This window comes from Medicago sativa, chromosome 6 (genome assembly GCF_051527215.1).
Source record: "Medicago sativa cultivar Bolivia chromosome 6, Bolivia_mono, whole genome shotgun sequence".
Lineage (NCBI taxonomy): Eukaryota > Viridiplantae > Streptophyta > Magnoliopsida > Fabales > Fabaceae > Medicago > Medicago sativa.
The window spans coordinates 66694970-66767058 of record NC_140754.1 but is presented as its reverse complement, the minus strand read 5'-3'; the positions used below and the strand labels follow the sequence as shown (position 1 = coordinate 66767058).

Genomic DNA, 72089 nt, shown 5'->3' with positions numbered 1-72089 from the left:
TGATGGATTAGCATTTTCTGCTTTGTATTTTATTTTTCAGTCATTTATCTTTTGATGTATTTTCTTTTTATTTTCTTTTTAATGTCGAAGTCCATTGAACTTATTTCCCTATTGTAATTGCTCCTGCACTTGTTTATTATTAATGAATTTGTTTTGTTTCATGTGACCTATTCCAGTTTAGTAACAGTTGTTTGATGAAACGGTATTCCAAAAGTTCTAAAGGAGGGGTGACTTGATTCAAAGGCGAAGTGTACGGCGTTGCTAGGTAGTCACATACTCCCAGAAATCTCAGCCATAAGGTTCATTGCCAAATCTTGTTTTTCAATTTACTTATATTTAGATTAGTTTTCCATGCAACTACATTTCTAGAACTTGCATTGTTTCTCTATTATTGATTGGTCTTTGTCAATTACACACTGAGGCAAAAGTGCTTGGTCCTGTGAGCCTTTTTGAAGCCTACCCTGTTTTAATTTGCTGAATTTATCCTTTCTTAACCAATTGTGAGCCGGTAGGATTAGAACTTTTTGTTCGGTGACAAACTACATTACAAGCCTAGAGACTTTTTAGGACTTATCCCTTAATGAATTTCTGAGTTAAGGCATTGTAGAATGTTGCTAAAGATTAAGTTTGGGGTTGCTATTGGAATTTGCAACCAACTAAGTTTGGGGTGGGGGTACTAGAGAATAAGAGAACAAAAATGAAAGAAATATGAGATTGTCATGCAAAATATACACAAAAATGGTGTATCAAAAAAAAAAAAAAAGAAGAAATTGAATGATGAAAAAGGGACAAAACATTTAAAATCCGAGTAACTTCAAACTCGATTGTCCCTAAATGTTAAAAATATTCTCTAGTACCTTTGCATTGATTGTTATTCCACAAGGTGAATGATTGAAGGATTGAATTTTGTGCTATAACTTCCGTAGGAATGCCTAACTCAAATTTTGTGTAGCCTACTTATCCAAATATATCCCACCTTTCACCTAAGCCCCGTTATAACCCTAAAGACCTCAAAAGTGTGTAATGATATTGACTTGATTGATATTTAGAAACTTTTCAAGCGTATGGTAATATGTAGACCTGCATGTCGACTGGTAGAACCCTGTTTCAATTTGATGCGAGGAGTTGTGAATTGGTGGAAGCGAACAAGTCAAACTAGCTCATCTTTAGCTAGAAGGAGAATGAACTTTTGGGTACTATCGTTTTGTCAGGTAACTGTTATTTTACTGTCGTTTGTCACTGTTGCAAGCAAATTCCTTGAGGACAAGGAATGGTTTAAGTTTGGGGTTGTGATGACATTCTGTCATTACGTAATATTAGGGACTTATTGTGACATTTTGATAGAGTTCTCATGCAATTTATACTGTTCTGGAGTGCAAAAAGCTTAAAATTTGAAGTCTGTTCGAAGGAAATCGCGCCACGCCAATTTCAAGCCGTGCTGCGATTTTTGAAGCAAAAATACACACTTCCTGTAAAGGGGAAATCGCGGCACGCCAATTAACAAGGCGCGGCGCGATTTTGATGGGTCAGGCCCATGACTTCTATAAATACTGCACTCAAGCTGAAGAACAGGGGTTACGATTTTGGAGAGCAAAGTGCGATTTTGAGACATCGGAGACGGCTAGAAGGGCGATTTCTTCATCCTTTTACCAATTCATGTATGTTTTAATTATTTCATTGATTATGCTATTTGTAAACTCGATTATGAGTAGCTAAATCTCTTAGAGATTAGATCCGAGATGAATCTTTGTAACCCTAATTGACACATGTTGCTGTGAAACTCTATTTTGTTTATGAATTCAATTCTAGTTTATTCAATTCAATTGTTCTTAATGCTTTTTATATCTTGATCACATATAACTTGTTTTCGTGAGAATGAATGACCACTGACCATGGCTTTCAACTTAGACCTAATTGAATTGTTCTAATAAACAGGATTAGTCTAGGAATAGATAATCGTTTGATAGTGATAATAGGTTAACGTTCGGTAAAACCTTCAAGAATTATTAGACCACCTAAGGAATTAGGGGCTGTAGTTTAAGAAGAGGGTCCTAACTCAAGGGATTGATTAGGGCTAATTTGTTAATCATCGTAAACTAGAAGAGGGTTCATAACAAATAGGTGCAGTAGACCAATTAGGGGAACTTAGAGGATTCGACGGATCTGATCTCATCTTTCTCTCCTATTTTCTTAATCAAATCTTTATTCTCTTTTATTTGATTTCATAAAATCAAACCAAATCTTCTGCCTAGTGGCAAACTAAATATAAACTTTACACATCCTAATTATATAACGAAATTGAATTATTGAAGTTAAAAACAGTCCTCGTGGGATCGATATTTTTACTACTTCGATAGTATTTGGTGCACTTGCCAGAGATCTATCATACATCTCTCACTGAATTTACTAGAATTAAAGCTATTCTGGACATTAATTTCTGCATCAAGGACTTAGGGGAGTTGAAGTACTTTCTTGGATTAGAAGTAGCACATTCTAAGTCAGGTATCATCATATCACAGAGGAAATATTGTCTGGATTTATTGAGAGATTCAGAACTACTTGGTGCAAAGCCTGCTTACATGTAACGCCTTATTTCTATTAAAGCGATAAAACACGCGAATATAACAAATATTCAAGAAATAGACACTATGTCTAACACAAAATCTAAAATCCAAACATACTTGTATATATATAAAATATCTCAACAGTCGCAGTGGATACAAATCAAATAACCCCAACATATACATGTCATGGTCAAATACAACCTCAACTAAAAATCCTCAAAGTCCGACAAATGGACAATATCAACAAGATAAAACAAAAACCAACAAAGCATAAAAAGACTTTACGACCTAATCAGAGCCTAAAAACTATGACTCAGAACGATAACGGAGAAAGCTCCCGCTATCAAGCACTCACCACAACGAAACTACTACTGCACAGCGTCTACCCATCCATACAGACAGGTAGGCGGTCGAAACCACTACATCAATCATAATCAGCATATGAAAACATAGCGTTCAAGAATTCATACATGTCACATACATAACCACCCCTCCTAGGATACTAGCAACACATGATTATTATCCCCCATTCTTTACATCTCAAACAATCACATTACTAACATAACATAGCAAGCATATTTAACCTCTAACCAAGTCATCGACAAGAGCTCATCATTTATCAACATCAATCAATGAAAATATTACTCACCTCATTACTCATCTAGCATGCTTAACTTAACGAGTACAATTCATCATTTCAAAGTTATAAGCAAGCAATCATCATTATCAAAGAATCATCACATCATATATACATATATACATATATAATTCTCATCTCATCATTATTATCAAAATAATCATTATCAAATAGGTTCACCAAGTGTATAAGCACAACAAGTAAGACATGCAATTAGAGCATAGTTCATTCATTTACAACCATCAACAGAATCCGCCAATGTACATATACACCAATCCACACAATCACACATTCACCAAATTCCACCAATGCACAATTCACCAAGTCACATATTCAATTATAACACGACTCATCAACAAATTAAATGCATGCGATGTTCTAGACTCTTCTAGATGCATGTGGTACCAAATCACCTCAAGGTCGTCACCTTCGATGCAACAAAAACATAGTAATCACCTCAATTGGATATAAAATCCGCCACCATCAGTCATGAATGCATGAACATATGACTCGACACAATGCATATGTTCACAGAAACAATTCACCACATCATCACCATCATTTTGCATACATGCATTCACCAACAATATCACCATCAAAATTAGCATGTACGAATTCACCACCAACAACCAACATTTAACATGTTCAACAAACAACATAACATAAACATTGTCACCACCATTCATTCATCAAATGATCATTACCAACATTTAGTATATATGCAATCGACAACAATTCATGACCACATAACATATATACAATCATCAACAACATTCACCATTCAAAGAACATATAGTTGTCACATATATACATCATCAATCATCTCCACATAATTATATCAACTATCCATAAAGGACTCATAAGACAATCGGCGCTCAAAATCATTCTCAATCAGGTTCGTCTCCCAAAATCATATAAACATTATACAACCTTAATCCTACTTCAATTTCCATGAGAAAACTGAGTTTTCGAAAAAAATCAATGTTTGGACCATTTTTCCAAAGTTAAGTGAAAATTCACAAAATCAAGTCCAATTCGATTCAAACCATGTCCCAGTAGGATTAAGTGCATAAACAAAGGTTTAACAAGTTAAAAGAAACATTTTAGAGGTCTCGGATTGGTCCCCAAGTGCGCGAAACGAAAAATTAAAAGTGGCTGAAAAAGGTGCATCTCGCTTAAGCGAGGGCCTGCTCGCTTAAGCGAACTTCATTCAGAAAGTTCTGGGCTGGCTCGCTTAGAGCTTGCTCCCAGCTCGCTCAAGGGAGCCTTCATATTTTCTGTCAAAAAGTTTCGCGTTCCAACCCCTTTTCACCAAAAAATCCCAATTTTGATCATCCCAAACCCCAAAACTTAATCCCAAAGATGTTTATAGGTCATATATACTCCAAAACACTTAAACATGTATACAACTTACAATCACAACATCAATTCATCAAAATTCACGAATTCACCAAAACTCTCACAACATTCAACAACAACAACAAAACCTCATTGTTATACCCTAATTTTGGACCTAAAAATACTAGCTCGATTCTCCTTTTCTTGCATTTTAAGTCTTTTGATATGTCTCTGATCAGTTGCATTTTTCTCGGCATTTTATTTCAATATTATTTGCAAAATTCACACAAAAGGGTATTTTAGTCATTTCCTATGTTAAAATTTCTTTCAGTCTTTTAAAAACTTATTTGAGTCCTTTCAAATAGTTTGAATAAGTCTTCATTTCAATTCTATGTCAAAATCCCTTTTAAAAAAATTGCATTTGAAGTCATTTTGAGTCAGTTTAGCCCCTAGGGGCATTTTAGTCTTTTCATGTGTTAAAGCTCTGTTTAATCTCTTAAAATTGTCTCCGAGTCTTTTGATTTTGCTTGTATAAGCTTTTGCTTTAATTCCCTGTTAAAAATCCATTTTAAAATTTGCATCTGAGTCATTTTTAGTCGTTTTAGCCCCAGGGGCATTTTGGTCATTTCACACGAAATTTCGGCAGAGAGAGGTTACTTTAAAGTACCTCATTTAAATAATTGGTTCGTTTTAGTCCGTTTTGTTGTTTTTAATCGTTTCACTTTACGTTACTTTCCATTTTTATGTTTTTTAATCAATTTTAGTTTTAATTACATTTTAGTCCTTGAAGTCTTGTTATTTGTATTTTGGTCCCTTTTAGTTTGTTATTTTTGCAGGTCAAAGTTGGTCAAAGTTTGTTACAAGTCCAGTGCCACGTGTCATTATCCCATTGGTCCAGTCATCATGCACATCACCTATAAAAGCCCAGTCACAAGCCAAATCATCAAAATTCACTATTCATTTTGCCACATCACACAAAAACAGATTTCCACTTTTCTCTCTCCAAAATTTTGGATCAAAATCACAAAAAACCTCAAGAACACTATGAATCTCACATGATTTTTCTCATGAACATTCAAACATTCATGAACACAAAACTACCCAAGAATCATCACAAATACACAAAAAGTCTCAAGAATCATCACAAATTCGTGATATAACACGAAACCAAACCGGAACCACAAGAAGTGAACCGGCCGAACCGGACTTGAACCGGCCGAACCGGTCCAACACTACAAGGCCGCGGCGGTTGTTTGGAAGGAGGGGAGGAGCTCGCGATTTTGCACCGGCGACGGAAGAGAAGCTTAGATCGGAACCGTTTTCGTGAAGATCAAGAGATAAACAACTTCTTCCTCTTTTCTTTTTTCCATTTTTGTGTCAAAACTTTTCAAACTTCAAAGCTAGATCTACTCCGATCGGTACCTTATTTTGAAAAACTAAGCTCGGATCCGTAACAAGCATGAAAATGGATGTTTAAAACTATAAATTTTTTTTGAATCCTAGCTAAAAAAAATTCCGACGCGGCGGTGCCGCCATCTCGCGGTGGTCGGCCACCGCGCCGGAGAAGGGGAGCCGATCGGAGAAGAAAGGGAGGAAGTGCAGACTCTCTCTCTCTAAAAATGTCTTAGAGAGAGAGAAAGAAAGAGGAAAAATGAACCCAAAACCGGTTCAAAGCCTTATATAGGCCTTTGAACCGGTTCGACCCGCTCCAAACCCGACCTGTTTGTTTTTGAGCCCAGTTTCCATGCTGTTGCTAGGCACACCCCCCTGTTTCCTGCATCTCTTGCTAAAAACTGCTATATACACCCCTGCATGCTTATTTTTGTACTATAAAATTCCTAAAAATTTCTATGTGTTCTTGATCATTTTCTTGATATTTTTGTGATGTTGTCATGTGTTAAATCTTGATTAAGAAATGTGTGGTATTTTCTTGTCAATTGTTTACTATTTTTGTTAAAAATTGTGAAGTTTTTTATATGTTTTGTGTCTAAAAATTCTTTAAAAATTCTAAAAAATTTCATACACATTTCTTGGTAGTTTTGCGGTATTTTTGTAATGATTCTAGCCTATTGAAAATTGATAAAAATATATGTGGAGTTTTCTTGTGATTTTATGTTACTTTTTGTTAATTTCTTGTGAAATTCTTGCATGTTCTTGATCCTAAAATCTTGCTATGGTATATTGACCCTTGGTATGAGAGTTTACAATGTGTATGTCTCTGATTTGGTGCTATTCTTTACTGTTTTGGAGTTTGATTTGTTGGTTTCATGTTTTACAAGTTATATGAATATTTCTATGCAAAAATAAAGTGTAAAATGTGCCTAAAAGTGTGTCATAATTCTTGGTTTGAATATGTGCCTATAATTACCACATTGTGGCTGCAATAAAGTCTCTTGAAAAGTGCTATGATGAGAGAATTATAGGTCATGTGCATATTGAGAAGTTATGGTAAATTTTTAGTATATTTTAACACTTTATTCTTGTTGATTTTTCCACTTTTGTTTAACACTTTCTTGCCTTATTTCTTTATCCTATTGCATCTTGTGATACTAACCCTTTCATTTCATATTTCATACATTCCATAATCATTTCAATCTCCATCTCACATTCTTGGTTTTTATCTTCCTATACTTTAAAATTCATGCAAAGCTTAGAATGTAAAGGCTTAGGAATTTTGTAACATTTTACTTTATGCCTTTAAATTTCTTGCAAGACCATAGAATGTATCTAGGCCAATGATGTAATAAGGACAATGGACTCTAATAATGTACACCGACACAAGCACCGACACATGCACACACCTCACTTTAGATGTATGGCTAGGTTATGCATGTTTAGATGTATGTTTAGGATTGCATGTTTAGATGAATGTTTAGGATTTACATTTAGAAAAATCAATTTTCCAAAAAACTTGAACAACATCACTTGAAAACCTTTTTTCAAATAAACCTTGGGATCAAAATCCCATTGCATTTTCTCTTTTATTTTCTTAATCAAATTTCAATGAAAATTAATCATACTTGACTTTTTTTCCAAAATAACTAATCAAACCTCACCTTTTCTTAAATTCTCATGCCTTTAAGGCCTCTCTCTCATTCTTCAAACTCCAATTTTCAAACTTAAAATCAACCAACAAAAACAAAAACATTTTTTGGAAGAGAACTACGGTGGATTTGATCCCTTAAACGGGTACGTAGGCAAGGAATCAAAATTCCTTCAATTCAAATAAAACAAAAAAATCAAACATTCTTCTCCCTCCAATTCTTCACTTAGTAAACTCTTAGGTGTAAATATCACTTTTCAAATAGCATTTAAAAATAGAGCGCGCGCGTAGAAAGTAAAGACGGTTCCTATAGGATACTATAGTCGTTATGGGTGCCTAACACCTTCCCGTAGCGAAAACAACTCCCGGACCTCGATTCTCAAGGGTTTTGCTTACTTTTTCCCTTCCCAAGAAAAAATAAGATATCATCGGTTAAAAAGGTTCAAACGTAATCAATGTTTGACACTCGAAAACTAAGATAAAACACTCATCATAATCCACGAATTCATGATACCCAATGTATCTATTCATGAACAACACATTCAACAACAACAACAACATTTGAACATGAACTCATCATCAATCTAACAACCACAACAATATTCATCATCAATTTCACATATAAACACATTATGTTCATATCTACCCATTTTCACATGCAAATTCAACAACAACAACACAATTATCATTCAATTCATGCATATAATCATTTCATCATAATTAAGTACGAATTTCTACAACAAAATCCCAATTAACAACTTAAGCAAAGAATTAGGAATAAACTACAACTATTGATTATGCTTGAATTCTAACCCCCTTACCTTAATTCTTCACAATCACCAACTAAGGCTTCACTCTAACTCCCAAAGCTTGAATCTCTAGCCTCCTCTAACCCTCTCTAGATCTTCCTCTTCAAACCCTTACCTTCTCTCTATCTCTATCTCTTCTCAATTGTGAAAATGTTGGTAAAACCCTATTTTCTCTACAAACTAGAGTTTATATAGGTTCCACCTAATTGGGCTCAACTCACAATGCCTTAATGGGCCTAACCCATTTCTATTCTAACCCAAAATGTTACTACTCACTTAACGGTAAAATGTAATACTAACGGTCACCTACCGGTAATAAAATAAATTACTACAACTCTCTAGCACTTAATAAAATAACAACTCTCATTAAGCACTGAAAATAACCGTCAACAAAATTACTAAATTACCCCTACTCACAAAATGACCAAAATACCCCTATGTCCAAAATGACTAAAATACCCTTCTAACACCGAATTCTTCAAATCCCAATCAAAATACACACATAGGCAAATAGTCACACACGAGCACATACAAATGCACATAAAAGCAATTGAATAAATAATAAAATAATATAGGGAAAAATCGGGCTGTTACAACTCTCCCCCACTAAAAAGAATTTTCGCCCTCGAAAATTACATGAAGGAAATAACTCTGGATACGCAACCCTCATCCTACTCTCCGATTCCCATGTGGCACTCTCACCAGTTGGTCCAACCAAATCACTTTAACCAAAACGATCTCCTTGCCACGCAAACGCTTCACTTCCCGATCCTAAATCCTAACTGGCCAAGCCTCAATGGTCAAATTATCTCTTACTTCCAAATCATCCACTTGAATCACATGAGATGCATCATACACACACTTCCTCAATTGAGACACATGAAACACATCATGAAGATTCGACAAAGATGGCGGTAACGCAATCCTATACGCTACAACCCCAACCTTCTCAATAATCTCAAATGGTCCAACAAAATGAGGAGTCAACTTCCGACACTTCAAAGCACGATCAACACCAGTTACAAGATTCACTCTCAAAAACACATGATCACAAACCTGAAACTCAATGTCCTTCCTCCTCTTATCAAGATAACTCTTCTGCCTACTCTGAGACGCTTTCATCTTCTCTTGAATCATCTTAACCTTTTCCATAGTCTATTGCACAACTTACGGTCCTAACAAAGCACTTTCACCTGACTCATACCAACATAAAGGAGTTCTACACCTTCTACCATACAAAGCCTCAAACGGTGCCATTCCGATACTAGAATGAAAACTGTTGTTGTAGGTAAACTCAATCAACGTTAAACATTCGACCCAGCTGACACCTTGGTCCAAAACACAAGCTCTCAACAAATATTCCAAACTCTGAATAGTCCTCTCCGTCTGACCATCACTCTGGGGATGATAAGCAGAACTCAACCTCAACTTAGTTCCCAAAGTAACTTGCAAACTCTCCCAGAACTTAGATGTAAACCTCTGATCCCGATACGACACAATACTAGAAGAAATACCATGCAATCTAACAATCTGCTCAATGTAGATCTCAGCCAACCTCGCTACAGACATACCGGTCTTGATAGGAACAAAATGTGCCGACTTCGTCAACCGATCAATGTAACACCCCGTTTTCCCAACGTAAAAATTTCATAATTAAAAATTAGAGTAATTCAACTTTAACGGAATGCTACACTTCTTAAAAATTCATAAACTGAATAAATAGCAATTTATTCTTCAAAATCATTTAACATAAGTAATTCAAAACTTTGCAGCGGAATTAGTTCATTCAACATAAAAAGTCTTTGGCACGCAGGCCTCATCATAAAAATCTCAAGTCTTGTTCAACATTTATTCATAAAAATCCATAAGTAATACTTAAGGAATAGAAATAGAAGACATAATCCCATCTCGTTACGTATCAGAGCACTTAAGACACACTTGTGAGGAGTCCACTCACGACCGCAACTAATCCTGGTTACCTGCAAGTTACCCATACGAAGAGCAACATTTCCAAGCAGAGGGGTGACATTTCTCAAACAAAATATTAAGCATATAAATCATATAAAGTACATTCAACAACTTAAACATCTTATAATTCATTAATCATATCTAACAACTTAAACTTCCTTAACTAGTGTCATTATCTAATTATATTGGTCGTAAAACTGTCTTAATACTAATCATAAACATCTTCATATATTATCAATTACTAATCTTAAAATCATCATATAACATCAAATAATAGTCTCCAACAATCATCATATAGTATCAATATTAATCGCAAACGTCACCACATTTCATCAAACATTATTTATAAGCATCAACACCTAATATCAAATATAATCATAAGAATCATCATGTAATTTCAAATAAGTATTATTATCAAAACATAGCATTACCGAAAACAACTTCATAATCAAATTCGTAATCAACTTCATATATCAACATAATTATAATTCACGTAACATCTTATCATAAATCATTCGTCTTCATTCATCATAGCACTTCATTAATAACTTATCAACTTGACATCTTAACAACTTGACATCTCAACATCTTAACAACTTCGACTCGACTATGCAACTTCTACTTCTCAAATCATCTTAAATCATCTTAAACATCTTCATTATGCATGTGGTACCACCAGGGCATTAAGCCCTCTTCTCTAAGGTCATAAAGGACCTGTCGGGCATTGAGCCCCCATCTCTAAGGTCATAAAGGACCTGTCGGGCATTGAGCCCCCATCTCTAAGGTCATAAAGGACCTGTCGGGCATTGAGCCCCCATATCTGACTATGCAACGACACAACTCTAATGCAACGACATAACTTTCGTACAACTTAGACAACTTCATGAACATCTATGACATCCTAACATCTTGACATCTTGACAACATAACATCTTAACAACTTGATGACTTCATAACGACTCGACGACTTAACAACTTTTATCATCTTAACGTCTTAACATCTTAGCATCTTGACAACATATGGATCACATAAATAATTCATGTCATATCATAATATAACAATATCAAATGATAATAAACAACATCTTAAAACATCATATTCATCAATCATAAACAACTTCATATAACATCGTATTTAAACATCAACAATAATTGACTATGAATCTTTGTAAAAATATAATAAATTATTCACAACATATTTTCATGTCAAACCAAAGCTACTGGAAAGATATCACAAATATCAACAACTTTCATGTTTACAACAAAGATCAATTCAAAACAGAAACATATGAACAAAACGCAAAAACATGAAACAGAGAATGCTGTCACCGTACAATTTCGCAAAGACCTCCCTGTAGTATTTTCATCATAACTCAAAGACCAAACATCATTTTCATGTCAAACCAAAGCCACTAGAAAGCTAACAAAATTATCTAAAACTTTTATGTTTACTCCTAAGACCAATTCTGTACCGATCAATACCAGTTTTCATTTTAAATTCGGAAAAGTTGTGCTGAAAGTCCATAAAAATTCCCTGTGACCTACGTGCAGTAATTTGACCATAACTCAAGTTCTATAAATCTTTTTGAGGTGAGACTAACGACATTAGAAAGCTAACATCCATACCTACTATTTTCGTGTTTACACCTAAGACCAATTCCGCACCGATCAATACCAATTTTAATATCAAAATTCGGGCAGAATGCAGATTTTCTTCAAGTTTCACCTAATCTCATGGTGTTAACCTCAAAACTACTTCCAATAATCATCCTATGGATTATCTAAGGTCTGTACACAATTTCTACATCAATTCAACAAGTTTTCATCAACTAATCATCAAATCTCTCTCAAAACCCTAACTCTCAAATTCTCACAAACTCTCCCCAACTTGTTAGATGTAATCTAATGATTTAACAACTTAATATTAATGCAAGATAGTCTCACCGTCACCGTAGATTAATTCTTGAATCAGCAGCAGCGTTCTTCTTTCCTAAGGTCTTCTCCTCTTCTCTTGACTTTTCTCTTCTCTTCTCTTCTTTCTTGTTCTCCTCTTTTCCAAAAAGCGGTTTTTTGGTAAACTCTTTCTAACCTAAGCTTCTCTATTTATAATACTAAAATATTCTTCCCAAATCTATTTAGGCCCAACAACTTATTCTTCTTTCTATTCTAACCTCCAATTTTACTCACACTAATAATCCTCATATTCTAATAAATAATATTTCTCTACTAAATATATAATAATACACCAAATAACAAATATATATCTATAACAATTAACGAATATATTATGCTAGTAAATACCAACATATAACATAACAAAATATCGCTCAACAAAATATATTAACTAAATTATAAAAAGACATCTAATCTCAACAAATCATATATCCCTCATATACATCATATAAATATATAAATATATTCTAAAACTAATTAAAATAATTAAATAAAAAGGAGGGCGTTACAATCAACAATCACCCAAATTGAATCAAAACCCTTCACAGTCTTCGGCAACGCTATAACAAAATCCATAGAGATACTATGTCACTTCCACTCTGGCACAAACAACGGTTGCATCAAACGTGACGGTTTCTGATGTTCAACCTTAGACTTCTGACAAACCAAACAAGCATACACAAATTCCGCGATCTTCTTCTTCATTCCAGGCCACCAAAACAACTTCTTCAAATCCTGATACATCTTAGAAGCTCCTGGATGAATACTCAAACTACTTCTATGACCTTCTTCCAAAATCCGTCTCTTAAGCTCAAGAACATCTGGTACACAAACACGATCACGAAACATCAAAACACCGTTCTCATCCAATCTAAAATCTCCACCTTTACCTTGATTAACCAACACCACTCGATCTACAAGTTCCAAATCTTCCTTCTGACCATTCTTAATCTCTTCCAAAATATTACTCGTCATCTTCAACATTCCCAACCTCACATCCTCCGGTGTCAACTCACTAACCAAACTCAAATCTCGAAACTGCTCAATCAACTCCAATTCCTTCACCATCAAAGCAGACATATGCAACGACTTCCTACTCAAAGCATCAACAACGACATTCGCCTTTCCAGGGTGATAACTCAGCTGAAAATCAAAATCCTTAAGATACTCCAACCATCTTCTTTGCCTTATATTCAACTCCTTATGGTCAAACAAGTATTTCAAACTCTTGTGGTCACTGAACACTTCAAACTTAGAACCATACAAATAATGCCTTCAAATCTTCAACACATACACAACGGCTGCTAATTCAAAATTGTGAGTCGGATAATTCTTCTCATGCACTTTCAACTGCCTCGAAACATAAGTCATAACCTGACGATTCTGCATAAGCACACCACCAAGACCAATCTTAGAAGCATCACAATACACAACAAACGATTCCTTCGGATTCGGCAAAATCAACACTAGAGCTGAAGTCAACCTCTTCTTCAACTCTTGGAAACTCTTCTCACACTTAGCATCCCAAACATAAGCTTGTCCTTTCCGAGTCAACTGCGTCAATGGCAACGCCAACTTAGAGAATCCCTCAATGAACCTCCGATAGTAACCTGCCAAACCAAGAAAGCTTCTAACTTCAAAAACAGACTTAGGTGATTCCCATTGCAACACTGCATCAACCTTCGACGGATCCATGACAATACCACCTTTAGAAATCACATGACCAAGGAAACTGACTTCCCGCAACCAAAACTCACACTTCAACAACTTAGCAAACACCTTCTTCTCCTTCAAGACACCTAACACAATCCTCAAATGCTCAGCATGCTCTTCTTCAGACTTCAAATACACCAAAATATCATCTATAAACACCACCACAAAACGGTCCAGAAAAGGATGAAATATCTTATTCATATATTCCATGAAGACACCTGGCGCATTAGATACTCCAAATGGCATCACAGAATACTCATAGTGTCCATACCTCGTTCGGAACACAGTTTTGGATATATCTTCTGCCTTTACTCTAATATGATGATATCCTGATCTCAAATCAATCTTGCTGAACACTTCTGCATCAACCAATTGATCCATCAAATCATCAATCCTTGGAAGCGGATACCGATTCCTAATCGTCACCTTATTCAACTGCTGATAATCCACACACAACCTCATGCTTCCATCCTTCTTCTTAGCCAACAACACAGGAGCACCCCACGGAGAAACACTCGGCCTGATAAACTGCTTCTCGAGCAACTCTTCCAACTGCTTCTTCAATTCACCATGCAGACACCCGATATGGCGCAATCGAAATATGACTCGTTCCTGGTACCAAATCAATTGCAAACTCCACTTCTCTCTCCAACGGTAACTTGGTAATGTCGTCCGGAAAAACTTCTGGAAACTCTTGCACTACCGGCAAATATCCAACTCCTTTCTCACTGCTCTCCTTCAAGGAAGCAAACATCATAAACACACTAGCTTCACCATCCAAAGACTTCTTCACTTGTTCCGCAGTCAAGAACTTTCCACCTTCCTCAGCTACCGGCTTAGAAAACGTTACACTCTTAGTTAAACAATTAATGTTAACACCAAAAGTCAACATCCAATCCATACCAAAAATTACGTCCATATGCTTCAACGGAAGACACACAAGATCCAACTCAAAATCAACAGGAACGTTAACACAAACAACACCAAACTAAGCCTCCGCAGCCAAAGATACCTCCCTTGCCAGACTAACACACTAGAAGCAAACTGCTACTCCCCCACTACGCTCAAACACACCTAAAACAACGGAACAACACAACAAGTACCGACAGTACTCCCGTACATGTCGCATACAAACAGGAAATTCAACGGATGCTAGTCCGGACAAGACTGACCACGGCTCTGATACCAGCTTGTAACGCCCTATTTCTATTAAATCGATAAAACACGCGAATATAACAAATATTCAAGAAATAGACGCTACGTCTAACACAGAATCCAAAATCCAAACATACATGTATATATATATATATATATATATATATATATATATATATATAAAACTAGCAACATACCCGTGCTAAGCACGGGGCCCGTGCACCGCACATGCTGATCCTTAAATCATGATTTATGCGTCAAAACATGTTTACAATAATATTTACATTGAGAAATACGAAAAAAATAATGATAAAGATGAAAATAATAATAAAAACATTGAAATAGTTGTTATTAAATATTATAAAGTGGTATGCTAAAAATATGTGAAAATATTACAAATAATAAAATCACAATAATGATAACGGGGACGTTAATAAGGTCCGTGATTTTTATATATCATTGAAAAATATTTGTAACTTTTTTAGCATTTTTTGATTTTTATATGAATTTATAAACAATAAATATGTATATCGTGCAAGATTCTTGTATCAAATTATAATTAGTATATTATAATTACTCCCACTATTATTTAGAAGATACAATTAGGCATGGCAATTGGGCAACGGGGTTAAGAAATTAAAACTCATCCCCGTCTCTCCGACGGGTTAGAGTATCCCGCCTCATCCCAACAATGGATAATTTTTTTAATAAAATAAAATTATTTTTCTGCCTCAAACGCAATGTTGCAATGCATTATCCTGCAAAGAAATGACGAAGATAGATCTTGGCTATGGTGATGGAGAATAGAGAGAACTCTGAGAAATGAGTGTCATCTGATAGACTAAGACTTTGATTGTGTGACTGAAATGATTTATGGTTTGAGTTTCTTTTTATATAAAAGGGGGCAATAAAATGATTTTCTACATTCGGGACAAGTTTAGGTATGGGTTTGAGGTGGATATACCTATAACCCCGTTACTCATCTCGTAACCCTAGAGTTTAGGTATGGGTTCGGGGTGGGTATACCTATATCCCCGTTACTCATCTTGGAACCCTATTGTGAAATCGGGGAAAACTCAAACTGAATCAAAGCGGGGAAAAACCTGTCAAATTGAGTTTGGTTCGGATGAGTACTCGCGGGTATGAGTTTTGTTGTCATGCCTAGATACAATACATAACAAAAAAACCAACTTAACTAATTAATATGTGACTGATTGTTGTCCCATGTATGATTTGTACAACAATATTAGTTAGTGTCTGATTAATTAGAGAGTAACATTTGTCTTGTGTTTTTTTATAGTCATTATTTGAAAGGATATAATGATTAATAATGATAATGATTAAAAATAATAATTTTATAATGTGACATTAAGATAAACCAAAAAACGTATGAAAATCATTTATACAAAAGAAGTAATCTTGAAGATGTGAAATAGTCCTATGCTTTTTTTTTTGTCAAAAAAAAAAAAATCCTATGCTTTTTTCTTTTCAATTTGCTCTTTTTTTCCGGTGTTTTTTAAGTATCGGGTATAAAATGTTTCTCCTATATTTTTTATATTATTCATAAGTGAAGTGTATTTATTAATGTTTTTTTTAATAGAAACACACGATGAGATAAAATCATATGTATGCCATAAAGTGTATTTTTAGTAAATGTAAATTAAATATATGACAAATTTGTTACGAATTAAAAAAACAACATTCAATAATTTATAGATTTTTTTATCATGATAAAAACCACCTCATAAAAAAAAACAATCCATGACCCATTTTGTTACAAATTAAGATAAAGTGGTTTCGATATCTATTAATTAAGAGAATTTATAAAACAAATCACAATTTATTTATTTTGTTTGGTTATTTTAATTAAAATCACATTTAATTTGTTTGGATACAACTATAGAAAATGGATTTTTTGTTACAAAATTACATCAACTTTAATAATTAGAGAAAGATTAACTTTAATAATTAGAGAAAGATAATATATTGTAAATTGTTTTTAACTCTTTATATATTTAGAAGTTGAATTATAGAAAAAATTATTTTGATTGGGATTAAGATTAAGTTTGTTTGTTTTTTAGAAAAAAGATTAAGTTAGAGTGTTTTATCAAGTAATTTTGTTTTAATTTTTTTTTAAGAGAGAAAATATAGAGGGAGATTGAAGCAAAAGACACAAAAGAAAACAATTTTGATGACGACTCAAAAAATTAAGAAGTGGTAAGATTGTATTTTTGGTACACATTAATTTTAATAATTAGAGAATAGATAGATAATTAGAAACTAAAAGATTAAGTTTGTTTGTTATTTAAAAAAAGATTAAGTCAGTGTGTTTTATGGAATGAGTTTGTTTTAATTTGTTTTTAAAAGAGAAAAAATAGAGGGAGGTTGAAGCAAAAGACACAAAAGGATATAATTTTGATGACGCGTCAAAAAATTAAGAAAGGGTAAAATTGTGTTTTTGATAGACATTAAGTTTTATAATTAGAGAATAGATATCTCAACAGTCGCAGCGGATACAAATCAAATAACTCCAACATATACATGCCATGGTCAAATACAACCTTAACTAAAAATCCTCCAAGTCCGACAAATGGACAATATCAACAAGATAAAATAAAAACCAACAAGGCATAAAAAGACTCTACGACCTAATCAGAGCCTAAAAACTACGACTTCAGACGATAACGGAGAAAGCTCCCGCTATCAAGCACTCACCACAAAGCAACTACTCATGCACAACGTCTACCCATCCATACAGACAGATAAGCGGTCGAAACCACTACATCAATCATAATCAGCATATGAAAACGTAGCATTCAAGGATTCATACATGTCACATATACATAACCACCCCTCCTAGGATACTAGCAACACATGATTATTATCCCCCATTCTTTACATCTCAAACTATCGCATTACTAACATAGCATAGCAAGCATATTTAACCTCTAACCAAGTCATCGACAAGAGCTCATCATTTATCAACATCAATCAATGAAAATATTACTCACCTCATTACTCATCTAGCATCCTTATCTCAACGAGTACAATTCATCATTTCAAAGTTATAAGCAAGCAATCATCATTATCAAAGAATCATCACATCATATATACATATATACATATACAATTCTCATCTCATCATTATTATCAAAATAATCATTATCAAATAGGTTCACCAAGTGTATAAGCACAACAAGTAAGACATGCTATTAGAGCATAGTTCATTCATTTACAACCATTAACAGAATCCACCAATGTACATATGCACCAATCCACACAATCACACATTCACCAAATTCCACCAATGCACAATTCACCAAGTCACATATTCAATTATGACACGACTCATCAACAAATCAAATGCATGCGATGTTCTAGACTCTTCTAGATGCATGCGGTACCAAATCACCTCAAGGTCGTCACCTTCGATGCAACAAAAACATTGTAATCACCTCAATTGGATATAAAATCCGCCACCATCAGTCATGAATGCATGAACATATGACTCGATACAATGCATATGTTCACACAAACAATTCACCACATCATCACCATCATTTTGCATACATGCATTCACCAACAATATCACCATTAAAATTAGCATGTATGAATACACCACCAACAACCAACATTTAACATGTTCAACAAACAACATAACATAAACATGTTCACCACCATTCATTCATCAAATGATCATTACCAACATTTAGTATATATGCAATCGACAACAATTCACCACCACTTAACATATATACAATCATCAACAACATTCACCATTCAAACAACATATAGTTGTCACATATATACATCATCAATCATCTCCACATAATTATATCAACTATCCATAAAGGACTCATAAGGCAATCAGATCTCAAAATCATTCTCAATCAAGTTCGTCTCCCAAAATCACAACTTTAGAAATAATTGGGCAATTGAACTAAAACCAAGTAAACAAGTTCCAATGCCTCAACTAAGTATACCTCTAGGCCACATGTGAGTGCATTAGAGGATACCTTGGGGTTTTATCGGCCAAATATGACGAATTCATGAAAATCACAAAGTTCGTCTCTCTTTATCACTTTTCAAGAAAATTTCCATTTTCAAAGCAAAACAAGTTCAAACTTAATGAAACCAATCACAACCATTTTTAGAAATCATATAAACATTATACAACCTTAATCCTACTTCAATTTCCATGAGAAAAATGAGTTTTTCGAAAAAATCAACGTTTGGACCATTTTTCCAAAGTTAAGTGAAAATTCACAAAATCAAGTCTAATTCGATTCAAACCATGTCCCAGTAGGATTAAGTGCATAAACAAAGGTTTAACAAGTTAAAAGAAACATTTTAGAAGACTCGGATTGGTCCCCAAATGCGCGAAACGAAAAATCAAAAGTGGCTGAAAAAGGTGCATCTCGCTTAAGCGAGGGCCTGCTCGCTTAAGCGACCAAGCTCCAGTAAGTTTTGGACTTGATCGCTTGGAGCTCGCTTAAGCGAACTTCGTCCAAAAAGTTCTAGGCTGGCTCGCTTAGAGCTCGCTCCCAGCTCGCTCAAGCAAGCCTTCATATTTTCTATCAAAAAGTTTCGGGTTCCAACCCCTTTTCATCCAAAAATCCCAATTTTGATCATACCAAACCCCAAAACTTAATCCCAAAGATGTTTATAGGTCATATATACTCCAAAACACTTAAACATGTATACAACTTACAATCACAACATCAATTCATCAAAATTCACCAATTCACCAAAACTCTCACAACTTTCAACAACAAGAACAAAACCTCATCATAATCCACCAATTCATGATACCCAATGTATCTATTCATCAACAACACATTCAACAACAACAACAACAACATTTGAACATGAACTCATCATCAATCTAACAACCACAACAATATTCATCATCAATTTGACATATAAACACATTATGTTCATATCTACCCATTTTCACATGCAAATTCAACAACAACAACACAATTATCATTCAATTCATGCATATAATCATTTCATCATAATTAAGCACGAATTTCTACAACAAAATCTCAATTAACAACTTAAGCAAATAATTAGGAATAAACTACAACTATTGATTATGCTTGAATTCTAACCCCCTTACCTTAATTCTTCACAATCACCAATTAAGGCTTCACTTTAATTAGCTCCCAAAGCTTGAATCTCTAGCCTCCTCTAGCCCTCTCTAGATCTTCCTCTTCAAACCCTTACCTTCTCTCTATCTCTATCTCCTCTCAATTGTGAAAATGTTGGTAAAACCCTATTTTCTCTACAAACTAGAGTTTATATAGATTCCACCTAATTGGGATAAACTCACAATGCCTTAATGGGCCTAACCCATTTCTATTCTAACCCAAAATGTTACTACTCACTTAACGGTAAAATGTAATACTAACGGTCACCTACCGGTAATAAAATAAATTACTACAACTCCCTAGCACTTAGTAAAATAACAACTCTCACTAAGCACTAAAAATAATCCTCAACGAAATTACTAAATTACCCCTACTCACAAAATGACCAAAATACCCATGAGTCCAAAATGACTAAAATACCCTTCTAACACCGAATTCTACAAATCCCAACCAAAATACACACAGAGGCAAATAATCACATTCGAGCACATACAAATGCACATAAAAGCAATTAAATAAATAATAAAATAAATCTAGCGAAAAATCGGGCTGTTACATTCCACACCACTTGATACTTCAATTAAGTTGCATAATGACTTAGGAAAGCCTTATGAAGATATTTCATCGTATAGAAGACTAATTGGAAAGCTTCTGTATCTAAATACCACACGCCCTGATATTACATTTGCAACAATTAGGTCAGTTCCTTCACTCACCTACTGTGACACACTATCATGCAGCTTGTAGAGTCATAAGGAACCTCAAAAACAATCCAGGTCAAGGTATCTTCTTTGATAGGCAATCAGAATTACAAGTACTTGGATATTCTGATGCTGATTGGGCAGGATGTCTAGATACAAGGCGCTCGGTATCTGGTTATTGTTTCTTTCTAGGAAAGTCATTGATTTCATGGAGAGCAAAGAAGTAACAAACAGTTTCCAGATCCTCTTCTGAAGCAAAATATAGGGCTCTCTCTTCTGCCACATGTGAGCTGCAATGGTTGCTCTATTTACTTGCAGATTTGAAGGTTAATTGCAGTAAGCTTCCGGTTATCTATTATGACAACCAGAGTGCTCTTCATATAGCATCTAATCTGGTTTTCCATGAGAGGACAAAACACCTAGAAATAGATTGTCACCTTGTGTGTGAAAAGGTTCAAAAGGGAATTTTAAAACTCTTACCTATCTCATCTTCAGAACAGCTAGCTGATTTCCAGACAAAGGCACTTACACCTCCAAAGTTTTACAGTTTTATTTCCAAGCTTGGCATGCTCAACATATACCATGCTTCAGCTTGTGGGAGGATGTTGAACAAACAAATCTCAGCCATAAATAAAGAATTGGATCAAACGGATAATATCGACAGAAGAACTCTTACTGATAGCAAAGAGAGTCAATCTGTTCAGAATATATTAACCGCTGGAAGATTTTGTTACTATTGTTTTTATTTTCACATTATTAGGGAGATATGCTAGGGATTTGATAGGAATAGCAGTTAGTATTTGCACGCTCCATCTTTCTCTACAAGTCAGAATTGTATTTCCACTTTTCAATTAAATGAGAAAAATTCCATTCACATATTTTTGTTCTTCTTTATATGAATTTTACCTTTCTTAACACTAACATTAAACCTGACATGAATTTCGTGACAGTTCAACCAAACCAATCACGTGCAATCAAAAAAAGTTTTAGATGAAGAACATGTTGCTTTTCTTTTGTTTTGGATTCATAACATCCTATATTTTGTTTGAAGTATATTATTACCGGGAAAGCTTTACTCCCACTAGCCAAACTTCCTCATCAAGGAGCATCAGTCAGTCTTAGTAAACTTCTTTTGGCTCAACTCTATCAGTGTCTCATTGATTTATATGATGTTCTTTCAAAGAACTTAGATTGGAGGAAAAGGCTATAAGTTACTCTCAAATTTTAAAGGATATTTAGTAGGTAACCAATTATTTTTTTAAAAGATAGTTTAATAATAACAGTATTAAATAAAGTGAAATTAGTTGACATTTGTTTTTACTTTTAGACTATTAAATCAAAGAGTTATTATTGCTTTTATATTAAAAAATGGATGGAGTACACCCTACTGTCTAAAGATGGAAATACTTTTATGCCAAGTTGGAGAAGATATATATGGGATGACTACTTTAAGGCCAAGTGCTTGTGGTAATTAGAAATATTTGATTTAGTCTTCTTTTATGGGTTCATGGTTTAGTCATTTTTTAATGTAAAGCTAATATTTGGCATACTATAGTCGTCATTAGATTCAGAGCTGCTAGCTAGAAACATGCCCTTCTAAATCAAACACTGAAGAAATTATAGAGGATAATAATCACTGGTTTATCCTTGTGGTAATTTCAGAATGACTAAAGTTTCATTCATTCTTCTTTTGTACCTTCCCTTGCTAGGAAGAAAACAAAGAAACCAGAAATAGAAAAAAGAAGGGTTCGCAGTCACGGCAACGATCACAATCCTTGATATTACGGTGAAATGCGGCCAAGGAACTCCAATTGCAGTAAGAACCCAACTCATGGTAATAGACCTTTTTTTAAAGTCCTACAAAAGAGAATATTTTCTATATCAAAAGCTGAAATTTCAAAATTATATTCTTTTTTCATATATAATAAAAGGGATGAGATGCACTTTATGATTGGTTAGTGATTTAATAATTCTCATAAAAGCTATAAAAATAAATTCCCATTTCAACCTATATATATGCAGAATTTATGCTACCAATTAAAAAGGTTGTAGTATAGACATTTCCTATTCTACAATCCAAAAATAAAATTAAACTAAACAAAAAAAATTTAGAAGTTCCAGAGTGATAGCTCATCATCTTGAAAATCTTGTGCATGAATATCTTCATAATGATCATCATACCCAAAGCTATGCGTAGGGGACATTAGGGCCATATTCCTCCACAACTCAGACATATTTAACATTTCATGCTCATCTTCCCCACAAAAGATATTCAGCTCCTTTGTGGCGACGACAGCTACAACAGTCTCAATATCGGTAATCATTATAGTATTCTCTGGTCTAAAAGCTTCGGCGGCTTTTGTAGCTGCCTTTTGAATATCTTTTATCGAGGAAGTTGCTGGAATAGGAAGCCGCCACACTGAGTCTGCGAAATTGAGACAGGCGTAGCGTCCCCTCAATGCCATTGCAGCAACATCATGGGCTCGGGCTGCCATATCGGCTGTTGGAAAAGTTCCTAGCCATATCCTAGTCTTCGTGTTGGGCTCCCTCATTTCACACACCCATTTGTCTAAGTTCCTCTTCCTAACACCTCTATACACCGGGTGGCGAGTTTCCTTGAATATCTTCCTCCCTCCTCTCTTCTTCGGGTTACTAGCCGCTAATCGTATCTCCGAATCCGGTAATGAGTTATAGTAGGAAGAAGATGCTTTTGAGGAAATGGAGTGTGAATAGGAAGAGTTGTTAGTAGTAAACATATGTATGTGTAGAGAGTAGAAAATTGTTTTAAGAGGAAAAGTGGGAATTGGAGAGAGTTTGTTTTAGGAGAATGAAGAGTAAGTTGGATTATATACATATATAGGGAAGCATACTTGGGTTTGAAGGAAAGAATAAGGTAACAGGCAGAGTGTTTGTGAGTGTGAGTGTGAGTGTGAGTTTTGTGTGAGTGAGAGCTATTTGCCAAGTTGGTGGATCTTTGTGATTGGTTATCAATTATTTTGGAAGAGAAAGGGAAACCGTTGAGAAAAGACCAAAGAGAGTAGGGACAGAAGGAAAGTGTGCTTGTGTGTAGTGAATGTGACAACAAAAGAGGAACACTTGGCTAATAACTAGCCACGTTATCCAAATATAATTTTTTAAGTTGGCAAAATATCTAGCTAACCATTACTAGTTTACTATATAAGGTTATTCAAGGATTAGTGGGAATGTACTACTATTTTTAGCTCTTCCTTCCTTTTATAGTTATTGTATATATAATTATGATAAAGTATTCATAGGAATATACTATTTTTGTTTATTATATGTATAATATGGATAAAAAGTTGGAGTGTATATTAGATGTAAAATTGCTGACGGATTTAGCAAATATACTAATCTGCAATCAAGTAATTAATAATATTTATATAAGTTTGTCTTTATATTAATTGTGAAACTTATACCAACAATATCAATTGTGACTAGGAGGTGTAAATTGGAGGGTGCACATGGCATAAGCTAGGTTTGATGAAAGAAATAAACAAATGAAACGGCGATAAGATCATGTCGAATTCCCTTCTCTACATTACTTGGTAACTAAATGCTAAGAATACAAGTGTTTGGATAGGTTGGTTTACGACATTTGATAAAACTATTGGAGGTTTAAGGAACGCCAAAATATTGTCACAAAGCACTAATGTTTTAGGTGATGAGTCTAAAACTATTGGAGGTTTAAGGAATGCCAAATTATTGTCACAAAGCATTAATAAAATATGTCTAAACATATTTAAGATTGAACAATTATACTAGTTAAACTAGCAACGTATGGATTAGGGGTCATTTGAATTAGCTTATTTCATGGATATTCGTAAATGCACAAATAAAATTAGAAACAAATATATAAATAAAACCAGAGCAATCAACAGTTTCTAAAGAATCATTAAAAGCTACATAACCAAGCAATTACAGAGAAGTTCGTCACATGACCTGGTTTAGGAAATCTAACTACTCATAATCAAAAGAGACATGGTAACAAGAATAAGAAGTAACACATGTTTATCAAGAAACTTATATAGCAAACGTGATAAAATAATTTGATATGGAAAAATCTAGTTGATCATGTACTACAATGTTTGTGATGTCACTCGTGTGAGTGAAGATAGCATCCTTAAGAAAATGATGAACAACTTGAATTTGTCCAAACACGTATTTTGGAACAAATTCAAGCACACAGTTTGTATTGTAGAGAGAAACAATATCATATGATCATTTGAAAATGTTAGCACTGCATAAAGGAAGTAGAAAATGCTATTTTATTAAATATGATGGTTTTACATAAACCAGAAACTTGTGTTTTCTTACGGAGGCTTTTGTAACAACTCAATTTGAAGATAATATCTTAAGCACTGATTATTTGGAGAAATACAATAAATGAGATAGACCAAATCTTTCTACAATGTCATCATAAAGTAAATTTTGAGTAACTTGTCCAGAAGATTCGTTGACCTTCTTCGTCTCATACATAATTGTCTTTATTAGGGAGAAAGATAAATTTGTTTTGCGCTCTTTTTCCCTTAACCTTCATTTTATCCCGTTGGATTTTTCTGGTATAGTTTTTAACGAGGTAAAATATCACACAAAAGGATTATGCACTCTTTTTCCTTCACTAGAATTTTGTCCACTTTGTTTTGTTAATAAAAATTGAATTAGATATATCTTCGATGGACATCCAAAGGATACAAAAGGGATTTTTATGAATATTATTGTGCAGGGCCAGTCCAATAGATTATGAGGCCTAAAGCAAAAAAATTAATATGGCCTTTAAAAAAATATATTTTTTTTAACAAAATATGTTATATAAAATCAATTTTGTGGAGGTTAAAATTTGAATTCATGATCAAGAGTATTGAGGCCTTTCTTATTGAAAAAAAGAGTATTGAGGCCTTTTTGGTAATCAGTGTGAAGATATATAATAAAATATATATTTATTGTAATTATATTGTAATTATGTTAGGAGTAATTAGTCTTTATGTGTAATTATTCTTTGTGTTTCTTTGTCTCCAATCCTATAATATAAATAGGACAATTTCTTTGTACTTGAAACACACAATGAATATACAAACATTTTCTTATATCTTCCTGAGTTTCTACATGGTATCAAGAGCTTAGGTTTTTCTTTACCTATTCTCTTTTATTATTATTTTTCCTGAGTATTCCTTTTTATTTTTTTTCCACCGCCGCTACCCATTGGTGATTCACCATACCCCCTTTGTTTGGCTTTTTCCTCCTGCATCAATTCAATTTTTAAGCTTGCTTTGGTGATATCTCTTCTTTTCCACCATCGGTATTTTATCGATTGTTCCATACGGTGCTGTTTTGGCTAATCTTATTCCTTTATAATGAATAAATATTGTCGTCATTGTCGTAATTTTGGACATTCTTTCTCCAATTGCCCTACTGTCGAATGTTATAATTGCTTGAAAAAGGGTCATATTTCTTCAAATTGTTGTTGATGCTGCAAAAGAGCCGGACATTTGATGCAGAATTGTCCCACTCGTCCTCCATGATCTAATCAGCATATGAATCAACCTCATCACAACTCTCCTGGGTCTAAATTTACAACTGCTGCTGCCAATGGATCTATTGAATCTTCTCAGTTTGCCTTCTCTATCACAAACATTGAGTCTCTTCTTAGACAACTTATTCCTTATGGTAATACTCCTGACGCTCTTTCCACCACACCGGGTAATTCTAAATGGTATTTTGACTCTGACTTTTGTAACCATATGACATCTGCGTCTCACTTATTTTCTTCCCTATCTAAAAATGACATTAACCGTTGTATCCACACTGCTGATGGATCTCTTATGCATGTAAGCCATACACGTTCTGTCTCTCAATCTAATTTAAGTGTACCTAACACATATCTTATTCCTAAACTAAATTTAAACCTTATCTTTGTTAGCCAATTATGTGACCTTTGTTATGAAATTATATTTTCTTCCTCTGAATGTCGTGGGCAGGGTCCTCAGATAGGACAACTCATAGGGACTGGGCGTAAGATGGGAAGGCTATATGAGCTCATTGAACTGCATATTCCTCTCGAGTCCAACATTTGTGCCGCTTCCACACATTCTTCCATTCAACTTTGAAATTGTTGTCTTGCCCATAGTTCTATCGGTGAATTGCGTCCTCTTGTGTCTCAAGGTTATTTAGGATCTGTCACTAATGAGTCTCTTGATTGTACTGCTTGTCAAACTGCTAAACAATCAGCCTTATCTTTCAATAAAAGTACTTCCATTTCAGCTTCACCATTCGATCTAGTGCATTCTGATATTTGGGGTCCTGCTCCCACACCTACTATGGGAAGTTCTCGATATTTTGTTATATTTATTGATGATTATTCTCGATTTACATGGATATATATGATGAAAAATAGAGATGAGCTTCCTCAAATTTACATCAATTTTGCCAAAATGATTCAAACACAATTTTCTAAAGTCATTAAAGTTTTTCGGCGAGATAATGCCATGGCATATCGTGATTCAAAACTCTTGTCTTTTCTTAGTGAGCAGGGTACCTTGTCTGAATTTTCATGTCCCTACACATCTCAACAAAATGGTCGTGCTGAGAGAAAGCATCGTCACATTCTTGACTCAGTCTGTGCCATGCTTATCTCAGCCTCTTGTCCGGAACGCGCTTGGGGTGAAGCTGCTCTTACTGCTGTCCATATAATAAATTGTCTCCCTTCCTCTGTACTTGGTAATGTCTCTCCTTTTGAGCATCTTTATCTCACTACACCAGATTATAAATCGATCAAGGTGTTTGGTTGTGCTTTTTTTGTCCTCCTTCAACCCCATGAGTATACTAAACTTGAGCCTCGTGCTCGTCTGTGTTATTTTCTTGGTTATGGCACCGAACACAAAGGTTATCGTTGTTGGGATCCAATATCCCAACGCATTCGCATCTCTCGCTATGTTGTCTTTTGGGAACATATAATGTTCTCTTTATCAAAGCTTAAGTCAATCCTGTCTACTTCCACCCCTCTCTTTACTAACTCTGACGTCGACATTTTTCCTAGTGACACACATGCAAGTTCTAAGACTTATGTAGGTTCTTCTAGTGAGGTTCCAACTACTTCCGATGTTCAACCCACTTCCGATGATGTTGTTCCAACTATTGATCATGCACCACCCACCATTGAGCTTCCTGAACGAGTAAGAAATCCACCTCCTTACCTTCGTGATTACCATTGTTATTCCATTATGCTTCACTATCATGAACCACAATCCTATAAGGAAGCCTCAGCAGATCCTCATTGGCAGCAAGCTATGCATGAAGAATTACATGCATTAGAGAAAACTAACACTTGGGACCTTGTTGATCCTCCTTCTAATAAGACTCTTGTAGGATGCAAGTGGGTTTATAAAATAAAGACTATCTCTGATGGATCTATTGAGCGTTACAAAGCTCGTCTTGTGGCAAAAGGTTTCACTCAAGAGTATGGTATTGATTATGAAGAACATTTGCCCTTGTTGCACACATCACCTCTGTTCGAACACTTCTTACCATTGCCGCCACTTGCAAATGGAAACTCACTAAAATGGATGTTAAAAATGCATTTCTCAATGGTGATTTATAAGAAGAGGTTTACATGCGTCCTCCTCCAGGATATACTTGTCAGGAAAATAAAGTATGTCGCCTTCGTAAGGCTCTTTATGGTCTCAAACAAGCACCTAGAGCTTAGTTTGCTAAATTTCACAAGACTATCACCCAATTGAATTTCTCTTCTAGTTGTCATGATTCTGCTCTCTTTACTCGAAAAACTAATAATGGTACTGTTGTCTTGCTTCTTTATGTCGATGACATGATTATCACTGGAGATGACTCTGTTGGAATTGAAGAGCTCAAGAAATTCTTGTGTCAACATTTTGAGATGAAGGATCTTGGACCATTAAGTTACTTTCTAGGTATCTTTGTGTAATGGCTTGTTTCTCTCGCAGGCTAAGTATGCTTCTGATCTTGTCTCTTGAGCAGGTCTTAGTGATAGTAAAATCGAACACACTCCTCTTGAACCAAACGTTCGATTTACTCCTCAAGATGGTACTTTACTTGATGATGCTACTCTTTATCGGCAGCTTGTAGGTAGTCTGATATACCTCACTATTACTCGGCCAAATATTTCATATGTTGTTCATCTTGTTAGCCAATTCATGGCTTCTCCACGTACCACACATTACGCTGCTGTCATTCGGATTATTCGGTATATCAAGGGTACTTTATTTTGTGGTCTTCATTACATAGCTACATCTCCGTTGATTCTTAGAGCCTACTTTGATGCCGATTGGGCCGGTGATCCTAGTGATCGTCGTTCCACCACTGGTTTTTGTATTTTTCTTGGACATTCTCTTATATCTTGGCGTAGCAAGAAACAAACTTTTGCAGCTCGCTCTAGCACTGAAGCTGAATATCGTGCTCTTGCTGATACTACTTCTGAGATATTGTGGCTTCGTTGGCTTCTTGCTAATTTAGAGACATCACAATCTTCACCAACTGATCTATATTATGACAATCAAAGTGCGATTCAAATTGCCCACAATGACGTTTTCCACGAGCAAACCAAACATATTGAAATTGATTGTCACTTCATTCGTCAGCATCTTCTCCGTGGTGAACTTCATCTTATCTCCATTGGCACTCTTGATCAACCGGCTGATTTGTTCACAAAACCTCATTCTCCAAGACGTTTCCGCACTTTAGTTTCCAAACTCAAGTTGGTTGAAGCACCTCCCACTTGAGTTTGAGGGGGATGTTAAGATATATTATAATTCTCTATTTATTGTAATTATATTGTAATTATGTTAGGAGTAATTAGTCTTTATGTGTAATTATTCTGTGTTTCTTTGTCTCCAATCCTATAATATAAATAGGAAAATTTCTTTGCACTTGAAACACACAATGAATATACAAACATTTTCTTATATCTTCCTGAGTTCCTACAATCAGAAATGTTATGCAAACTTTATTTTGATTATGCAGACAAAGAGAAAGGGTATTGAGAACACTATAAAGTCTGCAATCTATGAAGATAAGGTTCCATCAAATATTCAAGATATGAAAATGAATTTGTAAAAAATAAAATAAAATATGAATAAGAAGTTAGAGTCCAATTCCGAAGAAGCTGTATATATTAATTATGAAGAAACACATGAGGAAATAGTTGAGAAAACTTAATCACTACAATTGCGGTCAAAGTCCAAGTCATTGTAACTGATTTTTTTTTAATACCTGCAAAAGAGAAGAGAAAAAAATAAGAAGTCAGACACTGATTTTAATTATATCCCTCAATATATTGCAATTAGCTAATTAAGCCAAACGCCAACAGTTGAAATTGCAATCAAATGCCTTCTTTTTTTGTTGATGAATACCAAAGGTCAATATTAATACATAGACAGATATTTTGACATTCCAAAGTTTTATTATTCTTTTATATATAAATAAAAGTGATAAGATGCACTTTATGCCCAATTAGTAATTATATTCACAATAGCTTAGCTCAGTTGGTAGAGACAATGCACAATATATGTAAGATCCGGAGTTAAACTTCGATCACCACAAAAAAAAAAAGTTATTACATTCACAGATAAGCTACAAATTAAAAATCCTTTTGAAATTCCAACTTGTTGTATATCAATATATTGCAGCTGTGTAATTTAAACACACAATTTTTGACACCACATCTCAACACCCTAAATCAACGAGTGTGGACTTCTTCGGTGTCAAAGAGAGAACAAACACTTGAAGATAGAGAAAAAAACAATTTAAAACTCAAAATCCGTATAAATATACGGTACTTGTGTCCTAAACTGTGTAAACAAAACATTTCTCTACGTAAAATCCATACCACTAACAAAAATTGTAGTATAGACATTTTCCATTCTACAATCTAAAAAAACAAAAAGTAAGCCAAACACTTCAACTTTAGAAGTTCCGTTGCGATACCTCTTCATCTTGAAATTGTACATCAAAATCTTCATACTCGTGCACCAAACTATGTGTAGGGGACATTAGTGCCATATTCCTCCACAACTCTGGCATATTCAACACTTTCTCTTCTTCTTCGACTTCCACACAAAACATATTCAGCACTTCTTCCTCTTCTTCGACTGCAACGACAACGGCCACAACCGTGTCAATGTCAGTAGTCGTTAAAGTCTTGTCTGGTCTGAAAGCCTCAGCGGCTTCTGCAGCTGCCCTTTGAATGTCTTTTGTTTCAGCAGAGGCAGGAGTAGGAAGCCTCCACACCGAGTCTGCAAAATTGAGACAGGCGTAGCGGCCCCTTAATGCCATCGCTGCAACGTCGTGTGCTCGGGCAGCCATCTCAGCCGTTGGAAAAGTCCCTAGCCAAATCCTAGTCTTCTTGTTTGGTTCCCTCATTTCACACACCCATTTATCTAAGTTCCTCTTCCTCACACCTCTATACACCGGGTGGCGAGTCTCCTTAAACTTCTTTCTCCCTGCTGGTTTCTTCGGGCAACTTGCCGCTAATTGCCCCTCCCTAAACATATGTATATATTAGAGAAAGTAGGAAAAAGGTTTTGAGAGAGAAAGTGGGAACTGAAGATAAAGAGTTGGAGAGTTGGTGTTACGAGAGTGAAGAATATGTTGTTATATATATACGGAAGCATAGTTGGGTTTTTTTGAAGAAAACATTAAGGTTCAGAGTGTAAGTGTGTGTGTTTCGTGTGAGTTGGATATTTTAGAATTGTAACTGTGTAAGAAGCCAGGTGGTTGGTTATAGCTATTGTTGGTTTTGTGATTGGTCATTGGCTATAATGAATTATGTTGAAAGAGAAAGGCAAACTGACGAGAGAGGAGAGTTGAGTAGAAACAGAGAGAAAAATTGTGCTTATGTGGAGTACATGTGACATCGATCAAAGAGACTTGGCTCAAAACAACCAATGTAATCAAAATATCCTGCTCTTTTTTTTTTTTTTTTTTTTTTTTAAGGCATGTTATGAAAATATCTATTGTGGTACGATATAATTGTCACTAAAGCATTCATAATAGTATATACTTCTTACGGTTCTATTTAAAATAAATATATAAATTAATAAAAGTTGATATATTTAGTTCAAATTTTGAATAAAATAAAATATTTTTTTGTTAATTGTTCATGTATGTAAACATAAATTATAATAAATGAGCTCTTTAGTGGACTACCAACAAGGAGCTCAAGTATACTTTAAAATGACTAAGGTGGAAATACATTGTTTAAGCTAGAATGAATGGATCTCTTTTTACCCTCTAAGTGTCATCTTTTATATTTATCACTTTCTTGACCTAATGACTCTCTCTTTGAATGTCCAGGTCCATTAGTGGAGTTGGCTACTCCTTCTCTATGAATCTCATATGTACATGACACGTGGAGCTGGAGCACATGCATCTTACGTCACTTGTCCGTGCAGGATGTGTGACATGTCGTGCATAACTTCTTATGAGGACCACAACTTTTACTTGGACAATAACGTGAAATAACGTGAGGAAGGGCTGAGGCTCTAGTTGACCGGGATAGTTAAGCTGAGCTAAGCATATATATATATATATATATATAACTTAAATAGTAGTGTTGTGCCAACCATGAACTAAATGTTTAAGCTTATCTAAGTATGATGAAGGGTGGAAATGAACTAGGAATGTTGAAGGGTGGAGATGAGCCAGGCATGCTGAGGTCAAGCTAAGCTAGGCATGCTGAAGGACGAGTTGAGCAAGACATGTTGATGGGTATAACTGAGCTAGGCATGTTGAAGGGTATAACTGAGCTACGTATGTTGAAGGTTGAGCTAACCTAGGCATGCTGAAGGAGGGAGCTGAGCCATACATGCTAAACGTCGAGTTGAGCTAGGCATGTGTTGAAGGTGAGAAAAACACAAGAAGGGGGGTTGAATTGTGTTTTGAAAAATTCTTCGTTTCTCCTAAACTGAACACACAGGTCAGAAGCAAAGTGAAACAACTTCTGAAGTGATAATCAGAATCTAAACGCAGAAGATAAAAACAAAGAGAGAGAAGAAGAAAGACACAAAGCAGTTATACTGGTTCCTTCCACAATCCGGAAGTAGTCCACTCCCCCTTGCACTTCCAAGGAGATTTCACTAGAATGTAATATCTGATTACAATTGCTCAAGCACACATCAAGAGACTTCCTTTGCTCAAGCACACTTTGCAAGAGTCTTCCTATGCTCAAGAAGACAATCAAGAGACTTCTATGCTCAAGCACAACTACAAGAGACTTATAAACAAACAAGATTACAAAGAAAAATGTTTGAAGTTGAACACTTGATATACGATCAGAGGTGCTCTGTTGGATATTTGTATGTTGACTTCACTTTTGCCTAAAACAAATATTCACTTCAGATGTGGAACACAATGTTCCAACATCCAGACCTGGTCGGTACGTTCTGTGCTTTGCCTATGTTTACGCACGCGCTTGCTTGATTGAAGGAATCCACGCCAGCTTGAGTTGGTCTGAACCGTGTGCAATTATGAGGAGATCGAAACATATGTGATTTCTTAATGAATTGTTAAAATGACTTAGGAAAGTATTTTTAAGGTGATAACAATGTGACTTTTAATGAGCCTACTTTCTAGGAGTTTCCTTATCCGGCCATGTTGATTGAGCAATAAGTCACAGGTTTGATCTGAAGCTTGATTGAAGGGATGACACGCTTTGCTTCAGTATATAAAGGAGGCTGCAAGACCTGAAGAATTAGTCAAGACATTGCTTTACAAAATGGAGTTTTGTTTAGGTTTTGAGTCTTATATCTTGTGAGCCTTTCGTGTATCATCTTGATGCATGTTTAGGACTGTACTTTGAGTTGTAATACTGTGCACTACTCCGAAGCTTTTAAGCAAGGAGCTAGGTAGATTATGAACTTCATCTAAGCTTTTAAGCAAGGTTGCGTGTTGTTATTTTTGAGGGTAACCTCATTTGATTTGAGTCTGTAATTTGGGAATCACAGGGGGTTGTGATCAGTTGTAAGGGAGTGAGATGGGATCTCAAATCTAGGAGTTCCTAGGTTGAAGTCTAGTTGGGGTAGGTCCTAGGTCATAAGTACAAACGTGGTTTGCCGAGAGCTTTTGAATACGGACTGCACTAGTGAATTTCCTTCCTGGCCTGGTAGCCCCCGGAGTAGGTGACGTTGCACCGAACTGGGTTAACAATTTCTCTGTGCCTCTTTTCTTTCCTGTCTATTACTTTGTTTTTATGTTTGTTAGCTTAATGTTCTAAACATCATATACAACATCTGTTTAATGTGTGTTGTATTGGAACATCGTTTAGAACATCTTAAGTCTAACGTGCCAGAATTTCAATTGGTATCAGAGTAGGCACCCTGCCTGTTATTGGGTGAGATCCAGAGGAAATCTATTCAGGAAATATGGAGAAAGAAGGAGGCTTTGTTAACAGACCACCATTGTTGGATGGCTCTAATTATGATTGTTGGAAATCACGTATGAGTGCTTTTCTAAAATCCATCGATAGCAAGACTTGGAAGTCTGTTCTGAAAGGTTGGGAGCATCCTGTTAATCTTGATAAAGATGGGAACAAAACTGATGTTCTGAAACCTGAAGAAGAATGGACCACAGCAGAAGATGGGTTGTCTCTTGCAAACTCCAAAGCCTTGAATGCACTTTTCAATGGGGTGGATAAGAACATGTTTAGGCTAATCAAGAAATGTACAGTGGCCAAGGAAGCATGGGATATTCTTAAAACTGCACATGAAGGCACATCCAAAGTGAAGAGCTTTAGAATCCAACTTCTGACCACCAAGTTTGAAAGCTTGAAGATGAAAGAAGAATAGACCATACAAGACTACTATATGAATGTGCTTGACATTGCTAATACATTTGACTCTCTTGGAGAAAAATTATCAGATGAAAAACTGGTAAGAAAAATTATCAGGTCTCTACCTAAAAGATTTGACATGAAAGTCATTGCTATAGAAGAAGCTCAAGATATTTCCGAAATAAAGATAGAAGAACTCATTGGATCTCTACAGATTTTTGAAATTATCATCAATAATAGGGTTGAAAAGGAAGATAATAATGTTTTCTCTACGAATACTAAAGAAACTCAAGGGAATCTTGAGAATGATGAGAACTTGGCTGAATCTGTAGTGCTCCTTGGAAAATTGTTCAACAAAATTATGAGTTTGACTAACTGGAAGTCCAGAACAGATGGGCAGAACATTAGATCCAACATCAAAGAAAAACAGAAAGTGAATTCAACATCAAAGAAGACCAATGTCATGATTGTGGAGGTTTTGGACATATAACAACAGAATGTGCTAACTTCTACAAGAAAAGTGCCAATGTTGTCTGGTCTGAGAAAGATGTTTCTAAAAGAATAAGTGAAGGTATGCTCTCTAGACAAGTAACTGCTCTAACAGGAAAAATCTATTCTGATGATGAGACTTGTGATGAAGAGTTGGAGTATGATGATCTAGCTACTGCATATAAGGATCTGCATGCTAGAAGTACAGAAATCTGTAAGATGCTAGGAGAACAAAAGAAGATATATAAGCAACTCCTTTCAGAAAAAAATGATCTTCTGACAAAGGTATATGAACTCAATGTTAAGGTAACATGTTTAAACTCACAAATTGAAGAGTTCAAAAACCAAGTTGAAAATGGGTCTACAATTCTGAATAATGTTGTAGATGGTGAAGGTAAGAGACAAGCAAAAGGTATAGATTTTGATTATTAGTTTCTGAATCGAAAACAACGCAATAAAAAAATTGCATATGCTGTGGAAGATCATGGAATGATAAGAAGAGAAGAACCTAACAAGCATAATAAGGCTACATACACTACAGGAAATGATGGGCTTCTGGTAGCAAGATAATGTTGGAACCTTCTCAACAACATCTGTATGAGAAAAGGAGAACTCGTCCTTGGATTTGTCATCATTGTAAGAGAAAAGGACACATTAGACCCTTCTGCTACAAACTATATGGTTATCCAAGTAAATTCAATCATAAATGGATGCCTAAGAGTGTCAATGTTGGCTTGGTAGGTCACATCTCTAAAAAGTCAACATATAAAGAAGTTTGGTACTTTGACAGTGGTTGTTCCAAACATATGACTGTGAATGACAGCTATTTTGAATACATAAGACCTTGTGAGAAAGGGTATGTTACCTTTGAAGATGATGGTTGGGGAGAAATATGAGGTAAAGGTAAGTTGATCAGTAATGAGCTACCCAAACTTGATAATGTATTATTTGTTGAAGGACTCTTCTCAAATTTAATCAGTGTGAGTCAGCTGTGTGACCAAGGTCTGGAAGTGAGATTCAACAAACTTGGATGCAGGGTAACAAATGAGGAAGGACTAGTTCTAATGAAAGGAAGAAGGACTAAGAATGACTGCTACAAATGGATCCCAGAAGAACAGGCTGGCATGTTGGATAGGATGCTGAAGCATCAGAAAGGTCAAAAGGCATCACACACTCAAGAAGTGACTAGAGGTTCTCAGAGAGGCTCACCTCTAGAAATTAATAAAATTCATAAGAATCTTAGTGAAAATCCTGGAGAAGAAACCTGCTGCATCCCTACAGAAGAAATGGTAAGTGATAAATATGCAGAATTGATGGACTTCAAAAAGTTTGAAAAAATAAAGGACAGATTGGACATTTCTTTAAGGAAGAGGTTATCGCAGTTAACTAGGGGCAAGCGTGCAAAAGAAGGTGGTGTTTCAGGTTACTTATTAGTGCACGCATATTTAGGCAGTTTTTCCCCAATTAACTTCCCTCTCTCCACCAACTGCAATCATATCACACAAATCACTCCTAACCCTTGTCATTCTCTTCTTTCTCTCAAACCTCTCAAAACCGTTCACACTCTTTCTTCTCCAACCGATCTTCATATTTCTTTTCCTCACTCCATTCGATATCATCACTTTCACTTCACCATGAAATTCAAAAAGGACACTTTTGTTTCTTCCTAAAAGAAGGACGTCCCTCAACGTGAAACCGACTCTTCTGCTCCAAAGATGGTCAAACCGCTCAGCACTGTTCCTCCTCCAAAAACCATGAAGAAAATTGCCGAGAAGTCTTCATCAAAGAAGAATAAGACTACAAAGAAGGGTGAATCAAAAGTTGCTCTAACCATGACGGATCTCCATAATAAGGAGAATCCTTTTATAGCCACCAAGGAAGGTACCTCTACGAAGAATGCTGCTGTTGGTGAAGAAGGCACCAAGTTATCCTCTGATGTTGCAACACCTACTGAAGAAAAAGGTAACCCTGATTCTGTCCGTAACTCTGTTGAAAGTGGTTCTGGTAAAAAGTTAGGATTAGATGTGTTGAATGATGTTATAGAAAGTACTGAAAACTTGGGTGTTAGTAATCCTGATAATGAAACTGTTGGTGATGATTCTGTTGAGAATGTTCCGAAAGAAAGCCTAGGACAGGAGAATGTTGAACCGGATGTTAGCACATCTCTGGGTCAACCTGCTAAGTAGTCTGGTGAAGAGGAGGATGTGAGTGATGAAAGGGTACCTAGTGTTCAGTCTGATTCAGAAAAGGAGATGGATCCAGAAAAGATTGTGGAGAAATCTCAAATGGAAGAAGGTAGGGACTCTGGTGATGATACTAAAAAGAATGACGAAGAAGCAGATGAAAGTGAAAAAGATGTCGTGGATGTTGACAAACTCAATCTAGAGGATGTTCCTCAGGAACAGAACGTTGGTGATAGCATGGCCAAGAGATTAAAAAGTAACAAAGGAAAGGATGTTCCGTCTGCTAGCAAAACCTCTAAGAAGCCTGATACCACTGTGATTGAAACCCCCCAAAGTAGGACAAAGTCTGCTAGCGTTGGTCCCAAGAAAGGTTGGAGTAAAGTGATGGTGAAAACTGCTGCTGGTAGTTCGAGAAAAAGAAAGGTTGTCTCTTCTAGTGAGTCTGAATATGATGCTGAGATGGATGTGTCAAACTTCATCCCTTCTAAAACCAAGAAAGCTGATGGAAAGAAAGATCTACAGATTGTAGAAGACGTGCCTTTTGACAAAGTATCTTTTCATCTTCCAAGCTTTGCTCAGAGGTGGAAATTTATTTACCATAGGAGGCTTGCTTTAGAAAGAGAGTTGAGTGAAGAAGCCTTGAAGTTTGAAGAGGTAATGAGTTTAATCAAAGAGCCTGGTCTGGAGAAAACAGTGTGCAAGCTAGGAGAGTTCTATGAAAAGCTGGTTAGAGAATTTCTGGTAAATATTCCCAAGGACTGTGATAATCCTCTCAGGAGAGATTATCAAAAGGTATACGTTAGAGGAGAATGTGTCAACTTCTCCCCCAACATCATCAACAATTTTTTAGGAATTGAAGGAGGGGCTGCTGAGGTAGAGGCTACTGACAACCAGATCTGCAAAGAAATCACGGCCAATAAGGTGAAAGTTTGGCCAAAGAAAGGAAAGATTTCCTCTGGAAAGCTGAGTATGAAGTATGCAGTTCTTAACAGAATTGGTGCTGCTAATTGGGTTCCCACTACTCACTCTTAAGATATTGCAACAGGTTTGGCTAGGTTTATTTTTGCTGTAGGAACTAAGACTAAGATGGACATTGGGAGGTATGTGTTTGATCAGACCATGAGGCATGCTAAGACTGATGCTGTAAAATTGCCTATTGCATTTCCCACCTTGCTGTGTATGATTATTCTGAGCCAACACCCTGCTATCAACTCTGCTGCTGATCTGGCTATGAAGAGGGAATCTCCTCTAACTTTCCACCAGAAACTGTTTAGAGATCATCATGCTCCAGATCTTGTTGGAACATCTGCTTCTGCTCCTAATACAGGTATTATGACAAAGGAAGAGATCATTGCAGCCTTGAAGGACACATGTGTCATGCTGGATGAGAGGAAGGCTATGTTTGAACTGATGATCCATACCCTAGAAGGAAAGGACGCTGGTACAGAAGATAATGAGGCTGAGAGTAAAAAGGAAGATGGTGATGAGGATGAATCTGAGAAAGAGGATGAAGAAGCAGAAAATGAAGATGAGGAAGATGATAATAAGGATGAAGAAGAAGCTTCTGGGAGCAGCTCTGAGGCAGAAGAATAATTTTTTTGTCTGTTTCTTTTGTTATGATTGGACTTTTTTTTGTTTTGTGAGCTATGCCCTGGATGATTTGAGTACTTTTGTGCTATGGTCTGTAACAGCACATTTTTTTTCCTGCACTTTATGTTTCTTGGTACTCTTGTGTTGAACATCTTTGCAATTTGAAGATTGTTTTTCATCTAAGTATATGGTATTCTTAATTTGCATATTTTATGGCTAAAAAGGGGGAGTAGATATCTATGCCATGATTGCCATGTTTGTTATCAGTTTGTTATCAGATATTATGATCTTATGAAGAACTCCTGAATTGTGGTCATATGATAGTAGGATGATTAGTGTTCAGATAATGTGCCTGTTGATGTTGAGACATTCTGATGGATGTGTTAGAGTCTTCCCTATTAAGACAGATCTGTTTATGCATGCATGTTTTCATATTGATCTAGTTTGAGAAAGATTTTGTTTGGTATGCATGAATTCAGGGGGAGTAAAAGATATCTGTTTGTGCTCCTTGAGGGGGAGTAAACTTATGTGTCCCTGAATGTTCCTGTGGATGTTGGGACATCCTGCTGGTTTGAGCTACTAAATATTGTTTGTCTATAATTCTCTAAGTAGCGTGTTGTGACAGTTGAGTGTCTGTTTTGGATGTACAGGAATTTATTTTTCCTTCTACGTCCTCTGCTGCAAGACTCTGATTTTCACTCTGATACCTTCTAGTTTCTCTTGTCTGCTTTTTCCATGTGTTAATTGTTGTGTAAAAATATTGGAAGCAGAATCTGAGACCTGTAATATATTTCTTCCATGTCCTAAAGATTATGTGTGATGACGGAAGATTTGTATTTTGGTATCTTTTGGAAATCTGAGAATGTGAACCTTTCTTCAAGGTAAGGTTGCATGTGCTATCTCTCTGTTTTAACAGGTGTGGGCTTAATTTGTTTTAGCCAAAAATTTGCCAAAGGGGGAGATTGTTGGATATTTGTATGTTGGCTTCACTTTTGCCTAAAACAAATATTCACTTCAGATGTGGAACACAATGTTCCAACATCCAGACCTGGTCTGTACGTTTTGTGCTTTGCCTATGTTTACGCATGCGCTTGCTTGATTGAAGGAATCCACGCCAGCTTGAGTTAGTCTGAACCGTGTGCAATTATGAGGAGATCAGAACATATGTGATTTCTTAAGGAATTGTTAAAATGACTTAGGAAAGTATTTTTAAGGCGATAATAATGTGACTTTTAATGAGCCTACTTTCTAGGAGTTTCCTTATCTGGCCATGTTGATTGAGCAATAAGTCACAGGTTTGATCTGAAGCTTGATTGAAGGGATGACACACTTTGCTTTAGTATATAAAGGAGGCTGCAAGACCTGAAGAATTATTCAAGACATTTCTTTACAAAATAAAGTTTTGTTTAGGTTTTGAGTCTTATATCTTGTGAGCCTTTCGTGTATCATCTTGATGCATGTTTAGGACTGTACTTTGAGTTGTAATACTGTGCACTACTCCGAAGCTTTTAAGTAAGGAGATAGGTAGATTGTGAACTGCATCTAAGCTTTTAAGCAAGGTTGCATGTTGTTATTTTTGAGGGTAACCTCATTTGATTTGAGTTTGTAATTTGGGAATCACACGGGTTTGTGATCAGTTGTAAGGGAGTGAGATGGGATCTCAGATCTAGGAGTTCCTAGGTTGAAGTCTAGTTGGGGTAGGTCCTAGGTCATAAGTGCAAATGTGGTTTGCTGAGAGCTTTTGAATACGGACTGCACTAGTGGATTTCCTTCTTGGCTTGGTAGCCCCCAGAGTAGGTGACGTTGCACCGAACTGGGTTAACAATTTCTATGTGCCTCTTTTCTTTCCTGTCTATTACTTTGTTTTTATGTTTGTTAGCTTAATTTTCTGAACATCATATACAACATCTGTTTACTGTGTTTTGTATTGGAACATCGTTTAGAACATCTTAAGTCTAACGTGCCAGAATTTCATGCTCACAATACAAATCAGATACGGACTCTAAGACTTAAGAATTTTTAAGATAAGAACTTGAGAAACAGAAATTCTAAGTGACTTTGAAAGCAGAACAATTTCAGCAGAGGTTTGGCGCTTGTAAATTGTAGTAGAGTCGTATGACAATCTCTAAGTCTTCACTCCTTTATATAGAGGTGTGAAAGAGACGTTGTGAAATTGCCAGCACATCAAAAGAGTCATTGATTGAAGCTTGATCTTTCACCAATGATCTTTTGCCTGATTTGGTTGTTGTCCTATGAAGAACCAATTTGAAATCCATTCCCATTGTGAAGGAACATCTTTGTAGGCGTAGCTGTATTCTAGAGCTGTTTTCTTGTCTTGTAGCGTGGACACAAAACAGAGTAGTGGAGAAGGTGGTTGTACAGTTCGTACATAGTACAATGTCAACGTTTTTGAAGATAAGCTTCCAAAGCCTTCAAATCTTCACCAAAATGATCGTTGCAAAGTTCCACTAGTCTTCTGCAGTGTTTTCGAATCCAATAGACAGCTTTTGAAGTGTTGATCCTTGAATCTTCAGCTTGTGGTGATGATCAACTTCTGATGAGCTTCAGCTTCTGATGAGCTTCAGCTTCTGATGAAGTCGCTTCTGAACTACCCGCTTCTGATGAACTTCTGCTTCTGATGACTTTCAGCATCTGATGACGTCGTCATTCTTCAGGAGCACTTTGTCTTCAGGAGCACTTTTAGTCTTCAGGAGCACTTCTCTTCAGACGCTTTAAAGCTTCCTTTTCTTGATTCCTTAGCTCTCTTTTTGTTCTTCAGAACCTTTATATGATGTAAATTTTTTAACTATGGTCATGTACACTCGAACAAATATTAGCTAGTCCAATTTACAATTTTTAATACCTTGTTATCATCAAAACTCTTTAAGGTTCATTGTTAAACACATTTTGTTCCAACATGTGTTAATACCAAAAATAAAATATTTGGTCTAAATCATGATTAAGATTTCGACAAGCCATATGAGTTATTTCGACATGCTGCAAAGGGATTTCCACCAAGAGCATTGATAAGTGCCAGAAAGTAGTAATTTAAATGAATATTTAAGGCACTTTTGTCACTTGTTTTGCAAATTATTTAGGGAAAAGCCGAGAGATAAGTGATTATTCCCCTTTTACGCTTTATCTATCTTACTTTACCCATTTATGCAGGAATTTAACTCAAGACACAAAGCAAGAAGAAAAACAAAGAAGAAGTACAAAAGTCTACTCTCAATGGCGAGTAAAAGGAGATCAAAGGTGAGTCAGAGGCGAGCAATTCCAGTAAGTCCCAGAAAGTACTCGCCCCCAACTCGCAATGGCTTTTGGATGGCGAGCAATTCCAGTAAGTCCTCGCCACCAACTTGTAATGGCGTTAGGAAGGCGAGTAAGGAGGTCAAGAGTTCGCAATGGTGAACGATATTACTCGCGAGGCGAGTTAGGGTGGCCTAAACTCCCCCAGAGCTGACGTGGCACAAACCCACTGGTGAAGAAACCTCAACTCGCCATGGCGAATGAAGTTACTCGTGAGGCGAGTTGATGCAGAACTGAATTCCTATAATAGCCCACTTGATCACTTCATTTAGAATATCTTATAATCTCATAGAATACTTTGAAATAGTTTTAGATATATATATATATATATATATATATATATATATATATAGGGCTTGTTCTTCATAGAGTGAGAAAAGGTGGATTCTTCCTCATTTGTTGAGAAATCACAAGTTTATAATGAATCCTTCTCTTTCAATCCATTCTTGCAAAGCTTCCATGACAATGAGTAGCTAAATCTCCATTGTTGGGGTTAGAGGTACTTGATCTTAGCTAAACATGTAATCTTTTGATCTTTAAATATATGGTTCTAGCATTTGATTTGATATTTAGATTATTCTTGCACTTTATTGTTTATGTTTGATTTAATTGCTATTGAAAAATACTTTTGAATCTATGTTTAGGATAATCATCTATCAAAACATGACTTCTAGACATGGAAATAATGTTTTGATAATCACCTTTTGTATCCAAACATAATGCTTTTGGATCGTTTAATAGATTGAGAAATCATCGATTGGACGATACGATCGACTCTTGGATCGTTTAATAGTTTGAGACATCGACGATTAAACGATACAATTGAGTTCACAATATTATTTGGACATGAATGATATTGTCGAGGGATACATGATAACATCAAAAAGAAGTTAGAATCCATATATGATCTGTAGGTTATGTGTGATGTTTAATCAAGGAACTCAAACCCTAACAAGTTTCACGCCTTATTAATCTCAACTTTTATTTTCGCAAATTAGTTAACTTAGTTTCAAACAAACAAACAATCAATCTTTAACTTAAAATGATATTTGGTGTCGAATGGTCCGTGATACCGCACTAGTCCCTAAGGAGACGAGACGATACATATAACACTTACTTTTGATCGTTGAAAAATACTACATCAAAATGGCGCCGTTGCCGGGGACTGGCGTTTAGATCTCATAGACATTTCGATTATTTTATCGTTTTAAGAAAATTTTGCACATATTCATTTTGTATATATATCATTCATTATCCTTTGTGTTGCTAATCTCTTGGTTAGATCTTTGAAATCTTTTTATGCAAGGTACAATTCCACCCGACGAATTAAAATACGATCCTGAGATTGAGAAGACGGTCCGCAAGAACAACAGTGAGAAAAAGAAAAAGAAAGAATTAGCCAAGCAAAAGTAACAAGAAGGAACCTCAACTTTCATTCCTTCATTACGTACCATTGAAGAAGAAGAAATGGCTGGAAACAATCAAAATCTAAACCAACCGGAAGATAATCAAAGTGTGATGCCAAGTTGGATAAGTCCAACACGGCTAGCTCATCCTGGAAAGCAAAAGGAGAAACAGATGGAGATGAAATCCGTAACCATTAAACTCATCACATCTCATCCCTTTGCTGGTTTAGACTATGAAGATCCATATCAACATCTCTCAGTGTTTTATGCAGTAGCCGGTACTCTTGGTGCATCGGAAGCCGAGGAAGAAGCTATATTCCTAAGATTATTCCCGCATTCACTCATTGGTAAAGCTCGAGAATGGTGGTTAGACAAACCACCGCAAGTCTTGGATGATTGGAATACACTTGTGAAGGCGTTTCAAGAAAGATTCTATCCGGAGAACAAACATTTAGATGCCAAAACCGCAATCAACATGTTCGCTCAAGGTTCAAATGAGTCATTATGTGAAGCATGGGAGCGATACAAGTCATTGCTGAGGAAGTGTCCGAAGCACGGGTTTTATGATGTTACACAAATCCATATGTTCCGGGGAGGAATACACTCCTAACCAAAGCTTATCTTAGATGCAACTGCCGGAGGTTCATTGATGGCATTAAGTCCAAAGGAAATGGTAGACATCATCAACAAGATGGCACTAAATGATCGAGCAAATAATCACAACCGAAGTAGTGCACAAAAGAAAGTACGGAATTCTTGAGTTAGGATCCACCAATGCAAATCTTGCACAAAATAAAATCTTGACGCAACAACTTGAAGAAATGAAGACTCAAATGAAGGATATGCCTAAACTCATCAAAGAACAATTGCAAAGAGAGCAAAGGCATCAACAAGTGAACTTTTGTGAGATGTGTTCCGGATATCATCCAACGGGCTATTGTCCACCACCACTTGAAGAAGAGGTTAATTTTGTGGGCAACTAACAAAGGACAGGGCAATATCAAGGTCAATATCAAGGGAACTCCAATCAAGGGAGGTATCCGACAAACAACAACTACCAAAGAGGGAACAACAACTATGGACAACCATGAAGGCCTACTGCAGGACCATCTAATCAATAGCCATTCAACAAATTTCAACAATATCCACCTCAACAAGACCGTACTCAAAAGTTGGAGGATACTCTTAATCAATTTATGCAACTTTCAATGGGTAACCAACAAAACACCAATGCGTCCATCAAGAATCTTGAGACGCAAATGGGAGAACAAGCTCAACACTTGAGCCAAATTTCTCAACAATTGGCCAATCAACAAGGAAGAGCCTTCACTGCAAACACACAAAACAACCCGAAGAATGAACAATGCAAAGCCATCACAACCAGAAGCGGCAAAGTGATTGGACAAGGGATTGATGACAACTTAGAGGCGGAAAGGAGAGTAGTTGAAAAGGAAGATGATGAAGGAAAAGAGAAGGAAGAGGATGAGGTACATAGTGATGAAGATGTGAATAATACAAGTATAGTTGAAAATGAAAAAATACAAAAAAAAAAAAATGAAGTAGTTGAAAAGGATGTGGAGAAGGAGACAGGTAGGAAGAAAGAAGTCGGGAAGAAGGTTCCGGCTCACAATCTTCCATATCCAAAGGCTCCATCAAAGAAGGACTTGGAGAAACATTTCAAGAGATTTCTTGATATTTTCAAGAGATTAGAGATCAAAATTCCTTTTGCCGAAGCTCTTGAACAAATGCCAACTTATGCCAAGTTCATGAAGGAGATTTTATCCAAGAAGCGTCGGTACAATGATGAAGAAACCATTCAATTAGACGCAAATTGTAGCGCAATCATCCAAAGGCGGTTACCAAAGAAAGAGAAAGATCCCGGAAGAGTAAAATTGTCGGTGGCCATTGGAAAAATCAATGTTGGTAAGGTACTTATTGAATTAGGCTCAAGTATCAACCTTATTCCTTATTCGGTTGTCAAGCGGGTTGGTGGCCTAGATATAAAGTTGACCAAAATGACCTTACAACTAGCCAACAAGTCCATAACCCGACCAATGGGGATAGCCGAGGATGTCTTGGTTCGGGTTGATAAATTTGTCTTCCCCGTGGACTTCGTGGTCATGGACATTGAAGAGGATGATGATGTACCATTGATTCTTTGAAGGGCATTCATGCTAGCCGCAAGGATGATGATTGATTATGATGATGGTTTGATGAAAGTGCGGCTTGATAATGAGGAAATCAGTTTCAATCTCCATGATGCAATGAAGCACTCAAAAGACAAAGGAGCTTGCTTTAAGGTGGATGCATTGGAAGAAATAATCATGGATACTAGGAAACAATTGCACAAACCAACGACTCTTGAAAGAGTGCTCACCGATGCACTTAATGTTCTTAGTGCGAAAGAAGAAAAGGAGATTGAAGAATGCTTGAAGGAACTTGAAACATTGAAGGAAATTCCTCCAGACAAAACAAAAATAGAGGAATTGAAAGAAAAAGACAAAGTTGAAGAGCCAAAGGTTGAAATGAAGGTGTTGCCGTCACATTTAAAGTATGTGTTCCTTGAAGATGATGGCACAAAGACGGTAATCATTAGTAGCTCTTTGTCAAGCATTGAAGAGAAGAAGTTGATTGAAATCCTCAAGAACATCAAGGAAGCAATAGGTTGGTAATTGTCCAATCATAAAGGCATAAGTCCTTCATATTGCATGCATGAAATTTTGTTGGAGGACAACTTTAAACCGGTGGCTCAACCACAATGCCGGTTAAATCCAACCATGAAAGAAGTAGTCCAGAAGGAAGTTATATAGCTACTTGAGGCCGGCATGATTTATCCGATATATGATAGTGTTTGGGTGAGCCCGGTACAAGAAGTTCCTAAAAAGGGAGGAATGACGGTAATCACAAATGATAAGAATGAGCTCATTCCGACAAGAACGGTTACCGGGTGAAGAATGTGTATTGACTATAGGAGGCTCAATCAAACAACAAGAAAATATCACTTTCCATTGCCATTCATGGATCAAATGCTTGAGAGACTTTCCGGTCAAGCATATTATTGTTTCCTTGACGGCTACTCGGGTTACAACCAAATCACCGTCAATCCAGAGGACCATGAAAAGACGGCGTTTACTTGTCCTTTTGGGATCTTTGTATATAGAAGGATGTAGTTTGGTTTATGTAATGCGCCTGCAACATTTCAAAGATGTATGCAAGCGATATTCTCCGACTTGATTGAAAAGAGCATTGAAGTAATCATGGATGATTTCTCCGTGTTTGGATCATCCTATGATATTTGTTTGAAGAATTTAGACACCGTTCTGAAGAGGTGCAAAGAAACCAACTTGGTGCTCAATTGGGAAAAGTGCCACTTCATGGTGACCAAAGGCATTGTACTTCGTCACAAGATTTCTTCCCGAGGCATTGAAGTTGACAAGGCCAAAATTGATGTGATTGGAAAGCTCCTACCACCGGTGAATGTCAATGGTATCTGAAGCTTTGTTGGTCATGCCGAATTTTACCGGCGATTCATTAAAGACTTCTCAAAGATCGCCAAACCATTGAGCAACTTGCTCAATAAGGATAAGTCTTTTACCTTTGATAATGAATGTTTAAATGCATTTGAAACTCTAAAAGAGAGGTTGACCTCCTCACCAATAATCGCTGCTCCTAATTGGAATCTTGATTTTGAATTAATGTGTGATGCAAGTGATTATGCTGTTGGTGCTGTTTTATGTAACACCCCGATTTTTAATATTAATTGTCAGTATTATTAATAGATAATATTAATATTATTATCGGGTAAAATTAGTGTTATTGTTATTATTATTATTATCATTGAGAGTTGATATTATTAAATTAAATCTTTTGTGGTTATAGGTGTTACGAATAATGAGGAAGTAAGGATAAGTTAACTAGTCGAGTGAATAATTTGAGAAAAACAATTTTTAGGGAGAAAAATAGTGTGTCATTGTTGAAAAATAGAGTTTTAGTAGTTATTAATATTTTATGTGAATTTAAATTATAAAGAGAGGAATGATATAATAAATAATAAAGATAAGAGGTGAGAAATAGAAGTAATAAAATAAGTGGGGGAGAAGGGAGTAAATTATGATAGGTCGAGGGGAGAAAAGTAATAATAATAATAATAATAATAATAATAATAACAATAATAACAATAATAATAATAATAATAATAATAATAATAATAATAATAATAATAATAAGAATTTAACCTAGTTTCCTAGTATAAATAGAGGAATAGAAATTTATAAAACATTATTGTTGAACGTGAGAACCAGAGAGGAGTAGAGAGGAAAGGAGGCAAACCTTAACTAAGGAGAATTGAACCAAAAGTTGTGTTTGAGAGAATTCGAGGTAAGGGGAAGAATCTTTTCACTTTAGGGTATCTTAGTTTATGATGGGAGGGTTGTCTTAAATTTTAATACATTGTTGTTGTTATGATGTGAATTTTGATGAGTGAATGATGATGAACGAATTGAAAGAAGAAATTGAAAGATGACAATTGAGGAAAACTAGTTTAGGTTTTTGAATTGAGGTTTAGTCTTAAAAAGAGTGCATAATCAGGCAGGTTAATGGAGAATAGTGTTTGAATGATAGGGTAGTCATGAAGTGAAGATTAGGGTCGAGTTTGGCGAGCTTAGGGTCGAAAACGGAGTTAGGAAAGGTCCCTTAAGGCTAAATTGCACATGCGAAATCGCAGAAAATCTGTGATTTCTGTAACCGAAACAAAAAATAAAAACTGTCACTTTTCTGTTGGGAATTAGATTTCGGTGTCTTCATGAAAGTTGTAGATATGAATGTTAGCTTTAACTGGGCGTTGGTTTGACCTCATTCCAACATTTAGAACTCAATATATGATCAAAATACTGCACATAGGTCAGCAGGGTCGTGCTCTTTCCGAGGCTTAGGAAATCCAACTTTCGACTCTTTTATGTTCTGAACTAGGTTTCGATGTAAACATGAAAGTTGTAGATATGAATGTTAGCTTTCATGTGTCTTTGGAGTGACTCCAATAAGACGTCAAAAACTTGAGTTATAATCAAAATACTACGCAGAGGTCAGCAAGGTCATGCACTCTATATCGAATTAGATTAAGGTTCTTTCATGAAAGTTGTAGATATTGGTATTATCTTTATTTTAGATTTAGTTTGACCTCATTCAGACATTCCTAAGTTGAGTTATGATTAAAATGTCGCATGTGTGTCATGCTGCGTTTTTCATGAAGTTTCAGCACCACCGTTGTAGTGGACTCTAAACCATCCGTGATAGTATTAGTGATTTTGATAAATCCGTTAGCGTGAAAACTAAAGGTGAGGGTCCTTAAGCTTTACATTTTAATGAGGGAGTGTGATCAGGCATAAATAGAAGCGATTACCTCAGGATAATAGCAAGTCTAAAACATAAACGGTGATAGTGATCTAAGTGAATTTAATGATGTTAAAAGATGACTTGACAAGAGGACGTTAAAAATAATGATCTTAAGAGTATTGATAGTTGGAGAGTTAGAGAGCTAAGGTAATTAAATAACTTATGGTGAATGCTATATAGAAATGTTTAAAGTGTAAAAACAAATCAAGATTATAGTGTAGTCGAGTTAGATGATCGTAGGCGAGATGTAAAGAAAGATAGGGAGTTGTGAATTAGGTAATGAAAGATAGGATTAAGTTAAGATTAGAAGAATAGTCAATGTATAGATGACGACGAATGTGAGAACAAGGTAATAAGATATAAAGTCATTTTAAATGAGAAGAATAATTACGAAAGAGTTAATGACGATGGTGGTGAATTAGAATATAGAGACTAAGAATGAGTAATAGGTTATGCTATCAACAGTAAAGTATATAGAGAGCCTAGAATAGATGATGGGATAGAGTATGTCTGGAAGATGAATAATAAAATAAAATAGAGGGATGTTCATGTAGAAATGAGTCACGCGTAAGGATTGGATTAATGAAGAAAATAAGTGGTGATATAAATGATTGATAGAGTAATGATGAGTAATCCTATAACTATGATAGAGTGTCGATGATTAATATTAAATATATATATATATAATAAATACGATGAGAGTGATGATGATTAATTTATGATGAAGATGAGGATGATAATATTTATATTTTAGTGATGATGAAGATGACGATAACTATATCATTATGATGATGAGAGTGATGATGCTTATCTTTGATGATGATGAGTATGTTGATGATTTGTGTTCTTGCATTAGAGTCGTGCATTTTATTGAGATTCTTGCATTAATATGTGAATTATTTGAATACGTGTATACTTGTGTTACCTGTCGAATTTATTTCTATGCATTCATACAGAGTCTAAGACTGATGGAGTGCATGACTGATGGAGAAGTCCAGTAACATATCTCTAGCAAACTATGATGAGAAAAGTCCAGTAACATAACTCTGGCAAAGTGATGAGTAGGAGTGGTACCACAATCATATAGGTCGTTAGGAGAGTCCATATGCATATATATGATGATTTTGTATTGGGTGTTTGAGTGTGAAGATGATGTGCTGCTGTGATATGTGAAATGAAGAGATTATACATAGTAACTGATGAGAGTGATGACATAGTGGAGACAATATTTTTTTGATATTTACTTAATGTGCATGCTTTTTCTAATAATATGTTATGGCTGGATTTCTCACCCCTTTCTTGTTGTTGTATTTATGGTGTCTGTACCCGTGGGGTACAGTTACTTAGGACGAAGAGATCTAGTTGCTGTACGCCTAGCAGGATACGACGGGAATTGTCTTCCGTCTGTTTCATTTTAGCAATGATTAGATATATAGTTGAATATGAGCTCTGATATGTAACACCATGGGTTGGGGTTAACGTTTAAATTAATTTGATTTTGAGTTTGAATATGGGAACTAATGTTATTTCAATTTATGATCTTGAATGACAATGATAAGATTTATTAATGAGAATAGTGAAATGTTTCCGCTGCTGAAATTTTTAATTAGCAAGAAAATTATATTATTTTTGTGATATAAAGTCGAGTTGTGTAACATCCTTATTATTAAATATATTATTATTATTTAAAATTTATCGATGGAATTAGGGTGTTTTAGTTGGTATCAGAGCAAGTCGGTCCATTCGGCCTAGGTTTTATAATTTTGTTAAGTCTCCACAGGCGGCACGTGTGCAGACACTGTCAAGACCTGATTCCTGTAATAGTATATATAACTACTAATGGTGCATGAAATAATGGTTAATGGAGAGTAGCTTAGCGAGGGTCTGGTTGCTACAAGATATCTAGGGATAAGGAGGGTAAGAATCAGAAGCGTAATAGACTTTATGAGGTTCCGACTGATAAGATATAGTCGAGCTTTCAACAGGAGGTTGTGGGTGGGAAAGGAACGAGTGAGGGAGTATTAGTCCTCGGCGTAAGAAGTTAAATGTTACGGTGACAATCTCGGGAGTAGATAGGTGCTAGTTATAAGTTGAGGTATTTAAAGGCAAAAGCTTGGTATTGATACTTAGCATGGTAGAATGATAATATGGGTTGAAAACTCTCAGTTTGATATTTTAAGTTTAGTTATGAGTGGGTGAATTATATCTAATTATAGACATGATTTAGGTGAGCTATGAGATGGGATGATGGTCATTGGAGGAATGTGTGTTATATAGACAAACATAGGATGTTAAAGTGAAGGGGGTTTTGTCCAGAGTGGTCACCTTCAGTTAATTTTCGAGGGTGAAAATTCTTTAAGTGGGGGAGAGTTGTAACACTCCGATTTTTAATATTAATTGTCAGTATTATTAATAGATAATATTAATATTATTATCGAGTAAAATTATTATTATTGTTATTATTATCATTGAGACTTGATATTATTAAATTAAATATTTTGTGGTTATAGGTGTTACGAATAATAAGGAAGTAAGGAGAAGTTAACTAGTCGAGTGAATAATGTGAGAAAAACAATTTTTAGGGAGAAAAATAGTGTGCCATTGTTGAAAAATAGAGTTTTAGTGGTTATTAATGAGCCTGTTTGTTACGGATTACAATAAAAGTGATTTTGACATAAAATAATTTAGAGATTATATTTTAGAGATTTTGTGAAAAATCAGAATCTATTTTGCATTTGTTTACCGTAACAAAAATCACTTTTTTTAAACAAATAATTTAGTTTGTTTGGATGCAACTATATATAAGGGATTTTTTGTTACAAAATTAGTTCAATCTTTTAAATCATATTTTCTCTCTCCTCTAAAAAAAATCTATTTTTGAGAAGTTGCTCTTAACAACTTCTCATTTGAAGCTATTTTTAGATTCTCATTTTTTTTAAAATCTGTAGCAAACGGATACAAACCTCTTAAAAGTGGTTATTTCTTTAAAAAAAAGTGATTTTTTTCTTAAAAAAGCTATAACAAACGGGCTCAATATTTTATATGAATTTAAATTATAAAGAGATGAATGATATAATAAATAATAAAGATATGAGGTGAGAAATAGAAGTAATAAAATAAGTGGGGAAGGAGGGAGTAAATTATGATAGGTGGAGGGGAGAAAAGTAATAATAATAAGAATTTAACCTAGTTTCCTAGTATAAATAGAGGAATAGAAATTTATAAAACATTATTGCTGAACGTGAGAACCAGAGAGGAGTAGAAAGGAAAGGAGGCAAACCCTCACTAAGGAGAATTGAACCAAAAGCTGTGTTTCCAGAGAATTCTAGGTAAGGGGGAGAATCTTTGCACTTTAGGGTATCTTAGTTTATGATGGGAGGGTTGTCTTAAATTTTAATACATTGTTGCTGTTATGATGTGAATTTTGATGAGTGAATTATGATGAACGAATTGAAAGAAGAAATTGAAAGATGACAATTGAGGAAAACTAGTTTAGGTTTTTTAATTGAGGTTTAGTCTTAAAAAGAGTGGATAATCAGGTAGGTTAACGAAGAATAGTGTTTGAATGATAGGGTAGTCATGAAGTGAAGATTAGGGTCGAGTTTGGCGAGTTTAGGGTCGAAAACGAAGTTAGGAAAGGACCCTTAAGGCTAAATCGCACATACGAAATCGCAGAAAATCGTTGATTTCTGTAACCGAAACAAAAAATAAACACTGCACTCTTCTGTTGCGAATAAGATTTCAGTGTCTTCATGAAAGTTGTAGATATGAATGTTACCTTTAACTGGGCGTTGGTTTGACCTCATTCCAACATTTAGAACTCAATATATGATCAAAATACTCCACATAGGTCAGCAGGGTCGTGCTCTTTGATGAGTTATAGAATAGTCTATTTTAATGCTTTATTTAGTTTAGTTTTAATTAAGATTTGATTTTATTTTATTGAATTTCATTTCCTTTTAGAATATTTTACTTTAAATTGCATTTTATTTTATTTTAGGAACGAATATATGGTGGAAGGTGTCTTGGAGCAAAAGAAAGAGGACTGGAGCAAATACAATGCGAAAATACGAAGATACGGGACAAAAATATAATCCCCCTTACCAGAAGCTTGGCACGGCCCGTGCCAACATGTGGCACGGCCCGTGCCAACATGTGGCACGGCCGTGCTCGACCCAGAATCCTCTTTTGCTGCTTTTCTTCGGGCTCAAGTTACCCTGTTGCAGCTTTACTGTCTTATCCTTTTAGTTGCTTAGTTTCTAAGTCGATTGTAAAGCTATAAATAGAGTAGCTCTCGACCATAAACATTCACCTTACTTTTGCTTAGAATATTTTAATTATCAATAAAAGTCTTTTATTCTTTTACTTTCTTTCTTGCAATTTTACTTTACTGTTATTTTCTCTCTTCTTCCCCCATGTCTACGATGAACATGAGTGAGTAGACTTCTTCGTCTTGGGATTGTTGGGAAGTCTAGTGACATAATCCTAAACAAACCAAGCTTAAACCCTAATTTTATGTAACCCTAATTTCTAATCTAGATTCACCGTCTTAACGTGGATTAACAATTATCAAACTGTGGAAGCGAAAGTGAAGGGTTTGAAAATCGTTAATCCATCATCCCAAACATCAATTCATAAAGCGAGAGCGGAGTTTTGATGTTGGAACAAGTTAATCTAGACAATAATTGCAAAACAGTGAAATAGTCTTTGCAATTATTGAGACACAAGTAGTTTCAGTCCTATATGCATCTTCTAGTAATCAAGTCAGCGAAATAGGCTTGGTTACTAGAAGTAAACTCTCACCGGACTTTCATCGGAAAGGTGAGGGGCTAAGGGAAGCCGGTCTTTAGAAATTAAGGTGTAAACCATGGAATTAGATGTTAAGTCTTGTCTAGTGAAGGATTTGTTATTATGACGAACCAATAATCCCAAGGCTTTTTATTATTATTGTTAATTACTTTCAGCAATCAAACCTCCTTTTTACTAAACTTTCTCTCCTCTAATCATTCTTTAAAAAGTTAATTAAGTTGAACAACTCCCTAGCGGAACGATACTCTACTTACTACTATTACTTCGATAGGCCGTGCACTTGCGGTTTGGCCCTATCAAGTTTTTGGCGCCGTTGCCGGGGAGTTAACTAATTTGATTAACTTTTTCTTAGTGATTAGAATTCTCTCTTCTTCTTTCTCTTTTCTTTATTCTTTTTATTTTTAACTTTTTCTGTTATCGTTAACTTCTTGGGTTCTCAATTTTTTATGCGAAAAACCAGAAATCGAGTTGTAATAATATACGAGATCGAAAGGTATTTGCATAAACGAAAGAGAGACGCGCGAAATAACACCGTCATGGCCAATCGCACTCTCAAAGAGTATGCAACGCCGTCTACAGCTGAGCCACAAGCTGTTATTGTGTACCCAACGGTTGAGGATGACAACTTTGAAATCAAGCCTGCCCTTGTTATACCCTAATTTTGGACCTAAAAATACTAGCTCAATTCTTCTTTTCTTGTATTTCAAGTCATTTGAATTTGTCCTTGATCAATTGCATTTTCCTCTGCATTTTATTTCAATATTATTTGCAAAATTCATGAAAAAGGGTATTTTAGTCATTTCCTGTATCCAAACTCATTTTTAGTCCTTTAAAAATTGTTTGAGCCTTTTCAATTGGTTTGAATAAGTCTTTATTTCAATTCTATGTCAAAATCCATTTCAAAAATTGCATTTGAAGTCATTTTGAGTCAGTTTAGCCCCTAGGGGCATTTTAGTCTTTTCATGTGTTAAAACCCTGTGTAATTTCTAAGATTTGTCTCTGAGTCTTTTAATTTTGCTTGCATAAACTCTTGCTTTAATTCCATGTCAAAAACCATTTCAAAATTGCATTTGAGTCGTTTCGAGTCGTTTTAGTCCCCAGGGGCATTTTGGTCATTTCCCACGAAATTTCGACAGAGAGAGGTTACTTTAAAGTACGTCATTTAAGTAGTTGGTTCGTTTTAGTCCATTTTGTGTTTTTTTTTATTGGTTTCACTTTACGTTTATTCCAAATTACATTTTTTAATTTAATTTTATTAATTTTTTGCACTTTAGTCCTTTCTTCTATTTTTTATTTCTTTAAAATCTTTTCCAATTTGCATTTTGGTCCTCCAAGTCAAACTTTTATTTATTAGTTCTTTTTTTTGGTCAATTGCATTTTAGTCCCCAAAATTTTAAATATTACAGAATAGTCCTCTTTTTATTTGCAGTTTAGTCCACAACTTCTCTTTTTTGCAGGAAGGTCCTTTTGTCCAATTTTCAGTCCAAATATGGTCCAGAGTACGTGGCAAGCGCCCATTGGGTCTCAATCACAGGTGTCAGCCTATAAAAGGCCCCAATCATCACAGTCCCACACAGAATGAAACAACTCAGCAAAATTCAGTGACACATCACCAAAAACACGTTTCCAATCTCTCTCTCTGATCATCAAGGATCAAACACAAAAATTCCAGAAAAAACTTCAAGAACATTCATAACCGAAACCCTAACCATTTTCCAGATATACAATTCCATCAAAAAATCATCAAATCCACACCAAAATCCACCAATTCATACTAAATTCAATATCACAGAAGCATCGAAGTACTCAGATACAACAAAATTCAATGAATTTCACAGATTCATGAAGAAATTCACTTCGGTTCTCAGTGATTCTCTCTGAGAATCTTCATCATTGAACCGTGAATTTTCCTCCTGCAATTCAAGTGAAGGACACGATCACAGGAAGAAAGATCGAGGAAGAGAAGAAGAGAGATCGAATTCGAAGTGAATCAGAGAAGAAGAAGACGAACAACAACGAAGTACTTACCAGAAGCTTAGAGAGAATCCGAGAAGGTTTTCTTCGTCTTCTCACTCGAATCTCCATTCGAAACCAGGTAAGCATACGAATCCTTCTCATTTTTGTGTTTAAATCATCATCGAAGGTTCACAACCGAAAATAAACGGTGAAACAAATTAGATCAACAAGTCCTAAGACTTGTTCGTTCGAAAAAACTGAAAAAGCTTGAAAAGATTTGAAAACCGAAACCCTAAGATGTGGATCTGCCGTGAATCACCGTTTATTTTGTAAAATTAGATGCGAATTTGTAATCAGCATGGAAAATAATACAGATTAGGGTTTCGAATTGACGAACGGTGAGAACACCAGTTAAACCTCGATTTTCAAAGAATATACAAAAAGAGAATGAACGGAATCCGTCGTTCTCATCGGAGAAGACGACGATTCCGTCGTTCTATAAGGTTTACAAGGTGTTCATCATCTTCCTCTTGTGCAACAGCGCCGTTAGGGTTTTTAGGTTAGAGAGAAGGAAGAACGAGAGAGTCTGAAAGGAAGAGAGAGAAAGAAGAGTTGAAAATGAAAAGGAACCGGTCCCAATGTTTTTATAGGAGTGTGAACCAAACCGGTTCACCTGAACCAGTCTGGTTCACCTCCAAACCGGTCCCTCATCCCTTTTTTCACCATCAGATCAACTCTGTGACACGCGTACGTCCTGGATCTTGTGTTTCCATGCGCCTTACCATGTCTATCATATGTCACGCGCTCTCAACCCTTGGATTTAGGGTTTGGGAAGGAACTGGGTTGATCTGAGGGCTGTAAAGCAGTTGGATCACCCAGATCCAACTCAAACTTTTGGGCTTGGGTCTGTGTTTGCTGAACTTCGTTTTCTTGCTAGTTTCTTGCTATGTTACACACTGTTTTGCTGAATCTCACCCCTGCATGCCTTAAAAACTTTGTTAAAAATTCTAGAAAAATTCCTATGTGTTCTTGATCATTTTCTTGATATTTTTGTGATGATGTTATGTGTTAAATCTTGATTAAAAAATGTGTGGTATTTTCTTGTTATTTGTTTACTATTTTTTTTTTGTTAAATTTGTGAAGTTTTAGATGTTCTTGAGCTTTAAAAATCCCTTAAAAATTCTAAAAAAATTCATGAATATTTCTTGTTATTTTTGTGATGTTTCTATGTATTTTGTTCACTGAAAATTTTGTTAAAAAAATATTAACACATTTTCTTGCATTATCTCTTGATTTTATGTGAAAAAACCTTTAAAAAATTGCTCAATTCCATTCTATGCTCTTGAAGATTGGTTGATATACATGTTATATGATTCTATGAATCTTTAGCTACTGTTTGTACATAATTGTGATGCTTGTGTGTGAGTCTTGATTAGTTGCTTGGTTTACAAGTTACATTTGTGAATAAATAATGCATATATGTCTAAAATTCACTTTAAAAATGTCAAGTTCATCATGTTGCTCTAATTCTCATTTTAAGACTTGATTCTAAGCCTTTGAAAAATGTATTAGAATGTGAGAATTTTAGGCAATAAGATTCTTGCATTTTGTGAGTAAATTTTAGCTATATTTTTGCATTTTTTGGCTTGATTTTGTGAAGTTTTCTATGCTTTTGTCTTGATATTTTACTTGCTTTATTTTCTTTGATATCACCCTATGCTACTAAAATTTTCTTGTTCCATGTTTCATACATCATAAGCATATTCTCCATCATACTTTCTCATCCCATTTCTTTTCATTTCTTTTGCTTTTAATTCATTTGTGTGGGATTAAGTTCTCACAAAGACCATAGAATGTATCTAGGCCAATGATGTAAAGGACAATGGACTCTAATGATGTACACCGACACATGCACACACATCACATAGATATTTCTTAGATGTATGGCTAGGATATGCATGTTTAGATGTATGTTTAGGATTGAATGTTTAGATGTATGCCTAGGGTTTACACTTAGAAAAACTCTCTTTTCCAAAAAAATATGAACAACATCACTCAAATCATTTTTTAAATAAACTTTGGGATCAAAATCCCATTGATTTTCCTTTTATTTTCTTAAATAAAATCTTAATGAATCTTAATAATACTTAGACTTTCTTTTGCAAAATAACTAACTCAACCTCACGATTTCACAATCTTATGCCCTTGAGGCCTCTCTCTCTCATTCTTCAAATTCCAATTTTCAAACTTAAAATCAACCAACAAAAACGAAAACATTTTTTTGGAAGAGAACTACGGTGGATTTGATCCCTTAAACGGGTACGTAGGCAAGGAATCAAAATTCCTTCAATTCAAATAAAATAAAAATTCAAACATCTTCTTCTCCCTCCAATTCTTGACTTAGTAAACTCTTAGGTGTAAATATCACTTTTCAAATAGCATTTAAAAATAAAGCGCGCGCGTAGAAAGTAAAGACGGTTCCTATAGGATACTATAGTCATTATGGGTACCTAACACCTTCCCGTAGCGAAAACAACTCCCAGACCTCGATTCTCAAGGGTTTTGCTTAATTTTTCCCTTCCCAAGAAAAAATGAGATGTCAACGGTTAAAAAGGTTCAAACGTAATCAATGTTTGACACCTAAAAACCAAGATAAAACAGCCCTACTTAACTTGGTGCAGCAAAACCAATTCTCGGGATCCCCCACTGAGGATCCCAATCTTCACATATATGTTTTCCTACAAATTAGTGGAACCATGAAGGAGAACCAAGAGGCCGTAAGACTTCATCTCTTCCCCTTTTCCTTAAGGGATAGAGCTAGCGCTTGGTTCCATTCCCTCGAAGTCGGTTCCATTACTTCATGGGATCAGATGAGGCAAGCATTCCTTGCCCGATTCTTTCCACCATCTAAAACCGCTAAACATAGAGACCAAATCACTCGGTTCAACCAAAAAGATGGGGAATCTCTATATGAGGTGTGGGAGCGTTTCAAAGAAATGCTAAGACTTTATCCCCACCATGGCCTAGAGAAGTGGCTTATAGTCCACACTTTTTATAATGGCTTGTCTTATACCACTAAGATGTCTGTTGATGCAGCTGCAGGTGGAGCACTTATGAACAAGAACCACACGGAGGCGTATGCCTTGATTGAAGACTTGGCTCAAAATCATTACAAATGGACCGACGAGAGAGCCATCACTAGTTCTTCATCCTCCAAAAAGGAGGCAGGTATATACGAAATCTCTAACTATGATCACCTTGCTTCTAAAATTGATACACTAACTGAAAAACTTGAAAAACTCAATGTTAGTGCTATCAATTCTGCTTCTACTCCTTCTTGTGAAATTTGTGGTATAACTGGTCATGCTGGTGTTGATTGCCAACTAGGTAGTGCTATTAACGGTTTTAGCAAATGAACTATGCTCAATACAACCAAGGGATGAGACAAAATCAAAATTTTTATAAAAACCAAAATCCCTATGGACAAGTAGCACCACCCGGTTATGCAAACAACCAAAGATTCACTAAGAAATCCAATTTGGAAATTTTGTTGGAAAACTCTATTGCCAACCAAAACAAACAACTTCAAGAACTCAAAAACCAAACCGGATTTCTGAATGATTCTCTTTCCAAGCTCAATACCAAGGTTGATTCTATTGCTACTCACTCTAAAATGCTTGAAACTCAAATCGCCCAAATAGCCCAACAAGTGGCTACCTCTTCCCAAACACCGGGAGTCTTTCCTGGTCAAACCGAAGCCAATCCCATAGCCCAAGTTAATGTCATATCTTTAGGGGGTAGTAAGTTAGGCAAAACTTTTGCAAAGGTTAAAAACATTGGGAAAGAAAGTGTCAAGCCTTTATGTGATAAAATTGTGATAGAAGAAGTAAAACCGCTTAAAGAAAACAAAACTCCATCCCCACTAAATCTTGATAAGCTTAAACTAGAGGGTAAGTTTGAAAAATTTGTTAACATACTTAGGAAGATTTGCATTAAACTTCCCTTTGCTGAAGCTTTGTCTAGGATGCCTGTATATGCCAAGTTTTTAAAGGAAATTTTGTCAAATAAAAGGGCTATAGAGCATAATGAGACAATAGCTTTGGCTAAGGACACTAGTGCAATCATTCAAGAGACACCCCCTAAGCATAGAGATCCAGGTAGCTTTCTCTTACCATGTGAAATTGGGAATGAAACCATAAACAAAGCCTTATGTGACTTAGGAGCTAGTGTTAGTTTGCTGCCTTTGTCTCTTCTTAAAAGGATAGGGATAGGAGAGTTGAAACCTACCAAAATAGAATTGAAGCTAGCTGATCGTTCTACCATGAAACTTGTAGGATTTGTCGAGGACATACCTGTTAAGATAGAAGGGATATACATCCCAACTGACTTTGTAGTCGTTGACATTACAGAGGACGATGACGTCCCTATAATCCTAGGTAGACCTTTCCTCGCTACTGCGGGAGCTCTTATAGATGTCAAGAACGGTAGGATAGTCTTTCAAGTGAGTGATAAGATGGTAGGGTTTGAGCTGGAAAACATTATGAAAGGTCCTGCTCTTTACTCTTATTGCATGCTTAACGATCATGTTGTGAAAGAACGTTTTATAGCGTCATCTACACAATATGATATCTTTGATCCATTCTAAGGACTCTTTCTAAACGTCAAGCTAATGACATTAAAAGAGCACTTTGTGGGAGGCAACCCACGCATTTAATTGCTTTTGTTTTGTTTTTCTTTGTTTTAAGTTGTTTTGTAGGTAATTGTCCGAGTGTGATTCGAAAAAAATCAAGAAATTGAAGAATTTTGAAGACCTCCTTACCAGAAGGTTGGCACGGCCCATGCTGAAGCTGGCACGGCCGTGCTAGGTTTTACAACACAAAAAAAGGCCAAAGCCACAGAATGTTGGCACGACCCGTGCCAAGGGTGGCACGGCCGTGCCCGATCTCTTGTTGCCTATATACATAAATTTTTTCTCTTCTTCTTCCTCATTCACAAACCACAACCTCTCTCTACCTTCAAACTTCTCGCTAAACCTCCATAACTATCAAACCTCAAACCTTCATATCTCCATCAAATCTTCACCAAATCACTCCATTCTTTCACCCAAACCAATTCTAAACATCATTCCAAACACAAACCACCAATCAAAAACATCTTTCATCCATCCAAACCTTTAATTCACCAAAACCCTAATCTTTCAAAACCATAAAACCTTAACCAATCTCCATATCTAAACCCACAAACCTTCCTTAAACATCAACCCTAACCCTAAACCAATCCTTTCCACCAAAATCTTTCCAAACCCTAAACCTTCCAATCAATTCAAACAAGGGTCAAATGGCTTCAAGAAGAAGTGGTAAGGAACCAGCAAGATCTCAAGGAGGTCCTCCCCCAAAGAAGCAAACACAAGTCAAGAATCATGGAATTCAGTTCAAAGATAACAAACAAAGGGACAGGTACAAAATTCTTACTTCTAAAACCTTACATCCCTCTAGATATCCTGATTCCTATGATTTGAATGTGCTAGGTCTTAGAGATGATGTTTTTAGGTTGATAGGTAGGCTAGGTTGGACTGATATGCTAACACCTATGAGGGGTTATGAGAATTTCACTTATGAATTTTTAAGCTCACTTGTTTTTACCAAAGATAAGTTGAATTTTGATAACCCTAATCATAGAGTTGTTTTTCGGTTAATGAATATTGATTATAATATGTCTCTTCAGCACTTTTGTGAAGCCTTAGGTTTTTTCAATGAGGGGTATATTCATGATCATTGGGATGATAGTCTAAAACCGGATAACTATGACCCAGCTGCCTTTTGGAACCGCATCACCGGCCTTGATAACTATGTCCCTAGAGCCAACAAAGCTAGCAACATTCACAACCCCGTACTTAGGTACCTTCAAAGGGTCATGTCTTGCACTATTTGGGGTAGAACTGAGCTAAGAAACACTAGAACCGATGAGTTGTTCATGTTATGGGCAATGCTCTACAACCACCCCATCAACACTGGCTTTTATTTGATTGATTACCTAGACTTTGTAGCTACTAGACCAGCCGGTATGGGAGACATAGTGGTGGGTGGCATCATTACATACATAGCTAGGTGTTTTGGTGTGAGTGAGGATGAGGGAATCAAACCAATTGAGGGAAACAATAAGCTTAACCGGGAAGCCCTCATTGTTATGAATTTCATTAAACATCGTCCACCACTACATTACCAACTTAAGTTAAATTTGCCAATCATGTTTTTATTGCCTAACCCATCTCGGTCTACCACCGAGGTGGAAGAAAATTGGTTGTATGTTGATGATGTGCAGGTTCTAGAACAACAAGATGATGAAGGAGACGGTGCTAACTTGCACCATGACATGGGAGAGGGTGCTAACTTGCACCAAGAGGGGCACCATGGCCATGAAGCCAGTGAGCTTAATGAAAATCAAAGATGGGCATGGATTCACAATGAGATTGAGAGGATGAGCACCGAGCAACAAAGGCAAGGTGTTGAAATCTCCGGCCTTCGCAATGAAGTTCAAAGGGGCAACCGTGTCAATGATGAAAATAATGAGATGCTCCGTCGGATGATGCAACACCTCCAACTTCAAGGTCCTCCTGATGGACCTCAATAAGAACATGTGAGCTTTCCTCTTCCTCTCTTCCCTTCTTCCTCTTCTTCTCTCCCTAATACTCCTTCCTCTTCTTCTTCTTCTTCTCTTTTTAATTTCTTTTTCTTTGAATCATTCAGGACAATGCTTCCCCTAAGTGTTTGGGGGGGGGGGGTGGGGCCTAATAAAGTGTCTAGAGTCGTAGTATTCCCAAACTCCCTTGAACTTTATTCTTTCTGTTTTGTTTTTATAGCAAAAGGCATGATTAGTAGCTTGTTTTTAATGTAAAATATGGCATACAATTTTTTGTTTTGTCTCTTCTTTAAAGGTTGCTTCTTGTACATAAAAGTAGTTTCTTGTTTTTCTTGTGTTCTTGCTATACCCATGTCTTGTTTTATTGTGAAAATTCTCCAATGAGAAAAGCACCCGGTTGCAACCTTTGAGCAAGTGTATGAATAGGTATTTTAAGGAGCATGTTCTATCTTTAGTGTTAACTTAGACCCTTTATAGTCTTAAGAGTAAAAGTAGTATAAGTTTGTGTGGGAAAAATCAATGTTCTTAATTGTTATATTCTTAAATTGTTAAAGTTAATTGGGGCGGGAGAATGGCACCAACATGTGGGGGAAAAGGACAATCCCTAACTTCCTAATTGTGGTGGCGACTCCCTAATTTGAACTTAAAGTGAAACAAATTCATCAATGCTAGGGGGAAAGGACAATTACATACAAAAAGACTTCCTACGCGGAGATGAAATAAAATAAAATTTTGCAGCACTGCTTAGGGTGATTTTGAATCTAGGGGGAAAGGACAATTACATCCGAGAAGACTTCCTACGAGGATAAATAGCCCCATAGCATCTGCAGCCCCTTGTGCTTAATTGTTAATCTAATATAATTTTAACTTAAAATTCCCATCACTCTTATATGAAATGAAGAAAGGACTTTTCTCGGTTACTTTAGCACTAAGGATAGAACCTATTCCTCATAATATCTGTCTTATACAGGAGCAAGAAAAGGGTTGGACTGCACACACACACTCACTTGAGACTTGATGTTGGGTAGAATAGGTTCATGAGAAATAATTGTAATTGTAATTAGTGTATTTGAAGCAAAACCTTTCTTTTGAGACATGTGTTCTTAATATTGCCATGATTAATCTTTTGTTGCTGCTATGTCTGTTGCCTTTTGCTTGAGGACAAGCAAAGATTCAAGTGTGGGGGAGTTTGATGAGTCATAGAATAGTCTATTTTAATGCTTTATTTAGTTTAGTTTTAATTAAGATTTGATTTTATTTTATTGCATTTTATTTCCTTTTAGAATATTTTACTTTAAATTGCATTTTATTTTATTTTAGGAACGAATATATGGTGGAAGGTGTCTTGGAGCAAAAGAAAGAGGACTGGAGCAAATACAATACGAAAATACGAAGATACGCACCAAAAATATAATCCTCCTTACCAGAAGCTTGGCACGGCCCATGCCAACATGTGGCACGGCCGTGCTCGACCCAGAATCCTCTTTTGCTGCTTTTTCTTCGGGCTCAAGTTACCCTGTTGCAGCTTTACTGTCTTATCCTTTTAGTTTCTTAGTTTCTAAGTCGATTGTAAAGCTATAAATAGAGTAGCTCTCCACCATAAACATTCACCTTGCTTTTGCTTAGAATATTTTAATTATCAATAAAAGTCTTTTATTCTTTTACTTTCTTTCTTGCAATTTTACTTTACTGTTATTTTCTCTCTTCTTCCCCCATGTCTACGATGAACATGAGTGAGTAGACTTCTTCGTCTTGGGATTGTTGGGAAGTCTAATGACATAATCCTAAACAAACCAAGCTTAAACCCTAATTTTATGTAACCCTAATTTCTAATCTAGATTCACCGTCTTAACGTGGATTAACAATTATCAAACTGTGGAAGCGAAAGCGGAGGGTTTGATAATCGTTAATCCATCATCCCAAACATCAATTCATAAAGCGAGAGCGGAGTTTTGATGTTGGAACAAGTGAATCTAGAAAATAATTGCAAAACAGTGAAATAGTCTTTGCAATTATTGAGACACAAGTAGTTTCAATCCTATATGCATCTTCTAGTAATCAAGTCAGCGAAATAGGCTTGGTTACTAGAAGTAAACTCTCACCGGACTTTCATCGGAAAGGTGAGGGGCTAAGGGAAACCGGTCTTTAGAAATTAAGGTGTAAACCATGGAATTAGATGTTTAAGTCTTGTCTAGTGAAGGGTTTGTTATTATGACGAACCAATAATCCCAAGGCTTTTTATTATTATTGTTAATTACTTTCAGCAATCAAACCTCCTTTTTACTAAACTTTCTCTCCTCTAATCATTCTGTAAAAAGTTAATTAAGTTGAACAACTCCCTAGAGGAACGATACTCTACTTACTACTATTACTTCGATAGGCCGTGCACTTGCGGTTTGGCCCTATCACTCTTTCTGAGGCTTAGGAAATCCAACTTTCGACTCTTATATTCTGAACTAGGTATGAAAGTTGTATATATGGATGTTAACTTTCATGTGTCTTTGGAGTGACTCCAATAAGACATAAAAAACTTGAGTTATAATCAAATTACTACACAGAGGTCAGCAAGGTCGTGCACTCTGCCTAGGTTTAGGAAAACCAACCTTTGCACGCCCTTCTGTATCGAATTAGATTTAGGTTCCTTCATGAAAGTTGTAGATATGGGTGTTATATTTAGATTAAATTTAGGTTGACCTCATTCAGACATTCCTAAGTTGAGTTATGATTAAAATGTCGCACGTGTGTTATGCTGCATTTTTCATGAAGTTTCAGCACCACCATTGTAGTGGACTCTAAACCATCCATGATAGTATTAGTGATTTTAATAAATCCGTTAGTGTGAAAACTAAAGGTGAGGGTCCTTAAGCTTTACATCTTAATGAGGGAGTGTGATCAGGCATAAATAGAAGCGATTACCTCAGGATAATAGCAAGTCTAAAACATAAACCGGTGATAGTGATCTAAGTGAATTTAATGATGTTAAAAGATGACTTGACAAGACGACATTAAAAATAATGATCTTAAGAGTATTTATAATTGGAGAGTGAGAGAGCCAAGGTAATTAAATAACATATGGCGAATGTTATATAGGAACATTTAAAGTGTAAAAACAAATAAAGATTATAGTGTAGTCGAGTTAGATGATCGTAGGCGAGATGTAAAGAAAGATAGGGAGTTGTGAATTAGGTAATGAAAGACAATAGGAATGATAATAGCGATGAAAAGGACGGGAAACAATTAGAAGAGAGCAAGATGAGTAGGAAAGCAGATAAGCGGTAATAGTTATAATGTTTGACGATAATAATAACAACCGGCATCGAGAGAATAAAATCTTGAATTATAAACATGCCTTAGAGAGGAAAGTTTCTGATGTCAAAAGTACGGATAAAGTGAGATAATAACTTTAAATTAGGATTAAGTTGAGATTAGAAGAATAGTCGATGTATAGATGACGACGAATGTGAGAACAAGGTAATAAGATATAAAGTCGTTTTAAATGAGAAGAATAATTACGAAAGAGTTAATGACGATGGTGGTGAATTAGAATATAGAGAATAAGAATGAGTAATAGGTTATGCTATCATAAGTAAAGTATATAGAGAGCCTAGAATAGATGATGGGATAGAGTATGTCTGTAAGATGAATAATAAAATAAAAAAAAATAAAGGGATGTTGATGTAGAAATGAGTCACGCGTAAGGGTTGGATTAATGAAGAAAATAAGTGGTGATATAAACGATTGAGAATAGGCCACGGCTGGGGGCACGGCCCGTGCCCCCAGCTGGCACGGCCGTCCCCGATCCCTAGTAAGCCATATACAGCAAATTTTTCTTCTTCTTCCTTCATTCTCCAGCACAAACATCTCTCTACATTCAAACTTCTCTCTAAAACCTCCATAACCAACAACCTTCAGACCTTCATATCTCCCTCAAATTTTCACCAAATCAGATAATTTCTTCACCAAATCAATTCCAAACATCATTCCAATCATAATCCTTCAATCAAAAACAACTTTCATCCAACCAAATCCAAAATCACCCAAATTCATAACCCCAATTAACCTAACCCAAAAACCAAAAATTCTTCACCAATCTCCACAACTGAACTCATAAACCTTACTTTAACCTTAACCCCATAACTAAACCAACCTTTTCCACCAAAAATCTCTCCAAACCCTAACCTTCACCAAAACCATATAAAGTCAAAATAAGGTCAAGGTAAATGGCTTCAAAGAGAAGTGGAAAGGAAGTAGCAAGCTCTCAGGAGGACCTCAAGCAAAGAAGAAAGCACCAGCAAAGAATCATGACATCCTCTTCAAAGATAACAAGCAAAAGGATAGGTATAAAGCTCTTATCTATAAACCTTTACATCCTTGTAGGTACCCCGATTCTCATACTCAGAATGTCTTAGAGATTAGGGGTAATGTGTATGGGCTGTTGAATAGATTAGTATGGGGTGAGATGATTAGACCTATGAGGGGGTATGAGAACTTCACTTATGAGTTCTTGAGTTCTATCGAATTCAAGAAAGATAGGTTGAATTTCGATAACCCCGATCATAGAGTCTCCTTTCGGCTTTTCAATATTGATTACGAGATCTCCTTTGAACATTTTTACAATGAAATGGGTTTCGCAAATGCGGGGTTCTTCCATGACTCTTGGAATCAAGCTCTAAAGTCGGAAGACTATGACCCTGCCAGCTTTTGGAAACACATTACTGCTTTAAGACAATATATTTCACGTTCCAATAAGGCTAGTAACATTCACAACCCCGTGCTTAGATACCTTCAAAGGGTTAGGACTTGTACAATTTGGGGTAGGAAAGAGGTAGGAACATGTAGGACGGATGAAATCTTCATGCTTTGGGCAATGCTTAGTAATAACCCCATGAATACTTGTTTTTACTTGCTTGATTACCTTGCCTCAGTAGGTGCTGAGATAGTGGTAGGTGGTGTCATTACCTTCATTGCTAGGAAGTTTGGAGTGAGTGAGGACGAGGGGATATAACCAATTGAGGGCAACAATAGGCTTAGCATAGAGACACTCATCTCTATGAACTTCATTAAGCATCGTCCACCTATGCAATATGCCCTCAAGCTCAATGTGCCTCTTTTATTTCTACTCCCTAACCCATCTTGGACTAACACCGAGGTGGAGGAATATTTGCTATATGTTGATGATGGACAGGTACATGAGGAGCACAATCTAGGTGAGGAGGAAGGTGCACACTTGCACCATGATGAGGAGCACCATGACCAAGAAGCCGGTGGGCTCAATGATAATGAAAGATGGGCATGGATGCAAACTAAGGTTGAGAGGATAAGTACCGAGCAACAAAGGAAAGGTGTTGAAATATCCGGGCTAAGAAATGATGTCATACGGGGCAACCACATGACCGAAGAGAACAATGAAATGCTCCGAAGGATGATGCAACACCTTCATCTCCAAGGTCCTCCTTATGGACCTCAATGAAAAATTGTGAGCTTTCCTCTTCCTCTCTTCCCTTATCTCTTCTTTCTTTCTCCTACTCTTTCTTCTCCTCCTACTTCTACTCATTCTTCTTCTTCTTCTCTTTTCTTTTATTTTTCTTGTTTTTGAATCATTGAGGACAATGCTTCTCCTAAGTGTGGGGGAAGCCTAATAAAGTGTCTTGAGTCGTAGTGTGCCAAACTCCCTTGAACTTTATTATTTTGTTTTGTTTTAATTGCAAAATGCATGATTAGCAGCTTGTTTTTATTGAAAATTATGACATAATTTTTTTTGTCGTCTCTTCCAAATTGGCCGTTTCTTGTACATGAAAGTGATTTCTTGTGTTTTTAGTGTTCTTGCTATACCCACATCATGTTTTATTGTGAAAAATCTCCAATGAGAAAAGCACTTAGTTGCAATCCTTGAGCAAGTGTATGAGTAGGTATTTTAAGGAACACGTTCTAACTTTAATGGTAACTTAGACCCTTAAAAGTCTTCAGAGTAAAAGTAGTATAAGTTTGTGTGGGGAATGATGTACTATAATGTGTTATAATGTGTTAAACCAAAATGGGGCGGAAGCAATATCATCAACACATGGAGGAAAGGATACCCCCTCGCTGACTTCCTACGTGTGGTGATGCTTCTCTAATAAACTGAACGTAATTTCCATAAATCCCTCTAAAAAGAGGAAATAATTGATACATCATCAACACATGGAGGAAAGGATACCCCCTCAATGACTTCCTACATGGAGATGATTAACTTGTAGCACTACTTAGGGTGATCATGGAATCTAGGAGGAAAGGATACCCCCTCGCTGACTTCCTATGAGAATTGATATCCCCTAAGCAATCTGCAAGCCCCCAAGTATTTAAATTGTCAAATTAAATCTAACCAATTCCCATTTCTCTTATATGAAATGAAGAAAAGACTTTTCTCGGTTACTTTAGTGTTAAGGCTAGAACCTGTTCCTCATAATATCTGTCTTATACAGGAGCAAGAAAAGGGTTGGACTACACACCAACTCACTTGAGACTTGTTGTTGGGTTGAATAGGTTCACAAGGAATACTTGAAGTTGTGATTAGTATACATTAAAATAAAGCCTTAGAAGAGACATAAGTTTTAATTGAATTGTCATATGTTAATCTTTTGTTGCTGCTATGTTTATGCATTTTGCTTGAGGACAATCAAAGATTCAAGTGTGGGGGAGTTTGATGAGTCAATAATTAGTTATTTTTATATGATATTTAATTTCGTTTTATTTAGATTTAAGTTTATTTTATTTAAGTATTATTTCCTTTTTGAACTATTTTACTTCAATTGCATATTATTATATTTCAGGAAAGAATATTTGATAGATCGAGTCTTGGAGAAAAAGAAAGAGGATTAGGAGCTAATTCAGGTGAAAAATACGAAGATTGAAGACGAAAATATCATCTCCCCAAGTCAGAAGCTTGGCACGGCCAGCGCCACCAACTGGCATGGTCGTGCCACCTCCTAGGGTCCCTTTTGCTGCTTTTGCTTCATGTGCAAGCTACCTGTTTTGACCAAAAAGCCCGTGGTTTCTTGTGGAACATGCTACTGAATAGTTGCTTAGGTTTTAAGTCGACAATAAGACAATAAATAGAGTAGCCATCTATCATTAACATTCATCTTTTATTCTTGGAATTCAATAAGTGACAATTGTCTTTCTAATAAAAGTTCTTTCTTTATTTCTTTATTTCCTTGTTATTTACTTTTTGCCTTTCTTCTTCTTCTCCATGTCTACGATGAACATGAGTGAGTAGACTTCTCTTGTCTTGGGATTGTTGGATAAGTCTAATGACATAATCCTAATCAAACCAAGCCTTAAACCTTAATTTTATGTAACCCTAATTTCAAATCTAAATTCACCGTTTTAACATGAATTAACCATTTTCAAACTGTAGAAGCGAAAGTGGAAGGTTTGATAATTGTTAATTCATCATCCCAAATATCAATTCATAAAACGAAAGTGGAGTTTTGATATTCGAACAAGTGAATTTAGACAAGGATTGCGAAACATAAAAATAGTCTAGCAAACCTTGAGAGGAACACACTCACTGAGACCGAAAGGAGATGTGATAGGCTAAAGTGAAACTTGTCTTTATAAATTAGGTCTAACGTAAAGTTATAAGTTTAAGGGTTTGTTTGTGAAGGATTCGTTATTATGATGAACCAATAATCACAAGGCTCTTTTTATTATTATTTTCCTTAGTTAAAAATCAAACCTTTTTAATTGAATTCTCTTCTAATTATCTTCTAAAAGCTAGTTAAATTGAACAACTCCGTATCGGAACGATACTCTTTTTATTACTACATCGGTAAACCGTGCACTTGCGGTTTATCCCATAAAGTATACACATGATTTGATTATGGTAGAAAATTTCCGAGGGATCAAAAATTGATGAAATTTTTTGTAAGAACTAAAACTTAAAATTTGAAAGTTTTATAGGGACTAAAAACATATTTAACCCTTTTTGTAATAGCTTGCAATACTCCTTGTACTTCTCTTTATCTTCTATTTATATTGTATTATATATCATATCAATCATTTAAAACAAAGGATTTGAGTAGGCATGGCAATTGGGCGGGGACGGGTTTTACCTTCCCCGTCCCCATACCCCATTCTCATATACTTACCCGTTACCCTACCCATACCCAATAGGAATGAAAAGTTGAACCCCATCCCCGTCCCCGACGGGTTTGGGTATCCCCACCCCATCCCAGTCCCCGCATTGAATAATTCTTTTTAATAAAAAAATAGAAGTTATTTTGCAGCAATAATGTAATGCATTATCCAGCAATATGCTCACTTTAACATTTGTTAAACCGATTAATTTAGTTGCTCCTTTAAATATCAATGGTAGTTTTTATAACACGCCAATTATCAAACAAAATAACATGACATATCAACATAAAGTAATTTTCTGCTTTCGGAACGAGTTTGGGTATGGGTTCGAGGTGAGTACCTACATACCCGTTACCCGTCCCATACCCGTGTTTTGAAATCGGGGAAAACCCAAACCCAGTCAAAACGGGAAACACCCGTCAAATTGAGTTTGGTTCGGGCGGGCAACCACGGGTATGGGTTTTGTTGCCATGCCTAGATTCGAGCCTAATTTTATTTATTTTTTTGACAAAAGTAAACGATATTCTTTCATTCAAATTGATAGATTAAACCGATACAATACAAATCGCTAAAAACAAAAAGGATGAATATGTGAACAAACTCACAACATTCTGTTTACGTTGGATTTTCGTAAACAACCGCTGGTTTACACATGGTAACTTGCAAGATCAACCAGTAAATCTTAGGACATATTGTGTTTGTTCTTGTTGTTAGAAATTCTGTGTTTTGGTGTCGAAAATATAAGAAATACAATAAAAACAATCGAATTCAATCCACTTGAACTCAATCGAACTTAACAAAGTAAAGTGCAAGAACACTTAAAGAAAAAAGGGTAAATTGCATTGATTAAATAAGAGTTGGTACACAGATTCATACATTGCAACTTGTGACTCGTTTCTCGCTTCCATACGGATACTTTGAGTGTAAGTTTGTATGATGGAATTGTGACCTGTTTTTCCTATGAAAAACTACTATTTATACTAAGTCTAGAAATAACTACACTTCTTTGAAATTCAAACTACAACTGCCACAAGTCGACAGTTTTACTTATTTGAAAACAAACTTAAAATACAAACTGACTTAAAGAATAACCGTTGATAACCACCTTCGAAAACTGCTTTATCGAAGTCTTCTACCATCTTCGAACCCATATTTGCTTTCAATACAACACTCTGTTCGAATCTTCTTTAAATCTAGGTCAACTATACTTTGACCACATTTATTACAGCTAGTAAAATATATTGGCTAACAAATTGCCCCCCAGAAACGCCATTTTCGATTTCACCGAAGAAGAAAAAGACGTTTTTGAAAAAAAATAACTAACATTCTCCATCGAAATGAATGATGTC

General features: G+C 35.8%; 3 protein-coding genes, 1 non-coding gene and 2 pseudogenes across 5 annotated transcripts; 3 read left to right on the top strand and 3 right to left on the bottom strand.

Annotated features, from left to right (window-relative positions):
- Positions 1-22384: 22384 nt before the first annotated feature.
- On the bottom strand, positions 22385-23962 carry LOC146916466 (dehydration-responsive element-binding protein 1E pseudogene; annotated as a pseudogene). Its single transcript, XR_015015077.1, has one exon. The product of XR_015015077.1 is annotated as a dehydration-responsive element-binding protein 1E pseudogene (transcript).
- A 2262-nt stretch (positions 23963-26224) lies between these two features.
- LOC146916465 (dehydration-responsive element-binding protein 1A-like) lies at positions 26225-31943 on the bottom strand. Its single transcript, XM_085718560.1, has 2 exons — positions 31010-31943; positions 26225-30295 (listed from the first exon to the last, which is right to left on the bottom strand). Exons 1-2 carry the CDS (start codon positions 31571-31573, stop codon positions 30269-30271), a joined length of 591 nt encoding a protein of 196 aa, XP_085574686.1. The 5' UTR covers positions 31574-31943; the 3' UTR covers positions 26225-30268.
- A 2500-nt stretch (positions 31944-34443) lies between these two features.
- Positions 34444-34866, top strand: LOC146916464 (uncharacterized). The gene has a single exon (XM_085721649.1). It carries the CDS (start codon positions 34444-34446, stop codon positions 34864-34866), a length of 423 nt encoding a protein of 140 aa, XP_085577775.1.
- Positions 34867-37591: 2725 nt separating this feature from the next.
- On the top strand, positions 37592-38554 carry LOC146916463 (uncharacterized). Its single transcript, XM_085721648.1, has one exon. The coding sequence runs from the start codon at positions 37592-37594 to the stop codon at positions 38552-38554; it is 963 nt and encodes a 320-aa protein (XP_085577774.1).
- A 5334-nt stretch (positions 38555-43888) lies between these two features.
- LOC146916462 (uncharacterized) lies at positions 43889-45989 on the top strand (annotated as a pseudogene).
- Positions 45990-58901: 12912 nt separating this feature from the next.
- Positions 58902-59008, bottom strand: LOC146916461 (small nucleolar RNA R71). Its single transcript, XR_015017106.1, has one exon. It is a non-coding gene; the product is annotated as a small nucleolar RNA R71 (small nucleolar RNA).
- Positions 59009-72089: the final 13081 nt, after the last annotated feature.

Excerpts from the sequence above, each read along its gene's own strand:
- LOC146916465 (XM_085718560.1), bottom strand. The coding sequence starts at position 31,573 with ATGTTTAGGGAGGGGCAATTAGCGGCAAGTTGCCCGAAGAAACCAGCA. Across the intron at positions 30,296-31,009 it reads TACAATTTCAAGATGAAGAG|GTATTAAAAAAAAATCAGTT; the intron begins GTATCGCAACGG and ends TCTCTTTTGCAG.
- LOC146916464 (XM_085721649.1), top strand. The coding sequence starts at position 34,444 with ATGGAGAAAGAAGGAGGCTTTGTTAACAGACCACCATTGTTGGATGGC.
- LOC146916463 (XM_085721648.1), top strand. The coding sequence starts at position 37,592 with ATGGATCCAGAAAAGATTGTGGAGAAATCTCAAATGGAAGAAGGTAGG.